This window comes from Octopus sinensis, unplaced genomic scaffold (genome assembly GCF_006345805.1).
Source record: "Octopus sinensis unplaced genomic scaffold, ASM634580v1 Contig12956, whole genome shotgun sequence".
Lineage (NCBI taxonomy): Eukaryota > Metazoa > Mollusca > Cephalopoda > Octopoda > Octopodidae > Octopus > Octopus sinensis.
In genome coordinates, this window is record NW_021832829.1 from 299,723 (window position 1) to 368,208 (window position 68,486).

The window sequence follows — 68,486 nt, forward strand, 5'->3', positions numbered from 1 at the left end:
CCTAGTCATTACCTGTTAAAAGACGACGTTCTTTGAATGAAGAAAAAAGAAAATTTAATATCAACTGGGAAAGTGAATACTTCGTAGTCGAAACAGACAACAATAGCATGCAATGCTTATTGTGCCATGAGATTGTGAAAACTATAAAACGGGACAATGCTAAACAATATTTTCAAAGACATTTAGACCACCTAGTTGTCAAGTCCAAGTGTTCAAGAGAAGATTCCGTCGAAAATTTGAAATACAAATTGAGACAACAAAAAAATGTTTAAAAACTTTTTTAAATGTGGCAAATGCAAGAGTTGAAGCATCCTTTCGAGTTGCTCATATCCTTGGATCTGCTGGAAAATCTTTTTCAGACGGCGAACTTGTGAAAAGATGTATCATGGAATCAGTTAAATGCATTGATCCCGACAAGGAGCATAACTTTGAAGCAATTCCACTTTCACGTGACACAATTCAGCAAAATGAAATATTTAAAAAGTCAATATAGATCTCGGATAACGGATGCAAACTTAGAGTCATGTTTGCGCATAATGATATCTATCCTACCAGTGGATTTCAATAAGCTCACAAAAAATACTAAAGATCCTGGCCTTCATTAGAATAACTTGTATAATACATTTCTTTTAATTAATTTTCCTTCTTTCTTATGTTTTGTCCATGAAATAATTATTTATTTTAATAATATGATGTCCCTGATGAACGAGAGCATTTCCTGTCCAAGAACTCATTCGGTCTCGATGACAACTTATGCGGTCACTTGTAATAATTAAAAAAAATTACTATATTAATATCGAAAAAATAATGCAGAAAATGTGCGGCCGTGGAAGAGAAGGAAAAAAAATGCTATGCGGCCGCAAACCCGAAAAGCTTGCGCACCCCTGCTCTAAACTTAGGAAATTAATTAGTTTTGGCGATTCATCTAATTTAGTTAACTTCTCTATTTTACTTGTTATTAAAAAAAATTAGTTAATTAGTTTCTTTTTATTAATAAAGGATTTTAATCTTTAGTTGTTAATAAATTTGATTAAATAAATTACGAAATAATTATTTTTTAGGTTTTCTTCGAGGGGCCTTTTTTTTATTTTTAATTTCGATAGTTTTTGCGATTTTATAAGACCTCCAGAAAGCTTGGATGATTTTCGCTGCTTTTTGCTGCTGTATTTCCGTGTTTCTCTCCTTTTCAAATTGATATTTGAGTTTTTCTTTTTCGGATATAATTGGATTGTATTCGATTTGCAATTCGGCCAATTTCTCTTGTAATTCGTCGTGCTCTTTTCTTTCTTCCTGATAAACCCCGTCGATCTCGTCTATCTGATCCTAAAAATGATATATTTTTTGCTACTTGTAGATCCTGCATTTTCTCGTCGTATTTCTGAATAATTGCTTCTATTTCACTTTCAATTTTATATTTTTTCTATTAGTTACAATGCAAAAATTCCAACCCCTCTCCAATTTTGCTCAACAATTTTATTCCGTTGAATTGCGCTCTCTAATTGCTTTTTTTCGGTTTCCAGTTCCTTTTCAAGTTTTTCACTTTTCTTAGCTCTTTCAGACTTTTCGATTTCACATTGAAGCTCTGATTCTCCGACTGTACGTCGAATATATTCATCTGAACATTTCTGAATATTTTCCAGTTGGGCCTGCAATTTTCTTATGATTATATCTTTTTCTTTCAACTATTAATTTAAAAATGATTTGCAAAATACTTCATTTTCTTTTTCTTCAGCTAAAAGATTAACATCATCTTTTAGTTTTTTGAGTATTGTTCTTTCAGATGCGTTTTTATTTGAAAGATTTGTCATGTTTATTATTTTTTCGGATTCTTCGGATGCAGAAATCACAAGCTTTTCAATTATAAAAGAACGATAAATCTCTAGAAGTTCAATAAACTTGGATTTTTCAATTTTTTCCATTAAACTGGAAACAAAATCGTTTTTTAACATCACTTCCCGGCATATATTTTTAAAAGAAAACGACAAAGCTTTTTCCTTAGATGGAAATGTCGATTCTGGTTTAAAGGATTTCAACAACTTTTTATGAGTTTCAATTAAAGAAATGAGTTTATCAGACATTTGTTCGCTGCTTTTAAAAATAAGCTCTAAATTTTCTCCAATAATACACTCTGTGATTAGTCTATTGATTATTTCAACTATTTTCTGTGATCCAATGAATATCATTTTTCGTTTTGAAACATTTTCTAATGACTCGAAAAATTTAATATCCTTAAAATCATTGTTTAGATAATAAATATCCAGTTCTGATAACTTTTTGGAAACTTGCATAGGAATCTCAACTCCTTGGAGATTATTCTATATTTTTAAAATAAAATATTTCAAAAATTTATTTAATCTAAAACAATAAAGTTTTGTCTGCCCTAAAAATGGAAACAATGTAACTCCTGTAAAACTAAGTACATGCATGCTCGTCATTAGGGTTAGACAATCAAAGTTGAAGTACTTTATTTATTTAAGAATTTGAAATTATTAACTTTTCGGATATATATTCAATAAATTTGTTAAAAACATTCACTCAATTATTACATATGTTTTTGTATAAACTTAATAAGTAGGCAGTTGTAATATTTAAAATTTTTTTGATAACTCTCAAAAGTTAATAAATGTGGTTTAATATGTAGGCCAAATGGATAATAATCAAGTTTTTGTTTAATAATCGTTTTTAACGTTTTTTATATAACCTCAAAATGTTCTCCCACAACCCTAGAATTTTATATCTGCAAATAGTATGCCCGAATTTAGCCACCGTTGAATGACACACCAGTCCTTCTTCCTTAACCAACCACATGTCTGTTTATTGAAAGGATAGAGGTTTTGGATCCTAAAAACTGGGAATACATCAATTTTTAAACACACTGAAAGTTTTGTTATCGATTTATTCAGTACAAATTAGAATTTCTTTCAAGAAAATAAAATCTGATTAATTACTCAATCCTTGGGGGTGAAATTGCATTATTTGATAATTATATTTTTGAAGTACATAATAATCTCCGTGCACTATTCAAATTTCAGGGTTAAAGTTTCACACAGAAACGGATTCAGGCAAAGGGGTTAATTAAAAGCTACAGAAATAACTGGTTGAATGAATGAATTTTTTATTAAAACTGAAAAGCCGAAAAAAGAGAGAGAAAGTTAATGAGACAACGTATGCCTCTTCTCCGTTGTTTCCCTCTTTTTTATGTTTAATTAGAGATTCGAGAGGAAAAGGCTCTCTCAAGAACATTTCCAAACGTTTCCGTCGCGTCTTCGATCTCTTGAGGGATGGGTTGGTCCAGCTGGAGTCCATTTGCCAATTTGATGGCATATCGTCTCGTCTTTTCGAGCTTAGCGATAATTCCATCCCTCGAACCCGTAGGTAAGCAATGGTTCGACGCACGTTTTATAAACATATAAAAACGTTTCCTGACAAAGGTGGAAGTGAATTATGCTCCTGAGAATTTGAGCGCATTTTCTTCTCCTCGAGTTGATGTATCTGAAGTAAGAACCATTGGATCCAACTTCAACCCCAAAGTATTTCAGATTCTCCGTTACTGTAAACCCATGGAGGTTTCTCGGCGGTTTTCGTTTAGCTTGCTGTTTTGCAATCCAAGTGGCGGTGCACTTTTCTTTTGCTAGTGTCAACTGGTTGTAAATACAAAAACTGTTTCTTTTGAATTTATCAAAAATAAAAATTTGGCAATAGCCGATAAAATTTCATTTGCACTTAAAAAGCTTATGTCAAGTACCATTAAACACACATAATGACGTTAAATACAAGACATTAAGTATCAAAAATCGATTTTTCGCGATTATTTTTAATTTACCATCACATAGTACCTGTGACAATAATTAGGATAACATAAGATGTTGAGAGTTTCCTTTAGGCAGGGGTGTCAAACTTATTTCGCTTCGAGGTCCAAATTTATAATAATTTTTTATCAAGAAAAGATTGTTTTTTGATGAAAAACCATAATTAGGAAATCTAAATATGTAATCACCATCTTTCAATCATTCTTAGAAAGTTACTTCCAGATGATTGAAATTTTTTTTCAAAACATTTTTTGATATATCGAGCTCAATAATTCGGGTAATTCCGACTTTAATGAAAACGATAAATTATAATTTGCAAGTTGTGTTCTATAACAGTTTTTGTTAATTTTATAAATGAAAAAAGTTGTTTACACAGATATGCCTAACCAAACATTTTGGTAACAAAATTTATAAATTTTTAAAAATTTTCGTGAAGATGCGCGTAAAGAAAACAGGTATTCCAGCCGATTAGATCCATAACAATTCTATTTGTAAATTTTTATCTATATTGGAAGCATCGAAAGCGAATAGTGCTATGAATTTCTGTTCAAAAGGCGAGAAATCATTGAATCTTTCCAAAAATTTCTTTAACAACACATCCAGTTTTCTTTCATACTTAGAAAAACTCATTACAGCATGTGTACCAACAGTACTTCCTCAAGTAGAAAAATGAGCTAAATCTTAATTCAATAGTTGAAACTTTCATAGTGTTATTTTCGAAATAAAACACTTAATATCATCTGACAACTGAGATATGAGCTTGTTTTTGCACTTCAATTCCATATTAAGGTCGTTCAAATGTGTAGTAAGATCAACTGCAAAAGCCAAATCTTGGATCCAAGATTCACTTTTTTACCTCGTTTGTGTTTTGAATTTCATTTCTATAAATTTAAATTTTTATTAAAACAAAGAAAATATACTGTTTTACTAGTGTTGCATTACTCCAATAAACATTACTGTTGCAATGAGGCTTGCGGACCGCATCATAAATTCCGAGAGCCGCATGTTAGAATAAAAATTTTTTTGATTTTAGCAATACAGTCCGACCCCCAAATGGGGCACCAAGTGCCCCAAAATGCGGGGGTGCCCCAAAAACAGGGGTTTGTTATTTTTTTAAAAATTAAACCATTAATAAACATCAAAAAACATTTTTACTAAAATATTCAGTTATTTTCTTTTTATTTGTAGAGTTTTGTCTGATATTGTTCGTCAATTTCAGCCGAAAATCAAAAAAATCTCGGAGCATACTTGGTGCAACATTAGAAGTCTTTCCAGTCATCCATGCATTTTGAGAAGATGAATACAATAACCCAAAATCTTGAACATCAAAATTTTTTAGACACCGAGGTTTTTTATATTTTCCAATAATCAATGGATTAAGTTTTTCCCCGATTAAACTGCAGCATAGAAGAACAGTGAGTCTTTCTTTCCCTTGTTTATAACCAAAACACGGTTCGCCTTGTTCAACAAATGATTTTTGAGTTCTTTTTATAAAAAGCGCAGTTTCATCACAATTAAATATATTCTCAGGTCCATATTTTAATACTTTCTGGTCATATTTTTCAAAATAATTTTTCACATAAGATAAATCACATGAAGCTTTTTCACCACATATTGACTTGAATTGAAGTTCATGCCGCAATTTAAATCTATCAAGCCACCCATTGGAAGCTTTAAAAGAAGTAAATCCAATTTTTGAAGCTGTAACTAAGGCAATTTTTTTCAAAATAGGGCCTGAAATCGGAATTTTATCTACGCGTAGTCTTTGAAATATTTCAAAGACTTGATCATCAAATTTATCTTTATCGGCTTTAAATGTGTCATATTCCTCAGAAATAGTATTGCCGTGTTGCAAGAAAGGTACAATATTTCGTTTTATTCTTGATATTGTTCCTTTACTTGTGTTGTACTTTTTCATTAGTTGCCTCTCAGATAAATTTTTCTTCAAAATTTCTTTAGCAATCTTCAATTTAGTTTCGTAATCCATAACCACAACAATAAAAATATAAATTGAAAATAAAACAAAAAATAATTAATTTATTATAATTTTATTTTATTTTTAATTCCTTATAAATGATTTTATGGTGCCCCAAAAATTCCATAATTTTTTATCGATTTTTATTTTTTTTCTGCCAAAATGTACTTTTGGAATAAAGTGCCCCAAATTGCGGGGGTGCCCCAAAATCCGAGGGTGCCCCACCCCTGGGGTCTGCCCCATTTTGGGGTCGGACTGTATGGTTTATTAATATTTGAGATTTTAGTTTGTGTAGAGAAAAGAGAAAATAGTGCTGAGGAAATTTCAAATTTATATATATCTTAATTAACGCTCAAAGAAATATCTATAATTTTTTAATATTATTTATAAATTTGATTGATGAGTAGATTCATTCACGTTGGACCACTATTATTAAACAGAACACAAAACATTTTGTCACAGCGAATAACACTTAGTTAATAATTAAATAAAACGTAAATGATAGATTTCATTCGGAATGCAGGAGGACCTCCCTCAATAAAGTTCCGTCCATCCACTTTTATGAATAACAGAATAGTCAATGAATTTGTATAAAGAAAATTAAATTTTAGCACTTTTATACAATGATGGCTGCCATTCCCTCATTTCTCCTAATACTTTACACAAATATTTTTATCGGTTGTCAATTGTAATCTTAGCACAGGTCGTGCAACCCTGGCTGACATCCCAGAAGGCTACGAACCTGAAGTTTGGGAATATAACCCAGTTTGATCAATTTTCTCATATTCAGCATCCTATTCAACGATTTATATCATGGTTGACACAGGATCCCATGTATCACTACGAACTGTGTTTAGCTCACTACGTCCGAATATGTGAAGCCAGAGACTTTGCGTATTATTTTCGTGTTTTGATGCGTAAAGAATGTTGGAAGCCAAGGTAAACGACCTTATGCGTCGGAGGGACGATTATAAAGCATGGTATTATGTGCCAGTGATCTCTCCTGTTCCGGATGAAGACTGAACTAATATTGTTAATTTTTATTAATTTTCTTTCTTTTTCGGTGTGCGTGTCTAATTATAGCTAGCTAGACTTTTAGTTTGTATTGCGACACGACGGCAATTCTCTGAGGTGCTTTTGGTCTATTCGAATCTATTTTGATTAGTCTCTATCAAATAAATAAACAGATGGTGCATAAAACAGCCCGGAGTGATCAATATCGAAAAAGTGTTGATAACACAAAATCATGCCCATAGACCGTTGTATATTCAAAGTCGGAAGATACATGAACAAATTTAGACTTTAAAATAATCGCATAATTTTATTAAGAGATGCATATATTTCACCTATCGATGGATAATGTGAAAGCAACTAATTCGAAACTTAAATCCTAAAGAGCAGGAGCTGTTTTAGCACTTTTAAGCAATTACTTGATTTACGTTAAATGAACAAAATAAGACAAGGTACCTCCAAAGAAAGAAAAAGTCCAGTCACTACATTAAAGTTCTTCTGAAGGAGAAACCTCAAAAGTAAAACTACAAAAGAAACCGATGGAGATGAAGACATGGATTTAACAAAACCAACCAAATCGTTTAGTTTTCGATCTCCAGTATAGACCGAATGTGTTTCAAAGCTCTTTGCTGATTTAGGGAAAAACACAAGCGTCGGAAACTTCTGAATGTCGAAATCATATTCGTTCTTTGTCGCGTCAGTCTTAGCAATGATAATGCCATCATTAGATTCGAAGCTTGAAGCCAAATGATCCCAAATGGGCATCAACTTTTTACAGTGACCGCACCAGGGAGCATCTATAAATATAAAACTATTGGACTAACAGAACATGACAAATGCGTCTTTATCCGAGTCAAATATAACCTGGTCGAAATTCAACAAAGTCACCACTTTGACTGGATTACTATCCCAGTCCTCCGGAACAGCCTCTTTCTTTAGAGTTCTCTACAAATGAAATGTCAATATTAGCACCTCCAGTTTATTATTTAAAAATTTATCCGCAAAGTCAACTATATTATCTTTTTCAAAAGAATCGTCGGTGGGGAAAAATTTAGAAATTGACCCATTTAAATACACTCCTCCAAAACTTGGGATTTTCGAGAATCCAAAAAACTCTATAATTCCGACGAAATCGGGATTAATTGCATCGATGATAACAAATTGTATCTGAGCTTGAAAACGATTAGAAACCTTCATGTCGACAGTATTGACAGCCTCTTCCAGAACTTGAGGGAATCCGAGAATTGGAGGCATCGTAGAGTTGACACAAAACACCACCACTTTGAGACCATCCTTGAAAACATATTTCATATTGTCCCTCGTCAACCAGACGACGTCGGGAATGTAATTATCATCGATAAATTTGTCGACTGCCTCGCTGGTTATTTCTCCACTGAAGCGAATAGTCTTTTTATCCTCCTTTTAATATATTAACAGCTAATAAAACATTTCTAAAGAAAAACAGATTCCCAGACTCAGAACTAAGACTAGAAAGAAGAGAGAAGTCGGTGACATAGACAAATTGTAAATCTCCAGACATCGAAGCAGTTTTAAACTCCTGGAAGTCTTGGGTTTCTGTGTCCTGTGACAAAATAAGAATCAACAATACAGGAAAATAGCCCACAATGAACGATCCACTAGTCAAGTTGGACAATTCTGATTCAGACGAAACCAGAACGAGAGACTTCCCCGTTTTCTTCTTTAAGAACTGGAGAATATCCTGGGATTTTCTTTGACCTGAAATGACAAGATCAGAGATTACCTTCGTAGGTTATTGGTATGCCATTCGTGAATAATTTAATAACTGGATATCCCTTGATGCCATTTGTCTGACAAAGTTCAGTTTCCTCAGTACAATCCACTTCGGCTACTTTTACGCCAAGATCGGGAGATTTTTCGGCAGCTTTAACATACTCGGGTGCCAAAGATTTACAATGACCACACCAAGGGGCATCTGATGATTAAAATGAAAATAATTCAAATATACAAAATTTGACGAGAACATACTTGTTTTCAGAAATGTATTTTGTAAAGTTATCTTCTTCTAATTTTTCCACTGGAGATTGATTACAGATAACGAATAAGGTAACTAGAAAAAACATACTAAACATACGTGTTTTTATTTATTCACTTACGAAAATAAGCTAACCAATTAATTCTAAATTAAAATATCAAATAATAAATATTGTCAATAATTTTATGATTGACAAAGATCAGGAATAGAACACTACAAGTAATTGTGATTAGTTCAAAGTATCAAATTCAGTGAAAAAAGGAAAAAAAATTAAAAAAATTTAAAAAAGCGACCCTTAAAAAATTCAAATTTTTCCGAAAATTTTCGGAAATACCAAAAAGTTCTCCAAAACCAGAGTTTGCGGAGGAACTTTTAGGTCAAAACAATTCAAAAACTAATAAGAAAAGAAAAAAGAGTTGTAGATTACCTATCTTGTTATTGACCTGTGTCCACTTGTCATATATGTGCAAGTTTCAAAGTCTCCTAAATGCTCTGATACAATAACTTAAATATCATTCATACAGTGAACAAAAATAAAAACTGAACACGCTTTTTCTCAAATATTTACAATGGGACAATATTACAAATATGTTTCAAATTAATTATTTACATGAAATAAAGTATTTTACGTTTTTTAGTTTTTTTGAGAAATATATATTTATGCGCTTTTTTAAGAAATCGAAAATTCAAAACCAAAAAAAAAACTGAACAAATTTAATTAATATCTAGTATGTTCACCATTAGCTCGAATTACATTTAGTATTCGGCCTGTCATGCTATTAATGAGACTTTTTGCGTATTCTGTTTTAAGGTCATTCCAAATCGATGATATTTCTGCAAATAAATGTTCCTTTTTCAACAATTCTCTTCCTTTGATTTTTTCTTTAATAAAGGCCCAAACATTCTCTATGGGGTTCAAATCTGGGCTTTGTGCAGGCCATGGTAGCAATTCGACTTGAAAAAAGCGCCTTGCTATCGCCGAAGTATGTTTCAGATGATTGTCATGTTGGTAACTAGGATCTTTATGTTCGATTTTGTTCAGAAATGAGATAATTTTATTCGTTAATATGTTAACATGCAAAGCTCCACCCATCTTCTCTTTTATCAAAACCAAATTAATGAATCCAATAATGCTCATGGCACCCCATAACATGATAGTTCCTTTACCGAATTTTACTGTCTTTGTCAGATTGTTTGTTAAATATTTTTCCTTGCGATTTCTTCATACAAAAGTTCTTCCATCACTATTGTACATATTAAATTTACTTTCATTACTTAAAATAACTCGCTCCCAAAATATTTTGAGAGCATATTCAATGTTTGGCATAGCGTCAATTATTCAAGTTTACAGGTTTTTGGTAAGAAATGGTCTTGTATTTATTGTCCTTTTCGTCCAAATTGGAATCTTATTTCACATACTTTCAAGATTTCTGTATTTCTTGGTTTTACGAAAATTTGTGGATTTTCTCTTTTTTAAGAATACTTATAGGCTGTAAGTTCTAAATAATTGAGATATACTCGATAGAATTTAATAGAAATTTTCTATCAAAATTTTACACCTAGTGGATATTTTGTCTTTAAAGGCTGACGTTACTGACATTTGTGGCATGATGATACTACATCCGTAATTATGTTTCGATTGATTATGCAAAAATTATTTTTGCAATATTCTTCTATTTTATTAAATCCATAGTGATAAATTGAATGAATCGTTTCACAATGCAGTTTCATGGATTCAAAATCATTTGAGGCAATATCAATATTTTGTTTCCATCAGATTGTAATGGTAGAGGCACTGGGGTACTCCCGCTGCAGGTGCTCTAAAAAGTCTTTATCCTCGAAGTCCCGGGGGACCCCAAGGAGGAGGGCTCTCACCTGCCCTACCTTGCGTTCAAGCCTGACAAGCCGATGCATGCCAGGCCCGAACGGGATGGACTTTTCTAGCTCCCCTTCGAAGCTGGGAATCATTTGAGGCAATTATCAATATTTTGTTTCTATCAGATTGTTTATAGTATAGCACACCTATCATTAGATTTAGTAGTAGCTCGTTTCACGACTATCGTGACTCCTCCTCGAGATGATTAAACCAATATCTGAGAGGAGTTTGAGGGCTTTGGGTCCAATTATCCCACTGGTCTCGAAAGCCAGAGGAATGAAGCAGTTCCCCCGGGCGATCGCCAATGAGGCTCTTTGGAGAAGATAACGGGTCTTGTTGGGGTTTTTGCTTTTCTTGGCGATCTTCGTCCCAAGCCGACGAAGGAAAAAAAGCGTTTCCGAGTATCCCCGATGTCTCGACCGCTATTGGGGTAAAATATGATAACTTAAATGTAAAATTAGTCGACTTAAGTCCGAAAGTATTTGCATATTTGTCACCACTTTCTGTACTTTTGTAAAATTTGAGATTAATTTCTTAATTTGTAACAATTGGTGACAAATATTAGCTAATTCTAATCCATTTGAAAATAAAATAGACTTAATAGGAGGATTAATACATTATTGTTTGGGACCTGAATGCCAAGCACATAGAACTTGGTTTCAGGATAACCAACGCGCATGGTTTGCTTCTGAAGACGCTAGTTGAAGACCTCGGACTGGAAGTCCGATTTTCAAGTGAGCCAAACCACATCGACTCGCGAGGAGAACAAGGCTGGCTGGGGCTTGCACTGGTCAGTCCTGGAATGCTAAATTGGGCTAGTAAAACAATTTTATCGCCCGATATTGGGAGCGACCATCTGCCTCTGTTGCACGAACTCTGAGAGCCAGTTCCTCAAAGGGTTCCGGGATACTTTGACCTCCGGTCTGGTTCTTGAGCCAACCTGGAGAGGTTCATGGCCAGCAGGTTACCCTCACTTCTAGTGAGGAATACCTGCGCCAACATACGTGAGTTGGAGGCGCTAGATAATGGAATCAATGCTTCCCTGACTGATCACGCTCCCGTACCGGGTTTTAAATAAAATTAGGTTCAAGAGACGTCTGTCCAGACTACGGGATAAATGCGTTCACGAGGTAAACTGTGTTTGGTTTCGTGGCTAGATTAGCCGGCTTCAGAGGGAGATCAGAAGAGAAATCCATGAATTCGAAAGTTGCCCGCTTCCCGGACTTCTGGAAACAGTTGAAGAGCCTGTTAGGAAGAGGGGAGGCATATTCTGGCAGCAATCTCCTGAAGTAAGACGGGCCTGGATTGGATCCCTATGGCCATCTTCAAGAAGGCACCGCCTTACAGGTCTTGTTTAGCGGGAGCTTGCGACTTGGGATGATTTCCTCTAGGTGGAAAGTAGGTGAGGTAATTCTTATTAGAAAACCCGGGAGAATTACTTGAAATTCAATGCGACACTACACTTAAATAAAAATATTTTTCTGAATTAGATATTTTGAGCTTTTGCAAAAATTTTGTATGTGTCAAAAAATATCCGCAATTAACCGACAATGCTAAGAAAATGACGTTGCCCTGGAACGATTCGTTCCAAGAAAAAACAGATAGTTTGTGCGTTACCGTTCATGATTGCAAACAAAACGAGATCCTCTGTCTTAGCCAAGAGGATTTTCATATATCGTTATTTTTTGCGACCGATAAGGATTTTTTCTTGTTTGGCCCGGATCGCATCCAAAAATAAAATTTTGGCCCGCGAAAACAAAAATTTTGCCCAAACTATGGCCCACGCACTATTTCGAGATATTCAATTAATACTTGATTACACTGCAGTTAGATGGCTTAGCTGTGGTAATGTATTAAATAGATTTTATAAACTCCGAAGTGAGATTGATATTTTTCTAACCAGTAAAAATAACTATTATCCCTAATTATCAGATCTTGTCTGCTATCAAAATTATCATTTTTGGATGATGTTACTGCTCACATGAATGAGTTAAATTTGAAATTACAAGGAAAAAAAACTCAATTTGTGATTTTTACAGGATAATTAAAGCATTTTGACAAAAATTGATGTTATTCAAGTCACAACTTGGAGTAAATCAGTTTTCACACTTTTCATGTTTTAAAAGTTTTTGTGAGGCAAACAGTAATGAGATCGACATCACTTTCTAAATTAGAATTATCAAAGAATTAAAACATAATTTTTTACATAAATTTTCTGAACTTGACAAAATTGAAAGCGATATAATTTTGTTCGAAAATTCATTTTCTTGTAATGTTGAGAATGTTCAACATGAATTACAATTAGAAGTTATTGACTTACAATCAAAAGAACAGCTCTAAGATTGTCACAAACAGATCAAACTCGCTGAGTTCTACGAATATCTCAAGGATTATGAGTTTCTGAGACTAAAGAATTTTGATGATGAAGATGATTTCTATATTTGGCACAACTTACCAATGTGAGCAAACGTTCTCGAGGATGAAATATGTTAAGTCTGCCCATCATGCAAAATTGACTGACGGACACTTAAAATCAATTCTCGTGATAGGATTCATCAATTTAAAACCAAATATTAATGAAGTTATCAAAAAAGATCACAGTTCCATAGCTCTCATTAAAATTTTTGTTTACTTTATTTTTGTTTAAATTAGTTTTTATTTTAAAAAACAAATTTTTAGTAAAATTATAATCCTGTGTACGTGCTCCGGCCCGCGTTCATTGTTGTGGGGTCAATCCGGCCCGTGAGTGAAAAAAGTTTGGTGACCCCTGCCATAAAGTTCAAAATTATTATTAACAAAAGTTAAAAGATAAAGGATTGGAATTAAAATATAAATTATTGAATAGTTAAATCAAAATCAATAAATAGTTGTTGTTTTATTTTCTTTAATTTTTTATTATAAATTTTTGATAGCTGCGGCTTTTCAGAAAATTGGTCAAAGTATGATGTATCAAATTCGTGTGCCTATTAAAATAAATAAGAAGCCTCAAAATAAAAACAAAGTTCGGGATCCATGGTGGCTCTATTTTTTTGACCCGGAGATCGGGGAATGAGATTTGATTCGTAAAAAAAGCATGACTAAAAATTTCTGACTCACCTATATCTCTTCTACATCCGAGTCGGTTTTCAGGATCTCTAACCAACAGCTAAATGTAAAATCTTGAAAACAAATACATCCGTCAAGATACTTTGCGCATCGGTGCTTAATCCAGGTGGAATTTGGATCGTAAAATGAAGGATATTGTGGAAAAGTTCCTCCTCTGTATCTCCGTCAAATGGAGTTTGGTTTACCAGAAGTTCGTAAATCAAAACACCAAAAGACCACCAATCAACTGATTTTCCATATGGTATTCCAATCAACATCTAAATGCGCAACATAAAGTATATTTAAAACTTCTGGAGACATATAATCCGGAGTACCACACCATGTATTGCCAAGAGAAAAGTTTATATGTGTTTTGCACATTCCAAAGTCAATTAGTTTTATATTGCCTTCTTTATCCACCATTAAGTTGTCGAGTTTAAGGTCCCTAAACAATATAGTGGAAATTAAAACCTATAAATTATATTCAGGTCGTGTAAATAATTCAAGGCTATTGCCACTTCTCCCAAATAGAAGGCAGTTTCAAAATCACTGAAAGGTCCCCTATTCTGAATCCTGAACATCATATCTCCCCCCAAGTATAATTCCATAGCGAAAAACAGATATTCCTAATTGACTTTCAAATATTGAAATAAACCGTGTTTTGAAAAGACGCGAATAGTTTCCCAATAAAATTATACTCATTTCCCATGCTGAGGCAGTCTCTTTCTATCATCAAACTTTCGAAATCGTCCATTTTTTGAACAAAATACTTACTTATAGCTTTAATGGCCACAAGTTTATTCGTTAATAAATCTCGGGCCACCATTACTTTTCCAAAACTTCCTTTCCCTATAACCTATGATATGATGTATAATTGTGTAGACCGAAATCAGCTGAAAATTATCCAAGTCATATTTTTTTCTCGAATGGCTTATTATTTTATTTTCTGATTCAAATGACTTGTTAAAATCTTCTTTTTCGAATGCTAACAAAAAATATTTTAGGAAATACTCATTTCACTTGAAGCTACATCCTAAAATGAAAAAAGTAAATAGTGATGAACAACCGATGGATAATTACAAAATCGATCTGGAAGTCCAATTTTATCGATAGTATTTGCGATCGAGTTTACATCAACTCCACAATCGTGTGGAATATTGAGCCGACATCGCTTGTGTACGTTAATTCCACAAACAGAGATATTTTTATTTTTATGATACCAGCGCATCGGAGACCTTGTTTGAATATGCCATATAGAAGTGACCCACACTGTTTACATGTCGTCGGCCTGAAATAATTGCAGATTTGAAATTTGTGAGGTATATCAATGTTGATTCCGGTTTGATTCTATAATTTTTTCTACTAAAAACAAAGAATACCTTAGATATGGATGATTGAAAGTTCATACGAGGACATTTGACGATGGCGTTGTGGTAACATTTCCCATGAGTCGTCATAGCACATACTACAGTAATATTAGTTATAAATTTTGTTTAAAAAAGCATTGATAGTATACATTGACATTGATAGCCTTGTCTCTTGATAACACCCCTAAGAGTTGTCAAACAATATCTACCAAATAAATTTGCCACAAAGTGAACAGAATGTTGGCTGTCTAAAATAGGTCAGCATGAAACGATGTTCATTCACGATAGATATTCTTTTATTGAATATTTTATATCTCTTGAATCTTTTGTCAAGTTTTTTTATCTCAGGACTGCAAATTTCTAATAGTTATTTGAGTTTCCAATACCCGTGTCCTCAATTTTAACATTTTCATTAAAATTCAAAGAAATGCAAATGGAACCTTCGGGCTTGAGATTAATCTGTAAAATATGGATAATAATGAACCCATTCTCTCTGGAATGACGATATCACTGGGATTATTAAGTCCGCGACATATGATTCATTAAAGCCTTTGTGAAAAATTATAAGTCGCAAGTCCATAGTCTTTCTAGTAACAAATCTGATAGATTCTTCCCAAATTGGATCATTTGAATTTTTAGAAACAGACGTTTGAAATATACAGATTCCACCAATATCAACAACCACAAATGCACATAATCGAGTTGGACTAATTTTAAACGATTTGTGGCGACACGAAAAATCAGTATGCTTTATCCCTTTTGCACAAAAAATGGTAAGATCGGCTGCTCCTAAGTTCATTATCAATTCTTTTCTTCGTATATTGCTTTTATTTATTACAAACGTTTTGTACGTCAGTTTTTAATTAATGAAAATAGATAATTTTCAAGGGAAATCGAAAATTTATCAATCCATTTTAATTAAATTATAATTAGTAAAATAATATCTTATCTAGCTTCCTCCTTTTTGCTTCTGAACCGTCTCTTTCTGCCAGATTCCGTGAATTCTATTTATCCTCCTGAGTATAGTCATCTCTCATTAATTTTTGACGATTATTATTTTCATTTCATTTTTGACTTAATTATAATTTCAATGAACTTATTCAATTAACAACTAATAGATTATTCAAAAATCGATACTAACAACTAATAGATTATTCAAAATGATAATAGAAATTTCCTTTCTAATTTAATAAATGGAGAGTAAATCAACTAACTATAACTAAAAGGTGTTTGTCAAGAGTCTAAGGGTCAGCTCTTTGACGCCGCTTTGCGTATGGAAGTAATTCATTCCCTTCTTTTCCTCAACCAGGTTTGCTGACGAAATTTGGCAACATCGTTGCGCAGAACAAGTCAACGCAAGTCGCTTCCCAAATCAAAGACCTACCCTCCCTAAATGGGAAGGTAGTCATCCCGTCGGCACGCTTTCCGTCGCTCCGGCAAAGACCGACTGACTCCAACGTTGACCTGGCGGACTCGAAAGTCCTTTTAACGACCTCATTCAGTTGAGTGTGGCGAGGAGATACTATGGCTCGGAAAACATTAGAAATCTTCATTTAATAAATCTTTTTGTAATATAAATTTATTATTACAAAGTATAGAAGGGCAAAACAATTAGGATTCCCCAGTGGCTGCACCGCAAATAGCAAACGAGTTACCTCGTAAGATTGCTATAGATATTTTCTGGTATAGCCAGCTGGTTTTCCAGTGGTCAAAGGTCTTCTTTCTGATGAGATTCCCAATTATAGACAGAATCCTCTTCCCAGCGGGCTCAACCACACCATTTGTCTTCACGGCAATTGGGAAGAAGTTGTATACGTAAGGAAGAGACGCGTTCTTCCTCCTTTTGATTTCTTCTGCCCGGTGAAACGCGAAGCCAAGACACGACGCATACTGAATAACGGTACCCGGTGCAACTGTGTCCGCACAGGTTGTGTCCCATATGAGACACTTGCCTAGGTGAATGAAAAGACCGTCATTCCGTCCAGACGTTGCTCTATTTAAACCTATATTTCTCTATTTAAACCGATAAGTATTTAAACCTAAATTCAGGCGTTACTCATAATCTTGACTAAGAGAGAAAATATTATCGCGATTAATTAATTCTTAAAACTTATAAAATCGCTAGGAAAAAAAGAAAGTGGTTGCACTAAATTTTTATGAAAATTTATTCAAATTATAACAAAGAATGTTGTAAGGATCTCAATCTCACCAAAATAGTCTCCTTTCTGAGAATATACAGCATATCTGAAAGTGGAGGTCCGACCTATAAATGTCCAAAATATAAAAAACAGGCATTGCAGAAATTGCAAATCTAATAAATCTAAGGAGCTCCCCGCGTTTAACCGACGTTTTATACTTCGCCACAAACTCCTTCATACAAATAGAAATTGATTCCTCAGTCCAATCAGAAAAACTGTCAATTTGTTCCAAAAATGAATCAATAATTTCGGCAGGATCGACTTGATTACAAGTAAAACTAAATCCCAAGCAAAGTTCAGCAGCAGACTTTAGCGGATAAATCCATATGAATTTAAAATTATCATCAGTAAGATCTGCTAAAGCTAAAATTCTGTCCTGCAGAATTTTCAAGTAAGGTAAAATACCTTTGAAGCCCATTTAATAATTTCGGCGAGTCTATCAGTCTTCAGCATATTCAGGTCAATGTTTCTAATGAGTATAATTTCAACCAAACAAAAACAGGTTTTGATATTTAGAAATTATAAGTTGTTTGGCAGTTGTAACCAACAAAGTTAGCTGATTCGGATCTTTCACTTTTGATTGGATCAATAATCTATTTATTTGAGAAAGCTTCTCGGGTGATAGCCGAGAAGAATGTCGCCGAAGCTTATACACATCAAACTGAATATTTAAATTAAAAAAACTCTTTCTATCATTTCAGATAGGCTCATTACTCCATTGTTGGAAATTCCCCCACCAACGGAAATAATATAATTCAAAACAGCCTCAGGGAAGTGACTCTAACACCTCGAACAACAATAACAACCCTATTAAGGAGATTGTGTCTATCCATCTCAAGATTGCGTTTGGATATCTTATTGCCTTGTCTGAGATGAAATGAAAATAATACTCGTCAAGAAGTAGTGGAAGATGAGTATACTCGGGAGGTTTCCATCCAAAGGCATTGTATAAACACAAATGTTTGGGGACAGATGACTGCCATTCCTAAGAAATAGATGCAGAAAAGATACTATGCCTCGGAAAACATGAGAAATCTCCATAAAATGGTCGTCAATAACATTTGCAAAATGATAAGTCGGCCATCCGTCACTTTTAATTATTATCTACCCAAATATAATCTAAAAGATGTGTACATGATCACCATAGTCGTGATCTGTACGTATTTCCCCATATAGTCCATCATCCCACGTTTTGGGGCTTTCATCCATCTGAGTTTAGATAAATATGATTAACATTTAATCTTATTGTGTGAGGCAGTCCTCTTTCAAGTTGATTATTAATTACCACGGAGGACAATGTCCTACAGAATCCATCATAACTCGAAGTCTTTCCAGAGGATTTTAGAGCTTCCCGAATGGCTGCGAGCCTATGTTCACTGCAAAAACAGCGGTATGCTCTTCCCGACTATAAAGACAATAAATTACAGCTTATCGTACTTCTAGTAAAAGTTTAGCATATTTTGAATATATTGGAAGTCTTAAAGACTGAGTGTAAGGACCAAAACGTCCTCCAAAATGATCCCCTTCGTCAGGACTGATTCCCGCCCAAACGAGAGAGTCGACAATGTTCTCTACAGCTCCTTTAACCACCCTGGACTTAATTTCATAATAAAATTCAGTGAATTTACTTGATCTGTGTCTTCAATTCGAAGAATAAATTTTCCATTGTTTTGTTTTGCAAAAATGTAGTTTATGAGGGCTGTTCGAAGACCTCCGAAGTGTATAAATCCCGTCGGACTAGGAGCAAATCTGACTCTGACAGTTGGTTTTGAGCAAAAATTTCGAGTTATGTGATATATTGATAAATTATTCAAAAACATTTTTTATCTGCTAAAATACATTCTCATCCACATAAGTTTTGAAATTTATTTTTGAAATAATATAAATTAATAAACTTCTATTAATATATTTTTTGAAAAGTACTTAAGAAATCAAGAAAGAAATTAAAAAAAGTCTATCCTGTAGCTAATTAAGCCTGCTCCGACATATCAGGCCACTTTTACAGAGGTTTACCGGGACATATCCGATTATCATCAAAGAATTCATATAGATGATTCTCGAGTCCGCTCTTCAAATACAGTAAAACCTCTCGAATCCCCTTGTTTTAATCAAAATTTTAAAATTTCCCATAAATAATTCTTGAATTCGTTTTTTAAATACAGTGAAATCTCTTGAATCCGCTTGTTTTAATCAAAATTTTGAATTTTTAATTAATAAATCTCGAATCCGCTCTTCAAATACTGAAAAATCTCCTGAATCCGCTTGTTTCAATAAAAAATTTGAAATTTCTTATGGATGATTCTCGAATCATTTCTTCAAGTACAATGAAAGCTTTCAAACCCACTATTTCTTGAATTCGTCTGTTTTAATCAAAAATTTGAAATTGCCCATGAATCATTCTCGGATCAGATCTTCAAATACAGTAACCCAAAAGATCGTTTTTTGGATGAAAACAGGCCTGTAATGATATGAAGATTTGAAAGTCAAGGATGTTTTAAAAATTATAAAATTGAAAATGATGTTCTAATAAAGAATGGATGAATCGCGAAATTTTTAATAAATGATGTGAATTTGTTAGTATTGGATATTGAAAATTAAGAGCAAATTGAATTTTTAGAAAAATCTCAACAACCTGATTCATTAAAGTCAAAAAAGATTAATCAGTTAGTGATTTTATTTAATAATTAAACTTAAAAAACAATTATTGAAGAGGAATCGAATGAGTAAAAAGTTAATCTTTCAAGATAAGATAGGTCTATTTTCACTGAGATAACGGACATAAAATTAAGGGCCAGTTATTAGTCTTGTCTAGGAACCTTTGGAATTGTTTTTTGTGCCAATTCGGTATTTTGTCTCTGAGATTCACGCCAAAGGCCATCTTAGCTGCCAATCTCGTCGTTTTCTCCAGTAGTTTTATTATTTTTGCTTTAGAAAGGGACAAGATTCACCCTTCCAACCCATACATCAGCACAGGAAGAATAGCTGCCCTAAAAATAAATAGCTCAGTCTTCTGAAGTAGGAAAAATTTTATTAGGCACATGATTATTTGTGTACACCAATAATGCCATCCTCACATTTTCCTTTTTTAGAAAATTGGACTCCCAGATAAAAAAAAGATCGAGGCTTCCGAATAGATTCAATTGTATATGGTAAGGTTTCTCCACTTCTTGCTGATACTCAAGTGAGCGTGCACTTATCAATTAACAGAGTCAAGCACTTTACTGCCATCCACTGTTTTATTTTCTCTAAGTAGATTTTTAGTTTCATTTCCGACGTCGTCGAAAAGGCTGTTTTGTCCGCAATAATTCTCATCGGAAAATAAGTACATTCGTTTAGATTCTCAAATGTTATGGGAAGTCGACTATATACATGTTAAAAAGTAATAGGCTAAGAAAAGAGCCCTGAGGTACTCCTCTTTTTTGGATAATGGCTTTTGAAACTCGGCCGAAATAGTTGACAAAAGAGATCCTCCCACTCAAAAAACTCGCTAGTCATCCAAAGGTTTTCGCATCAATGTCACAATTTCTAAAATTTTTTAAAAAGATGAAGTGACAGACATTGTCAAAAATCCTCGACACATCTAAACAAATATTACTGGTCGATAAGCCAGAATTCCATGCTTTCGATAGATACAGTCGGGACGAAAACTTCACTGATAATGAGAAAGTCAGTGATTCTTTTCGACATGCAAAACTAGCCTTTATAAATGATTTTCTCCATTATCTTCTATGTAAAGTAAATTAGGCTTATATGCCTATCGCTTAAAACCTCTTCTTTAGGTTTCTTAGGTTTTTGAACCATTAGAACTCCAGTTTTTCCATGATTTTGGAACATATCCTCCATGCAATCTAAAATTGAAAAGGTTTGTGAGCTGAGACACCAAACAATTTGGTGCGTGCTTGAAACAGTCTATTGAAATCTTTTCATACCCCGAAGTCGCATTTTTGGCTGTCCTTATTGCTTCCCGAATTTCAAAATCAGTAATCGGGCAAAGTCTCAATGTGCTTAGGTAGTTTGAGAAACAAGGCTCCGGTAAGGAGACAGATGGATCTGTTTCCAAAACAGTTGCGAGTTGATTGCAGAAAAGTTCGTTAGTCTCCTTTTTACTTGATAGGGATCTTCCCAGAAGTCGTAAGCAAATTACTTCAGCCTTCGTTTGAGTTCCAGTTATTTTCCTATTAGCTGTTCAAAATTTTCGGTGTTTTGGATGAAGCATTTTTAATTAGCGAAATCAAACACGTTTTTTTCAATTTAAGTTGTGTGACAAAATATTTTTTCAATAGCACTTATTCTTTCTTTCTGTTTAAAGAATCCCAGCAGTTTTTAAGCTTCGACGTAAGTCTATCCTCTAAAAAATGTTGCCTTTGAAGAAATCAGCAATTAAACTTTAATTTTCCACGAATTTCTTAGAGCACGTTCTTCTAACCAGAATTCACTTTTGTCCACGTTTGGTTTTGTGTGACACAAATTCATAAGTCGTTTCATTTTTTATTCTCAAGTTTTTTTATCTTCAACTCATGCGTGCATCCGTATTTTGTGAAACAGTATTGAATCTAGGAATTCCACGATATCTCTCAAAGGGGCTAAAGCCTGCGAAAAATTTAAGTTAAGACAAATGTTTCACCTGCAGAGGTGTAAGATGTTTGATTGTATAAAAACACAGCCTTTCTTATGTGTTATATCCACTCTTTGTTGTCATCAAAACTCATAATTTTTGAAAGGCTTTTTGTGATCGTGGTGTTGCAAATCGACACATATCAGATTCCGATACCACTTTCCTGATGATTTCTTGTTTAATAGGCAGTTCCTTAGTAGTAGGAGAAATCCAATGTGGCTGTTTGAAAACAATTTTTATATAAAAAATAGGATAATAATTTTTATATCTAACCATTTTTTATTTAGCGGGATTTTTCTCTTGTCCTTTCTTTAGTAATAAAATTAAAATTTAGCAGGTGGTCTCTTTCTATCTTTCTTAATTAGGTGGTCAAGCGGACTTGGAATAATGTTGTTCAATTTGGAAATTTTCGTTATGCTAGCCGCGGCTCGGCATAGTGTAGTCTCAATTTTAAGGCGGTTAGACCACGAGAGATTAATTCCCTATGCGGCGCAGGCATAGCCAATTGTCGGTTCGATGAGTTGTTTGTAGAGAGTGCCGAGACCCGGGAACGGTTTCTTTAGTCCGCCAAATATCGATTTGATTAGTCCAATATTTCTCTGACTGGATCTGATGGCCTTCTCTAGATGGGCAGTAAAACACATGTGGGTGTCAAAAGTGACCCCCATAATTTTAGGGTTCTTCGTGAATGGATCTTTTCGTTGTCCAGAAAAAATCAACAGTACGTCTTCCGAGTCTCTTGTCCGACGTAAATAAAGTAGGGGACGATTTTTCGGGGGTACTGTTCATCCTGTTTTGATATAGCCTAGTTCGAATTTGTAATAAGAGATCTTGTGCTCTTTTGGAAGCTTTCGAGAGGTCTTGATCACGTGATCAAATGAGTAGGTTGTCGGTGTAGACGAGAATGATTGAGTCTTCCATTTCATGGTTAGGAATGTCGGATAAGTATAAACTGAATAAAGCAGGACAAAGGGAGAACCTTGGGAACTCCATTTGGAAGCAATCTTGAGATTGATTTGATTCCATTCAGGCATACACACCCTCTCCTTCCGCTGAGGAAATTCGAAAGCTAAAGTTTTATGTTCGAGTCGATGGATAGGCCAAATATTTTTTAAGTCAGTATCTTTCTCAAGACTGAATCAAAGGCCTTCTGAAGATCGAGTGAGCATAAAATTGATTTGAGATGAGGTTTAGTTGCAAAACCTTCCATTGTAAACTGGGTTAATGTGGTAAGATGTGTCGAGGTAGAGAAATTACTCCTGAAGCCATGTTAGATGTACAATTTTGTATGTAAGGGGAAGAATAGGGGTGATCAAATTGAGAATTAGTTTTTCAAAAATCTTTGCAAACAGAAATATATTAAAATTTGTTAGAATAAATCTTATTAATTATACCAAATTATGATTAGTTAATATAGTTAATGAAGTGGTTTTAATTTTCAATTTTGTCTGAGTAAATTTCAAGTGAAGCTTCCTTCAATTTCTTATCATACGTGATCCAATTATTAACGACAAACTTAAATCTAATTACTGAAATAAAAAAAGTACAGTTTGTTATTTTTTATGATTTCCACTTTATTTACATACCAATCCGAGCCAAATCCTGTAGCAGAGTGCATTAGTTTTATTTTATAAATGGAGCCTACGTCACAGTTAACCACTTTGAAAACATCAATCTGTCATCCTCAGTGAATAAATATACAGAATTTCGCGAAAACACTGATATTGTGGGTTGGTTAGAATTCTCTGATGTAAGATTGATGGATTCTGTCTTTCCTTGGTCGCCATAAAGTGTTATAAAAACAGTCGATGCCGTGCCAGCACCTAAATGATTTCCAGTGTATACAGTTATGTTATAAATTGTTTCTATTAAATTTAATATACTTAATTCACCTGAAGGGTCTATTATTTCCAGTTCGTTAACTGGATTGAGTGTTACTGAAGCCATTTTTGTGTTTTTTGTTTTTTTGATCCATTGATAGCAATTAAAAGTATACCTGCAAGTAATGAGGAATTAAAAATACATTTTTGAAGAACTTAGAATCTCTACTCTATCCACGTACCAATCGTCCAAAATACCAAAGGAATCGTGAAACAAATCAATTTTTTGTATTAGTCCGACATTTTTCAGAACCTTTTTAAAAACATCGTGCTATTATTTTTAGCAGATAGAGACACCTTTCCACGTTCAAATTTATTTTTAAAATGTTCGTTGGTAAGATGGATGTCAAATACGTTGTTTTTATTGCCATATATATTTAGAAATACTTTCGAATCGGTTCCTGCTCCTATTTTATCGCCAGTATAAATGATAATTGTATAATCCATTTCTATTCTAATAAATGCTTTAATTCACCTGAAAGTGATGATTTTTTAGAATTAGATTTTTTAATTTCAATTTCTGGAATATTTTTTGTTACCGATGTTTCGGGATAAAAATAATAGCTCTGATCACCACTACTCACCCGAATTCTCTCCAATTTCCAAGCTAATATTTCTGACTCAAAAGACGACCCGATTCGAATCGCACATAACTATTTCCTTACTAGATTTCAACTTTATTTTCTTACTAGTCCTACAGACTGACATTTTAGTTTATAGGATTTAGAGTTTTCACTGATTTTGTTCAAATCGTGGTTTGTTTTTGATAAATATATTTTTCCTGTCTGACCTTCAGTTCCGATAAATATTATGTATATTAGAGCAAAGTTGCTCGGAGCATTCATCTTACTGAAAGTGACAGAAACTTGATATACAACAGCTAAAATATAATTTTATAATAAACATTGAGGAATCGGATTTTTTCCTGGAAGTAAAATGCGAAAACGCGACCCATCCTCTTTGTTTTCAGAAAACCACCTTAAACTGACCAAATATCATTCTAACCTTTCGCTTATAAATTCTTCATTACCAGTGGGGCCACATACCGTCGCTCTTTCCAATAGCCATCCAGATTTCCTTCCTGTTTCATTGTGTCCGAGTCGAATTGCACTTATTTTACCCACAGAAAGTGCAGTGAACAAATATTCTTCAGTATTTTGTGAATCCTCTGCTCCATCGTTTATTGAAATATTTTGTCTTGTGAACTCACGTTCTCCAGTCGTGTCTTCATTTTCTCCCATAACTTCAATAATAGTTTTAGATTCTTTAACATTCCTATGCTTTATTCTCAATTTTATTTTGTATTCGACGACTATTTTAAAATTAAGCAACATTAAGTGTAACATTCAATCCTACTATGGACTGTTGGTCCCTCGGCTGGCAGTTCAATAAATTTTGAATAATGATTTTGATTAATTGATTTAAACCACGAGTCAATATAGAAAAGATAAAAATTTCCAGTGATCAAGTTTCGAATGTAATCTAGTATAATAGAGCAATCATATAACTTTAGAAAACAAAGAATGAGTGGTCCAAATACGAAGTTTATTAAGATGGCCTATTTTTGATGTTTCGACAGTAAACTGTTCGACACAATTCGACTTTAGATTTAATTTTTCAGTGGTTATCATCTTTGTCTTTCCGTATTCGCCAAACAGCAGCATTGAAAATGCAACATTTTGTACATTTTGTTTAGCAAGTATAAGACACTGCCATTCATCAATTGTAATACCTACACATGTATACACACAGCAACCTTCAGCAATCGTTTGTTCTCTCCTATGAAAATTCTCAACCAAAATTATGTTTTTCTTGTGAAAATCAACTATTTCATCGTGTTGAAATTGCTGAAATAATCCAGTATTGGAATTAACGATTTTGATCTAGAAACCATTTAATCATTTTTATACATCTTCAAGGTGAAAGGCAAAGTTCTGTTGATCTTCAGAAATACATGTTATTTCAAGGGATCTCACAATGTTCAAATTCTTTCCCAAGTATGCTTTAAAGTGATTTGTTTTATTCAGACGAATTTTATTTTTTTCAAGACGAATTGTTTCTGAAATCATTCGACTGTCATTTCCGCCATTCAGTGTAATATCCACGTTAGGTATCATTTCTGAAAACTCGGCACTTCCAATGTTAACAAATATATGATAAATAATTCTATTTTCTAAGAAATAGCCGTAGACGAAATTTACAAAACTTTTATTATAGCTGTCTAAATAAACGGCATCGAGTTTGTAGTTCTTATTGTTTTCCATGTAGTCACATAATAAAAATTCATAATATTTTCCAGAAGTAGAATTCTCAACAATTATCTTGTTATTTGAAATCAAAAAATACTTTATCAATCCACAGTATTGTTTTTGTCATAGAATCATGCGACAAAGTTATCGATTCGATATTTTCCATATGTACATTTTTTACATAAAATTTGTTTATGCTATATAATATTTTGGATGTTACCAGTTTTCTGTGAAGCATTCAAGACTCTTTGAAAGAATAATTCGATCAGAAGAGTTAGATGAATCATTCAAAAAAGCACTCAAAAACCCATCGTAACGACTTGATTCCAAAGGTTGTGAATAGACTGTGAAAACATAAGAACATTCTAATTGTATTGAGTATTAAAATATTTTACGTCGTTTTTTTAGTTTTTCAGAACCATTCAATGTTATATATAGAGTTTCTTGTCGGGCTTCCAGCTGTTGCCTGCACGGAAACACCATGGTTTTTTGATATTTTGAACTAAGTACTTCAATCTAGAAAAGATTAAATTTCTTTCGAAACCTGATTTAAATTCCACGATATTTTCATAACCGTATCTAAGCCAACTCTTTCACATCAATATTTATAAAGTACTTAATTTTATTGACAACTCCAATGTCATGAATTACATGGTGGAAAACGTCACAAGATCCTGGACTGAAGCACTTATGGTTCGATTTTGTGAGTGCAAGTTCGTCAGATATACCAGCAGTCCCGTACAATTGTACAAAAACAAATTTATTTTCATTATCACCTTGGTTTCCTGTAGAAACTGTAATTCGATAACCTCAGATGTGATTTGGTTAATTTACTTGCAAGTGAAGATTTTGCGGGATACAAGCAATGTTGTACGTAATTGTACTTGTAAGGATCTATCCAAGAACTGTTCGGAAAAATCCATGATTTTGATTTGACGAGATCTTCGATCATAATCATTTCCAACTTCCATCGATCTTCCATACTTTTCCCATGGTTCTAATTTGTTACCGTTCATTATGTACAATTATTTTGACACATGTGATATCTTTGATCTCTTCCGATCGTATAAATATAAAGTTATTGGAATTCTTATCAAATTGAAAATATTTTTTATTATTTTTCGCAGGGAAGCAGAATGGGGGGAAATTTATTTGTTCGCCGATTATTTGAAATGTTATCTAAATAAATAAAATATAATACCTTCGCTTTGGTTCCGGAAGAGTGCATACTATCTGTAATGACAGTGAACCTGTATTTTCTCCACTGCGAGGTAAAATAAGAACGATTCTACGTGTAGATTTGTGTTTATATTACTTTTTTTTTCTTTAAAGACTTTTCCAAATGTTCATTCATTCGTGGTGTCTCCATGGATATCTCAATATGTGTTTATGTATAATCAATCTTTAAAAAATTATTTTTATTATTAGTATTATATTAAAAAATAACTAATAAATTTCCTTTTTTACGATTACACTATAAAATCGTTTGTTACAATTTCAGATTCAAAATATTAACTATCTATATTATTATCATAAATGATGTTAATTGCATTTGATATTTTCAATAGGAAGTCATTAAATTGAAGGCAATTTATAAGCTATTCATGTAAATATAGATTTGCTCCGGGTTTCTCATAGTAAAAAGATAACCTTACCATTCAAAATAATTAAACATATAAACGACCGAAAACTTTAACTTGAATTAAAAAAAGATCAAAATTTTTAACCTAAAAATCGTTCTTAATAGAGTTTGTTATAAAAAAATCATTATTATGTTTACGATATATATGTAGCTTGGCGGATTGCCAAACTGTTTTCCCAAATAATGGCGATCGAGAACCGTTGCATTAGCCAGTCCACCTCCCGAGGATCGTGAGTGCGCATTGAGATTTTGTATCCGAGCTTGCAGAGGAACATTTCAGTCTTTGGACCGAAAACACCCGACGTCTCCGCCGCTACCTAAAAATCTGTTTGAATATTTCGACGTTAAAAGTCGGGAAGCCCTAAAATACAACTTTGAGAAATTATTTATCTAATTTTTTATCATAATCAGTTTTATTTTTCAATTTTTTTGAGATCAAATAGTCTCATTCTAACTAAAACAACTTATTGGCACACCTGTAGATTAATTATATTTTGTGTTTTAACAGGGCTGGTAATTCTTTGATTAGGCAAACATAAATAAAACGTTTTTAAATAATTTTTTCTGTTAGAAATCGGTAATATGGAAACAATTTGTTGTAATATGTGTTGTTATAATAAAATACAATATCAAGTGTTTTCATGGTTACGGGATATAAATTAAATATGGTTTTATTATAATTTTTGAGCATTGATAGGAGAGACCCGGAACTTTGTTACTGAGGTCAAATTATTCAAAATACAGTAGACCAGTACTTAACAGAATTTGGTTGAATTCTGCTATTTATCTGCAGGCATAAAGACAGAGAACAGGAACCAAAAGATTATGAAATAGACTTCACTCTTAGAAGACCTCTACACAGATCGACCTATAAGAGATTTTCTGATAACCAAGATTTGTCTTTCCGGACAATTTATAATACACAATGCGAAGATGTTACTTTAGCAACTGAATGTCCCTCAAACGACACTAAAAAACTTTTTGATACACAGAATATACAATACATAAATCACCATAAGTAATGCCATCAATATACTTTTAGAAATATAAATGATCAAGAACAAATAAGACGTGAGTATAATTATTTCGAAACCAATACTGAACTACAAACTACAACATACAAAAGGGATTATACTTATGAATATGATGACAAACTAGTGAATGAGGCAGATAATGTTTGATTTTTAATCATTAATAGTTTAAAATGGATGATAAATTTTACTACAAGAAGAATACACTGCTAACTTGTGGTTCAAGTCATTTAAGAAATGGAAGAAATACATGGCAGGATTGCGACGGACTTTAGTTTCGAATGAAATTAATCAATTAATTTAATAATACTTTTAAAACAACAAATTTACTAAGTAGGCATTAAATTTTCCTTACGGAGCAGGAAATAACAATTAATAAATATCCACTCTAATTCTTAAAAATGTTGTTTTGATTTTTGGAAAAACAATAATGCTTGCTTATGAAACTTCAATTCTTTCGCTATAAACGTGAATATTTATAAATTCCCACGGCACGCTGCTCTGAATGATCTCATCAGAAGAGCTTTATAAGTCGCCGGTATCCCCTCCATACTCGAACTCACTGGGATCGATTGGGAGGACGGGAAGAGACCGGACGGGATTACTGTGTTTCCCTTCAACAGAGGAAAGCCACTAGCCTGGACTCATTCTCACCGAGAACTTGCTAATGTCCGCATCCGCCCCTGGATCAATCGCCACTACTGCCGAATGTAAAAAGATGCGGAAGTACTCTTCACTTGTGGAGAAGTACTAATTCCTCCCATTCGAGGTTGAGACGTCCGGTTCTTTGGGCGAAAAGGCAATCAGCTTCGTTCAGGAGATCGGGTCTCGGATGTCGACATTCACAGGCGACGCCCGCAAATCGAGATGGTTTTTTGAGCGGATATTCCTCGCGATAGTACGCTCGAACTCTATCTCGATGGCGTCAGCCTCTCGCCCAGTAAAGCATCAGCTCTTTAATTCATTAATATAATTAACAGTAGTTAAAAATTTTATAAATTAAAGCTATTAGTTGGAAATTTTCAAGTTAAAACTAAAATAAATGACGCAATAAAACCGAATCAATAAAATTAACAAATATATTTACAACTGTAAAGTAGTCAGAACTAAGGTCGCAAAAATATAAACAATTCAGATGTCATCAGAAAACTCACATATCTGGGCAAAGAAGAAAGTTGTTGACAAAATCCAAAACAGAAATGTATTGGGAAATTGCAGAAATAAATCCCTCGATTTTTTCACGATAAAAAATCGATTCAACAAACATTTCTACAGTGGGCGGAGAATCCAGTAATATTTTGCCAATATATTCTAACCAGAAAAGATTAGTTCGTGGCTCGAAATTTTTCCAAACGTTCCTAGAACTAAATGATGACTAATACCCGTTGATCAATTTCATTCGACGATACACTTCGAACTGGAGGACGTCTTCACTGCCCAGAAAGATGTCCTCTTCATTCCCCAAGTCGCAAAATACAGCCAAACCATCTAAAACAATAAAAATATAGAAATATATACCAAATGTGATTCTGGACAGAGTGTAGTCGATGATAGTCGTTTTGATGGAATGGTCGGATATAAACCACGTGAGATCGCTCGAATTGAGTTTCAAATCTCCCCAAACTCCCTCTTCTCTCGATATCAAAACGTTTGCGATATGCAAATCTCGATGCTCAAACTCGAAGGCGGACTCAGCAATAGCCAAACTCAGTGCCAACTGGACAAGCACCTCATACTGCTCTTGAAATGATTCAAACTAAAAAAACAAATCAAAATCAACAAACGTGAAAATCTTCAAGACAAGTCCCGCCGTTCTCCAGCTCCAGAATTACAAAATCTTGATTTTCCGTAAATAATTCTAAAATTATATACATCGTGATTTACCAGGATGATCGTTGCACGAGGCACCGTCGTTGTTGTAATCTTCCCACATTCTTATAAGCTCGGGAGGAAATCTCCCACGCACGAACGACGACCTAAGAAGTACGACAAAAACGCAAACCTGATAAGTTTGACGAACCCCTGAGTCATATTGACGCCAAAGTCTCTTAAATCACTCAAGTTTCTATTTCTTAATTTCAAAGGGGAAACTTGTTGATGACAATCTCGGGAATAATCTCTTCGGCAGTCTTCTGGAAGCCTCCGTTGTACTCCTCTTCTCCCCCAAATGGCATAATCTAATGATAATTAGCGATTTGACTAGACTTTTATAATAGATCCAGTTTTGGTGATAAAAACTTCAGCGAATGACCCTTCACCAATTTTTTTATCAATTTGGCCGGTCTTTAAAAAATTTTTAAAGTCAAGAACAGAATGTTGTCCACAAAGAGCCAGCATTTTGTCAGCTGGACTGATAGATTTCATCAAAATGTCTCCAAAACTAGTTTTCCGTTTCTACATTTTCAGAAATTGTATACCGAGGGTCGTTTTTGATCAAATGACTTTAAATTTTGTCCTTCGATGTATAAAGAGGGAAGCGACTCGTCCAAAAAGGGGATTTCTTCAATGTTAGTGGAATCTTTGAGAGGTTTCACGTTCGATGTGATGACTTTGCTACCTCTTTTCATTATTTCCCTCAAGCCGGTTGACTTTCTTCTATTGGCCCTAAGAATTGATTGTTGAAAACAAACCGTTTTTTTGTTTTTTGAGGAGAAATGCTCGAAGATTGAGTTAAATTTACTCCTGAATCTGATTTTTCGACAATTTCGGGTATACAATCATTCGACTTAGAAACGCAATTTTCGGATTCGGAGCCATCATCCAGACCTTCATATAAATCGAGACTGTTGATTGATTTTATTTTGCTGTTAAAAATAATCTGTTCTTTTTGACTTCCGAAACACTTGAATATTGAATACATAGGAGATTTTTACAAAGGACCAGAAAGAACAACAACAGCAATTTTAAGCCGCTATTTTATTTTATTAAAGTAAAAATTATTTTTCTAATTAAAAACTGAATTTACTCATTTTTTCAATTAATTAAAAAACTTGCTACTCCCAACAGATATCCAAAGAAAGTCGAGATATTATTTTTCGAAGGGAAAATAACCATTAAAATATTTAGGATAATTTAGAATAAATGACATATGTTAGTTCCCAGATCTTTAAGATTAGTTCACTTTATTTGAGTTAAATATTTACAAACAAGGGACTGTCTTTTGCGTGCTTTCCCTAAATTTCCTTAAATCATGTTAAATGAGGTAATGTTTTTTGAATATTTTATCCAGGCCAGAAAACGTGCTAGTTGAGAATTTCATTATGTTTTTTGTCAGTTAAAGGGGTTTAATTCGGGTAAAAATGATTGTAGTTTGCATTTCTTTACCTAACATGTGGATTTTAAGTCATTACTAGGGCAACCGGAAAGTTGCTCTTAAAAATGTAAAAAATTGACCCTAAAAGTCAACTAATTGCTTTAAAAAATAAAAAAGTTGACATAATATGCATAAAAAGTTGCCCTAGAAACAGAAATTTATTTATTAAGCACAACATTAAATAATATTTAACACTAGCTCAGCAGTTCGCTTCGCTCACTGCGAGCTAGCTCCTGCGGAGGCCCTGCTCGCTACGCTCGCAGTTTCCTTAAATAACTATAATTTATGTAGATATATAAATGCGACCTGCTTTGATATAACCTTATTCTAAGGCCTGTGGATAAACGATGTTTGCAGTCCGTCCATCCTTGGCAAATATAAATAAATTTCTCTTCTACCTACCCTTGAGCACCCCACATACAGCTGGCCATGTGAAAAGCACTCGTTCTCTAAAAATAAGCCTACTACCTTTAAAGACTGTCCCTGGGCCTTGTTTATTGTCATAGCAAAACTTATCTTCAGCGGAAATTGTAGTCTCTTAAATCTATCGCAGGCCCTTTCATGGTCCATAATAACGTCGACCGATTTATATATTCTTTCTCTGCCAGGGATTTTCATTAATAAATCTAAATTTATATTAAGTACCTCATCATTAAGTGGAGCTAATATAGCTCGTTCACGCAGCCAGTCGAAATTCACGTAGTGTTCAGATAGTTCGGAATAGACGGCATTCAATAATTCTTCTGCTGTTTCTACGAAAATACATAATTCTTCCGGTAGCCTAATTTTCTGGTCGTGCATTTCTGAAGTGATTGCCCCATTTCCAATATCTAGAAGGATTTGTGGGAATATGCTATTAACGCCTAGTAAATGTGGATGTACATTTACATCTAAGCTTACCTTTTTCACGTGTGTCCACAAATATGACGATTTGAGGCAGGCATTCAATTCATCCGCAGGCGTCCCTCTTTGAATAATTGGCAGCGTCTGTCTAAAATCACCTGCCAATACAACTAATGCTCCCCCAAACAAATGGTCGCTACAATTCTTGATATCTCTATATGTTCGGTCAACTGCTTGAATGCGCCTTTATGAGCCATCGTACATTCATCCCAAACAATTAACCTAGAATGCATAATTCTATTACCCGTAGTTGAGTCTAACAGCAGTCCTGACCTTGTTCAGCTGTTGTCTAAGTTCCCTCACCATTTAAGCACATCTTCCCTCGTTTCTCTTTTTTTGTTATATGGTTCATATTCTCTTGTTTGTTAACATTCTCAGATCTCTCTTTTAGGACATTCTTATGATTTTGTAAACGCGAATCAGTAATTTATATTAAATTTTCTACGTAAATTTATTTAGTGAAATTTATGTAAAGTGTATTATCCAATCAAAGCCATTATACTTAATTGCCTCTATGTTTAAAGGAATTGAAACTTTAGCATAATCGAACTTGTCTGTTTCGAAAGAAAATGATAATCAGCTTCATCTTTGTAGTATTATAAGGAAAAAATTAAAGCCTGTTAAATCAAGGAGATTTAAATATAGGCAAATTGAAATTTACATGACTAATTTAAATTTTATTTGCCTCTATCTTTTAAGAAATCTAAACAGTAGCATAATCGAATTTGTCAGTTTCGGCAGTTAAAAAGAATCAATTATGTAAATCTCTAATAATTTTTGCTTTTTCCTTTTTAGTGGTTTTCAAAATCTGATAATTGCACAGTCCATTCATGGTCGATAACAATTAGAGCTTTTATTTTATTTTTTAACGAAAATTTAACAAAAAAATTTATGTCATCGAAAAAGATAGCTAAACTAATTAATGGCCTCACGAGGCTTGAAGGTTGTGGAGGACCTCATCATGTGAGTCGAGGACTTTCTTGTCGTTCATTTTAACAAAAACGCAGAAAATATTTTTTTTTATTTTTGGCTTGAAGGTTTTGGGGGACCACATCATGTGAGTCGAGGACTTTCTTGTTGTTCATTTAACAAAAACGCAGAAAATAATTTTTTTTAATTTTTGGCTTGAAGGTTTTGAGGGACCACATCATGTGAGTCGAGGACTTTCTTGTTGTAATTTTAACAAAAACGCAGAAAATAATTTTTTTTAATTTTTTGCTTGAAGGTTTTGAGGGACCACATCATGTGAGTCGAGGACTTTCTTGTTGTTCATTTTAACAAAAACGCAGAAAATAATTTTTTTTAATTTTTTGGCTTGAAGGTTTTGGGGGACCACATCATGTGAGTCGAGGACTTTCTTGTTGTTTATTTTAACAAAAACGCAGAAAATAATTTTTTTATTTTTGGCTTGAAAGTTTTGGGGGACCACATCATGTGAGTCGAGGACTTTCTTGTTGTTCATTTTAACAAAAACGCAGAAAATAATTTTTTTAATTTTTTACCTTGAAGGTTTTGGGGGACCACATCATGTGAGTCGAGGACTTTCTTGTTGTTCATTTTAACAAAAACGCAGAAAATAATTTTTTTAATTTTTTACCTTGAAGGTTTTGGGGGACCACATCATGTGAGTCGAGGACTTTCTTGTTGTTCATTTTAACAAAAACGCAGAAAATAATTTTTTTTAATTTTTTAGCTTGAAGGTTTTGGGGGACCACATCATGTGAGTCGAGGACTTTCTTGTTGTTCATTTTAACAAAAACGCAGAAAATAATTTTTTTTAATTTTTTGGCTTGAAGGTTTTGGGGGACCACATCATGTGAGTCGAGGACTTTCTTGTTGTTCATTTTAACAAAAACGCAGAAAATAATTTTTTTTAATTTTTAGCTTGAAGGTTTTGGGGGACCACATCATGTGAGTCGAGGACTTTCTTGTTGTTCATTTTAACAAAAACGCAGAAAAATTTTTTTTTTATTTTTGGCTTGAAGGTTTTGGGGGACCACATCATGTGAGTCGAGGACTTTCTTGTTGTTCATTTTAACAAAAACAGAAAATAATTTTTTTATTTTTGGCTTGAAGGTTTTGGGGGACCACATCATGTGAGTCGAGGACTTTCTTGTTGGTCATTTTAACAAAAACGCAGAAAATATTTTTTTTTTAATTTTTTAGCTTGAAGGTTTTGGGGGACCACATCATGTGAGTCGAGGACTTTCTTGTTGTTCATTTTAACAAAAACGCAGAAAATAATTTTTTTAATTTTTTGCCTTGAAGGTTTTGGGGGACCACATCATGTGAGTCGAGGACTTTCTTGTTGTTCATTTTAACAAAAACGCAGAAAATAATTTTTTTAATTTTTTGGCTTGAAGGTTTTGGGGGACCACATCATGTGAGTCGAGGACTTTCTTGTTGTTCATTTTAACAAAAACGCAGAAATAATTTTTTTTAATTTTTTGGCTTGAAGGTTTTGGGGGACCACATCATGTGAGTCGAGGACTTTCTTGTTGTTCATTTTAACAAAAACGCAGAAATAATTTTTTTTAATTTTTTGGCTTAAGGTTTTGGGGGACCACATCATGTGAGTCGAGGACTTTCTTGTTGTTCATTTTAACAAAAACGCAGAAATAATTTTTTTTAATTTTTTGCTTGAAGGTTTTGGGGGACCACATCATGTGAGTCGAGGACTTTCTTGTTGTTCATTTAACAAAAACGCAGAAAATAATTTTTTTTAATTTTTTGGCTTGAAGGTTTTGGGGGACCACATCATGTGAGTCGAGGACTTTCTTGTTGTTCATTTTAACAAAAACGCAGAAAATTGACTTGAAGGTTTTGGGGGACCTCATCATCGAGGATATTCTTTCTTATTAAAATTTTTTGACAGAGAAGGTTCTTAGAGGATATCAACCTTTTATTGTGCCTCATTATCGAATAACTACAAAAGGGAAGGTTTTGACAATTTGATCTGGTTTGTAACAATTTGAATGTGGGTGTGCACAGACCACAGACAGACACACAGACAGACAGACAGACACACACCATACCATTTTATTATTAAGATTTTCAGGTAGGAAATTTCTATCTTTGGTTAAAATTTTGATTGGATTCCTTTGCTCTTTGTATCAATAAAGATTCCTCTTCTATACCATTACAAATATTGATGATTTGTGTTAAATTTTTGCATAATAGTCAGCAGCATTTAACCAACTGCCCCATCTAGTTACTGGGCTCGGGTGGATATCCAATTTCTGTAAATAATTGACGTCGTGAATTATTTTTGACAAGTGCTTTGACGCACGATATTAATTTATCTACCTCTGGATAACGATTTAATTTATGGCCGTGCTCCCAGACACTCCGCTATCAACGAGACTATTTCGGCTGTGTTACAAGCAGCTGGATTCCCGACAGAACTGGAACCCGTTGGGCTTGACCGTGGAGACGGTAACGCCCAGATGGAGTCACCATTTTCCCGTGGAGTAATGGGAAATGCCTCGCGTGGGACTCCACGTGCACAGACACCTTCTCAAAAACAATATAGTTGACTCCGCGATCAGTCCAGGCTCAGCCGCTGAAAAGGCTGAGGTACATAAAGTTCAGAAATATCCAACCTGCTGGACAACTTCATCTTCTCCCCAATATCCGTAGAAACCCTCCGGGGTCATGAGCCAAAAATCGTTCGAACTCGTCGGGAAAATCGGAATCTGATCTCGAGAAGACGGAGAGAGCCTCGGGAGAAGCAATGGTTGTTCCAAAGAATATCCATTGCGATCCTGAGGGGCAACGTCTTCTCGATCATCAGTAGCTTTAGATTGTGATAATTATTTTCGACCTCTGGATAATGTGATTTAATTCTGAAGGCACAATTATGTAATAAATGCGCCACAAAAATGCATTTGCAAGATCCACGGCAAAACAATCAGCAGTAACCTCATTTTACTATGAGTATCCAAAGTATTATTCGTATCTGGGATTCTCAGAATATGCTTTTTAGAATGTCTGTGCTTATCAATAAACCATTGCTATTAGCAGTTACGTAAGAATTACATAATTTGCAGAATAATTTTCCATTCAGTAAAGATGAAAACTCCTTAGGATATTTATTAACAATAGAAGAAATTCGCTTAGTGTTGGAACTCCTGTTTTTAGGCATTGTAAAAAAGCAGTCAACAAAAATCGAAGAAACGTGCACTGTGAAATTATATTAATATTAAAAAAATGTTATTATAAATTTTTATTACTCAATAAAATAAAAGTTGACAATAAGAGTAAAAAAGTTGCTCAATAAAATAAAAGTTGACGGTAAGAGTAGAAAATTGACTTTGTTGCTTTTATAACTTTTTATATATACATTTTTTTATCGAAATAATTTGACTAATATCATTTTAACACTATAATTAAACAAAAAACTCAAGTTGACTTTGTTGACTTTCGGTTGCCCTAGTCATTACATAATTTTCATAGGAACCTTAATAATTTTTTTCCAAATGAATTGGACAGCCCAAAGTTAATAAAGTCACCTCAACAAAACTGGACAACATTATTGCATAAAAATTATCTAAAAATTCTTTTTAGGTCTACTTTTTGGTTAAACTTCCCTGTTTTGAATAAAGTTGCTTTTTGAGAAATTCAATTTTGATTTTTAGGTCAATGTTGTGGTTGCCCTACTTATGAATAGTATTCAAGCAATAATTTAATTCAATAAACTAAATAAATATGTAAGAAAACTTTTAAAATAAAACGATTTCTATAAAATAAAATAATCAAATTTCTATAAAAATAATCGCTGTAAGTCACCAATTTTAGTTGAAAACAACGGAGTCAAAAGAAAACAATTTCTATGACATATGTATTTTTTTATTTTTACTTTATTCAGCATTTTTGGATGTCCCGAGACGTACGCATGTTGTATTTGAAGAGAAGGATTTAACAGAAATTGTCTCCCAAAAATGAGATCAGAACCTTATGTGAAATAAGTAGTTCTAAAGCCTTTGCAGTCTCTCGTTTTTTAAAAAACGAGAAATTAATAAAATTAGTTATTTTTGAAAGAAAAATTATGAAAGACAGATTTTTTTATTTTACCAAATGTGAAAAATGTCTAGAATTTTCCTCATTAGTGATTGATGACTGAAATATAGTCGAATGATGCTCAGATAAATAGAATCAAATGTCAGAGAGTCTGATTCTCTAGGAAAAAAGATTTTTAATTGTTAATTTCATTGAAAGGTCGGTGTATTAAAGACAATCACGTTACCTTTCGAAAAAGTTTTTCAATAGATTCCATGTGTTGAAAATAAAAGATTCTTGAGGAACAAATTCAATTAAATTTCCTATTTTCTAAAAATAGAGGAATCCACGTCAATCCTTCACGTTATTCCTTTATATTAATTAGAATAATTTATAACAAGCTTAAATATTTCCTTATCCTAGTACGGCACATATTCAAGTATAAAACACAAAGCTAGACAATTAGTAGTACAATATGTTTTACACATCCTCTGAAATGCTATCCGAATGTGAAATATCAAAAGGTAATTTTTTTACTGAATTTTTGTAGAAACGTGTGAAATTATACCAATCAGTGTTGATTTGGAGGAAAGTAGAATCCTTGTAGTTTCAAATAACAAAATGTGTATGAAGGGACGGCAAATAGCAAAAATTGATCTTAATGAGGCAGATTTAATAAACCACGGACATACATTTTCTTTAAGGTTTGGTCAGCCACAATCTGGCGTACTCGATCAATTAAACTAAACTATTAATAGTGACTGCGCACGCCTGCTGTTGTTATAATTAGCATAGTCTAGTTTTGGAGGTCCTCATCTCATTTTTATTAGGACTGGGCTCTCTCAGCATTATTTTATGCCAAAAACACGGCGACAACTTGACGAGTGGGTTGGGATTATAAAAGTGAGGATGGAAATTACCTGATTAGAATTATCAACGCGAATTAAAAGGAATACATCCTGCAAAATCGCAAATACATCCGCATTACGGATTTATGAGTATTCCTCAGGAGTTTAGTTCTCTTGAAAATGAGAAAAACAAAAATATCAAAAATATAAACAGTATTAGAATATTTTTAGTTTAGAATATGTATTCCCGTGCCTTGAATTTACAAATCAAGATTCAACTATTTCATCAACTATGGGAGACAAAATTTTTAACGTGGAAAACCAAAAAGAGTCCAAAATGTATGATTGTAAAATATTTTGTTTTATTAAATATAAATAAAATTATTTTGAAAGGGAAAACGATGATATGGAAAACATTCCAGAAGAAATTTCAAAAAATTCAGAACAATTACTTAAAAAAGCAAACGAAAAAATCAAAATCCTTTTAAATAAAATATCAGAGAAAGATTTAATGATATTAAACCTAAGCACAAAATTGATTTCATCATTTGAAATATTAAAGTTTTTTGTTAGAATTAAACAAATTTATGTTCACCAGTTCAAATGAGTCAAAAAATAAACACCCAATGAAATTTATAAACAAAATTCCTTTCGAATATTCGCAAGGAATTAATGAGAGATTGTTTAAATAATAATATTCATTGTTACAGACAAGAAGAAAAACTTCAACAAAATATTCTTTATTTGTCTCTTCTAATTGATTCATCGTTAATTCCTTGCGGACTGGCAGAAGAGGGATTAATTAAAAAAGATTTTACACAAACTTTAGTTTAATTATGTATTTATTTTTAAGCATTTAAATAACATAAATAAAATTTCCGATCAAATAAAACATTTGGAAAAAAGAATTCCTTCGATAGAAAAGTCTCTATGCAATGAAATATTTATAGATTATTGAGAGGAGATGTACACGTGGACGAATTTGGGTTTAAAAATAAGATTTTGGACAAAGAAATGGCATTTCGGTATGTTTGTCTTCAGTTGAGAAATTTCCTAATTTGGGAAAGTGGAGATTTCATCTCTAGGCTGAAAATATGGAATGATTTGATTTATGACAAAAGCAAACTCAAAAATAATGTAAATTAAGCTTTATAGAGGATTTAGAAAATGATTAGATCTCTTGTTATTCGGGGAATTCCCAACCAATATCGAGGAATTCTCTGGTTCAATATTTATAGCGATCAAATCGAATCACTGATCTTGGAAAAGGGTCATAATTACTTTGCTTTTTATTGTCATCAAATCAATCAGGACATTAACGTGAGTAAAGTGTTATTATTTTCTATTAAATATGACTATCCTTAGAAGTAATAACTTGCAAGTTCTAATATTACAAAATATAGGTTGTTGAGTCAATTAGAAAACAAATAAGACTGGATTTGCTACGCACTCTTCCCTCCAATGTAAACTACGAGTCTTTTGACTCACAGTCAGTATTAATAATTATATAAAATGAAAAGCTTGTCCATCTGTATAACGTTTTACTTGTGTATTCTGTCCACAATCCGGATGTTGGATACTGCCAGGGAATGAATTTCATTGCGGGAGTAGTTCTTTTATTCCTTCCCCCAGAAAAGACATTCTGGTGCTCTTATTATCATTTTGACTGTGAAGGTTACTCCTATATGTCATTGAACATATTTTTGGAAACGAATATTTCAATGATGGACTTTTGGGTGCCCGGGTGGATCAAATCATTTTGTCAGATTTTCTACAATATTATATTCCCGAACTCAAAAAGCATTTTGATAATCACAATATTGATTTGTCACTCGTCGGTTTTCCGTGGTTCATGTCCCTCTTTTACGACATTCTTCCGTTTGAGGTACTATGAAAGCTAACACTCAGACCATGTTGAGAGTCTGGGACTGTTTTTTTATTGACGGAAGAGAGGCTCTTTTCCGTATCACATTGGCACTTCTTAAAGCAAACGAGAATTCGTTATTACAGATGCATGACACGGTGTCCGTTCTAAAACATCTTAAATTTGTGTGTTTTCTGTCAACAAATCCTGACCAGCTTGTGGAAGTTACATTTCTACTTTATTTTAGTTTGCTTACGGGCCAGAATTTGAGAATTTTCCGGATAAACAAGCTTTAAGCTCTATGAAAACAGCACGACTCAAAACCTTACAAAAAACTCTTAAAAAACAAAATAAAATGATAAATACTATTCTGGAAAACAAAGTTTGTCGTTTTTTATTCCCAAGGATTCCGATTCTTCTACAACTTTGAAGGAAAGCTGTGTCCTAATTAGTGATCGTTCATTTCCGTAATTACGTAATCCTTAGAATGTATGTGGCTATGTTCTTCTGATAAAAATAATTCTATTATGTTTGAGCTGAATCTGCACAACGACATTCTCTCAGAGTTGAATATCGAGGTTTTCCTAAAGAATTTATTTCAGATTGACACCTCTATAGTCTCGATGATTGCTGTCGAATCGTCTTTTGTCCTCATTGGTTCACTTTGTGGAATCATAAGCGCAATTGACGTCAGCGAGCTGTATTATGACTTTAAGAACCAAAAGGATAATTATTTGGGATTTAAGATGCTCGGAGACCGTCATGAACATGACCGCCGTCGAAAATCCCGAAAACTGTTTGCGAATTGTTTATGCTGGATTGGCTAATGGAAATATTGTGTTTTTTGAGGTATTAATTAACATGTGATTTAGTTGTCTGACTGTTACCGGTGTCCGTTGAATCCAATGAGTATTTCTATATCAAAGTCTCCCATTTCGTGCCTGTCCCATGACGAAACTCGATTATTTTGTGCGGCGGGAAACTATATTCATGTGATCGCTATAAAGTTCAAGTTCTTATTTGAAAATAGAACTTTAAATCGTATCGGAAACATAAAAATATCATCCAATTCGTTCGATTACGTCGCGAGGATGACGACAGACAGTCGCGGATTGTGGGTGGCCAAGAACAGCTCAGCAATTCTTGAACTTCGTGATCCTGAGACTGGGGAGATCCGGAATAGCATTGACACTTCAAAAAGTCGGCATGGACATGTTTATTTGATATTCACATTCAAAGAGTGGAATGGAAATTAATTGCAGTTACAGAATAACTGGACTTTGGGTAGGACAAGAGACAGTGTGGGTTGGCAACGAGAACGGGAACCTCCTCTTATATTCCTATAAACTTCAAGATAGTATCCAGTTCCTTACACCAAAGGATGAATGTCCTTGCATGTAAATCCGACATTCATAGTCGTAGTAAAAAAAGTTCAAATCCTCCGAGTCCATGCGACCACCATTGTAGATTAGACTCTGATTGTGATGAAGTTGACAATGAATACGAGTTTAATTTGGAACTGAATGTGAAAACATCAGAACTTCCTGTGCGTTGTATTATAGAAGGAAGGTATGCCAAGTTATGTAAAATTGTTAGAAATGGGGATATGTCTACAGTTGGGGTCACATTTTCGGGATTAAATACAGAAAATGAAGTTGTTGTAAAATGGACTCATTTACTGAAGACTGTATTTTTTAGATGAATGTTTGTAGGACTCATGGACTAACAATTATATAAGAAGGAAAAAGTTTTCAGGAACAGAATCGAGGAGCAATGCCAAATCGCCGTATTCGAAATTCGTAAAGAAAGCGACATCTTTCATTTCTTATATCCACGATTTATAATCAAAGAAATTATTTAGTTATGAAGGATTTTTTAATAGTATTAATTTAATAAGAATTTTTAATTTCACTTAAAAATCCAATTTATTTCAGTAATTTAGATCAGCGGTTCTCAACCTTTTTTAGACTGTGGACCACTTTTGCACTATAAAATTCTGTGGGAACCACCTTAAAAAATAACTTTTTTGCTACTAGCGCACAATTTTTGGACTCGTCAAAAGCAGGTTCAGACATGTTCGACTATTTATTCGTTTAATTCATTGCTCCAGGATATCACATGAAAATTCTGACATTCTGCAGAACATTGAATCGTTGGATAAAGGTATGTCCTTAACCTTGGCAACTGCATCTGGACCAAATAAAATTCGAGCAATTTCAAGAGTCGCTGGTTTAATTAACCTTTCCCCAGAATTATGTGCAGCTTTGTTTTTTGCAACAATCATTGAGACAAATTTGGTTTAGATACAAATTTATATTGTAAATAGCCCTGCAGCAAAATGTAAACGACGTGTTGACATCTCGCTCAGGACGGCCACACTTTTTTTATAGAAAGATCAAGATAGAGAAAGAGAATATATGATGCTTCTAATCTCGGTTTATTTTGGGACTCATTAAGCCATTCAAGCTTTGACTGTGAATCAAATTTCGTTCTTTTGATTTTAAAATATTCATGTGAGCAAAAATTTTCTTGGTGTACAGGCTCCTTGTGGAGCTTAATTTGAGAAGGTTTCAGTGAATTGTTTCCCAAAATTCTATGGCAAATCATGCATTTTCCCTTTATTTCATCATTTGAGGCAACGAACTCAATAAATCCAAATTGAACGTTAAAAATCTGAACAAAGACGACGATTCTTGTTAACCATTACTAGAATGATAAACCAGGCTAATAAAATCGGGTTAATTTCAATGTTTTTGATTTATACTTAATTACACAATTAGTTTTAACTTTAATATATTTTTATTTTTTCAAAATTCCTGGGGACCACCGAAAATTTTCTTGGGACCACGGTTAGAACCGCTGATTTAGATATTAACATTTTATTGAATTAAGTAACCGGCGAATTTAGGAAAAATAAAATAATTTTTTTAACAAAAATAATCAATCTTTTTAACTAATGACCAGAACTGTTTAAATACGGACCGCCTGCACTAACAGACAAACTGGCGGAGCTACTCAATGGTATGTTTATGAAAAAGGAATTCCTCGGTCTTGATTCCGGATTATTAATACCGATCCAAAAGCCTAACAAGCAGGCTGGGCCTGTCGAAAATCTACGCCCTATAATCTTGCTAAACACCTTACGGAAACTTTTGGGATTAGTTACACTGAACCGAATAAGAGAACAAGTGGACAACTATCTATCCCCGAGTCATAGTGGATTTAGGACAGGAAGATCCACCGCCGATGCTGTCTGGGCCCACAAGTGGTACTGCGCTATCACCCAGAGATACAAAAGTGCAACAACAGTCCTGGGAATAGACCTGTCTAGGGCCTTTGACACGGTACGCCGTGGTCTACTCCTCAAAATACTGGAACAATTCCTGGACCCTGACTCTGTCAATATGATAAGAGTACTACTATCGAACACAAAGCTCAAGGTGCGGGTCGGCACGGCGTTTTCCCGTGAATTCACATGCAACGTCGGTACCCCTCAGGGAGACGCCCTCTCGCCGTTGCTATTCGTGATCTATCTGGAGACGGCACTACGAGACCTTCGAAAATTCTATGCTGGCAATATCGTCGAAATTGTATATGCAGATGACGTCGACTTCGTGTCAGACGACAAATCGGCCTTACTTCGACTCCTTGAAGTGGCACCTGCTGAGCTGAACAGATGGTTCCTTAAAATGAACGTTGGAAAAACCGACATCGTTGAAATCATGAGGATGGAGAGCAGCTCAAGTGAAGCCTGGCGCAAAACGAACAAACTCGGTTCTCTACTTGGGGACGGCCATGATATTGTCAGAAGAAAGGCTCTCGCTTGGGCCACGATGAACAAGATAAAGAAAGAGTGGATCGGCAAACGACGACTCTGTACGTCACTTCGTCTGAGGATGTATGAAGCCTTTGTCAAACCAATCCTGACATATAATTCGGCGACCTGGGGAATGTCTAGTACTGAACAACGTGGACTCGATTCTTTTCACCGCAGGCAACTTAGATCCCTACTGGGATTGAACTGGCCTATAAGAATCAACCAGGAATCGCTATACAATAGATGCAGAACTGGCCCTCTGAGTGTGGAAATCGTCAATATGCGGTGGAGGTTATTTGGCCATATTCTACGAATGGACATGCTTGCCCCAGCTAACATAGCAATGGAGGGCTACTTCCTGAAAGAGGGATCGAGCTTCCGTGGACGTCCACGTGTTACGCTGCCGGAAACACTTGACGGAGACCTGAAATGTGTGAAGAAAAGGCTAAGGAGTGGTGAGGATCTGGACGAGCTGAGGAAACTCGCTCACGACAGGGGAGGTTGGAGGAGGCTGGTTCAAAGGATTGTTTTTAATGCTGCACGAGTAAAATTATAACTAATATGATTCTACGTATGTTGCAAATAATAATAATAATAATAATAATCTTTTTAACTAATAAATAACCGGTTTTTCTATCTATATGGATGATGTGGTGCTTCTATATAACGAAATAATTTCATCACAAAAGTCGATTAACATCAAATCACTAGATACGTTAATTAAAGTTAACTAAAAGCGAAATAACTTTTAGAAGACGATAGAGCACACATGTGATGCTGATTTGACATTATTAAGACCATACGACTTGTTCCTCGCAAAAACAATTGCAACCTTATTCAACAATTCTGACTATTCTTCTGCTTTAACAGCAGCAATAAAAATTTCGAATATTTTGCTCAATGATTTTCATTTTTTGGAGTCTTTTTCTTTAAACGTCGACTTTTTGTCGAGTTTATTAAGAAATATATCCAATAACGACACATACACACAAGTAAGGATTAAAACAACAACTTTTCATTAGATTTTACATCTTATATCTCTTGTTGGTTCCAACATACAGACCCTTCCCCTTGTAGATTGGAGAAAAATTACAGATACATTAATAACCAAGTAAATTTTGTTCACAACTTTTCCGTCAGATTTGTGACCTCAGATTGTGAGAATTCCCTCCTGGTAATGTCGGTGTTGTCACACAGTCAGGCCAGTCAGTACTTTAGTAATCAAGTTGTTTAAGATTTGTCAGTTGTAGGCCTCTAATCGACGATTTGTCAGAAAATTATTAGAAGGGATGAACAAAGAACGAATTCTTTTGCCCTCATTGGTGGTATTGCTATCGATGTGCACTGTGAGCGATATTTCCGATAAAGTTTTGCTCTCATTTGACCTGGCAGATAATGACTAGACATAATATTGACAGCTCCATTAAACTCTTTGCCTTGGGAGTTGCAGATTCCCCAGAACGAGCCAGACTTTGCGTGACTGGACTTGGACTGTTAGTTAAAATTATTCCGTCGAAGTATGTTTGTTTCCTCAGTAATATTTAGAATTGTTATGGATGAGCGTGTTCTTTCTGACCTCGTTCATAAACTCGAGGGAGCCAATAGTTATTCCAAATTTATGGTTTAGTACACATTTAATGTTAGATTATTCGTTTTTTGTATATTTTGTTACTGAGTGATGTGGAATGCATTAACGGACAGTCCATCCGTGATTTTCTTGCCAACGAGGAGTATTTTAACTCAGTTTTTGTGAACTATTCGTTGGCGGAGGATGTTTTTGTGGCGGGAATGATGACATTTTTGGTAGTCTATGTTAAGGTGAAGAATTTATAAGCCCATCGTAGGGGTTAAAAGACTTGGGAAGTGTTAAAACGTTAATATTTTCTGTTTTGGGTCGAAATATTACTGGACGTTTTGGGTTGGATGCCTTTAATTTGGCTCTAGATATTGTATCTAAAAACAAAGCTTTCAATGCAAGTGACATACATATTGTATATTGTTATCTATGTTACTTAGGATAATCAAATAATTTATGCTCTTAATAAAGCAATAACTGGCAACCAAATAGGATCGGAGGAATATTTGTTGAACCATTTTCTGAGGTATTATTCATATTAATGGTATTAGTTTACGTCCTGAGAGAGCATTTTTTAATCTATTGAAATTCTTTTGCAGTGAAGCGAACTCACAACTAGTCTCCTTGATCCACGAGGTATTCGGTGTTCATCAATGATACGAATAAGTGCTCCAATTTGTATTATGTGATCACATTTTGTCTCCACGATCCAGAAATATTTTCAGATGCATTCAGATTTGTCACTCAGCTTAATTTGGATTATGAAATGTATATTTTTCTTGACGAAATAAGACTATCACTCCAAATGAGTAAATGGGGGACCAAAGAACATGTTGTGCCTAAAAATAGTGTTTCTGATAACTTGGAGGTTGGGTAATTAATGACGGACTCTCTAGATCAAGGATCTTAGTAATCAGGTGAATATGTGTGAAGAGCAAATAGTACGTTTGAGGGAGTATGGATCCCGTTGCAGAACAGAAATCGAGTTTTTGGAGGCTGAGGTGATTGAATATCGATAATCTGTTTTCAATTTTTAGTTGTTTTCCGTTAATAAAGACTTTGATCGATCTAGAAATGAAAACTGTGATCTTGTGAGGAATTTGGAACGAATTGAAGCGGAATTCAAGGACCAAACCAGTCAGTTAGCGGCGACAGTTAAAGAAACAGAAAGGTCACGTTGACAATATATCAATTTAGGTTAAGAAGTTTTGAAATCGACTTTATGTCTCTGACTTTTGAATATGACAAATTAATGGAGAGGTAGTTGTTAATGTCTGATTTGGTCAGTTACGAGGTCATTGTTCTAGATTTGGCCGAACAGAAAAAGGAATATGAAGAACTCGAGGAATATGCTCACATGTTTTTCTTTATTGGTCATTCGATAGAACAAAGAGTGGGTTCGATGATCTGGTGGAGCAGCACAATATTTTGAAGGATGAATACTTGTCCCTCAGTGAGGCTTATGAGAGTAATGGCTCTTTATAGCAGTAATTAGAACACAAAACTGCGTGCGAAGTACATTTAAAAAAGATGGAAAAGTTGGAGATGGGAGTGCAGTCTATGTCAGATTCACTTATGGAGAATGAGAGAGAGATTGAACGAATGGGGAGTGTTATTAAAGAACAAAAATCAAAAATTGAGCATTTAAGTTTGAAACAAAAAAAGATTATGGAATTACGTAATCTTGTCCATTCGATTGCAGACGATGAGTAGGATTAATGTTATGACGATATTTTTATGTTATATATTTAAAAACATTCTGATTGATTAGTGATTGTGTGTAATAAATATATGCCTAGTAGCAAACGGAATTCTATGATAAATTTAATTTCCAAGTAAATGTGTGGACGACCCAAAAAAGTAAGATCGTGTGTGGGCAAATAATTTATTTATTAAAATTTTTAAATTTTTGGACGAACTAGACCTTTTTAACGTAACAATTTCCATTAAAAAGTAATCCGAAACTAAACTTCATGGGCGGGAAGCCGACGCAATCGAGAAAGAATTAGAGGGTACTATCGCGAGGGATATCCGCTCGAAAAACCATCTTATTCGCGGGCGTACAATGAAAGTATTATATTAAACTTTGTCTTAATGCAGACAGGCCAAGGCATCTAGTTTAGTTCGATTTTCTATTCGTTTACAAACACAATTAAAATTGGAAAATACAGTCACCTATAATAAGTTTTTCATTTCGCCTTTAGCAGGGTTTAATTCAAGCCACTTAATTAATATTTCGAATTATATTTAAATATTACAAAATAATCAAATTTTGAATTATACTGCTGCGTTCATGTCGTACATAAACTACAAACCAATATCCCACGCAATTCGTGTATTAAGGCTGTACAGAGCAGCCATTAAGAACCTCCAGTCCTATTACTTGACGGACAGGTAATATTTAAGAAAACTAATCACTTAGGATTAAGTACCGTTATGAGTGTTGTTTATTAAGAGCCAGATTTGACGAAAATTCTAAAATATCAGATCCCCGAGTTGCCAGAATGCTCCTTTTCAAAGGAGAAGCCGAACTCGAGTCAAAGATGCACGCTCAGCCTTTTAAATGTATCTCCGATATGACTAACTCACAGATGCACATGCCCCTGATGGCATTTCTTATAGAAGGGGGATTCCTCCACAGGATTGGGTCTGACCTTGGCTGTTCTACCTTAGATATTGGACACGTGGCATCCTTTTGAGAAGGCCCGATACCCTAAGTACTTTGCTTTGAGAGAAAAACGAAAACACGAAATTGTTGAGAAGTATTTATCTTCCAAAATAGATACTCCAAATAATTAATTTAAATTTAACCAAAATTAATTCTTAATTAATTTTGAATTAAAAAATATTGAGTGATGTCTAGTTTAACGTTGCTACCATTGGGTTCTGAATACAATAATTTACATCTAAGAACTAATCGACAAATGTATTGGGTCCAAAATGCATTTGTTGATGAAAGATGATATAGAAATTGTTGGTGTTCTCTGCGGCTTTGACAACTATCTAAGTTAGCTTTTGAGTGACTACATTCGTAGACATGGTTTTAGAGGACGTCAATAAATTGTACTCATTTTTGTTTAATTCTGCAGCGAGGTTTTGTCCAAGGGGACTAGAATCACAAAATTTGATAAAATTCTACTTAATGGAAACAACATAGCAATGGTATTTACCTTCTAATTACAAAATAGCTCATTCCTGGATCAAATGGGCCTGCTATTTAAAAGAATTTTACGTTTCTTTCATTTTTTAAAAATTTATGTTTTTTGTATTCTTTAGTGCACGAGCCCAGAGAACTGGATATTAATTTTGTAGTTTTTGATTATTAAAAATATTAAAGTTATTTTTCGCAAAAGTAATCAAAACTTTCAAAAATATTGTGATTTACATTAGTGATAACTTTTTAAATAATAAAATTAATTTTTAATGAAAATTTAACGAAAAAAATAATCAAAAAAATACGACGGTTTTCTATAAAACCGCATCAAATCGCCTTATTCGCAATATCTTGTTTTACTAAATTATCTGAAAAACGAGATTGGTGAATATAATTTCATATTGTGCGTCTGTAAATTAAAAAATTCAAAATGTGTAAGAACGAGATTTAAAAAATTTCAAAATTAGATAACTCAAATGGCTCAAAAACAGATCCTCGTCCATCGTCTAGCGATTGCAAAATTAATTTGAAAAAACTTATAAAAAAGTGTTTTTATGATTGTTTTTACTCTCAGGTTGTCTTCGCCATTTTTTAAGAGTTTAAAAAAGAAGAAAAACAAAAAATATTTAAGAAAAACAAGTATTTTACATCTGAATAAGGTAATTTGGCTTTCAATTGTAGACTTCAATTAAACATTCGAGTTTTTCTGACGTGGATTCATTGACCAGTTTTATTTCTTCTGAAAGTTTCTTTCCTGTCCAAAAAAAGTCTCAACTTGAGGTAATTTAACTATTCATTGACTGAGACTGCTAAAACTCACGCTGACAATCTGCTTGCTCTCTGCATAACAGAATCATGTAATTTTTAACATAATTCCAGTACAAACCGACGCAGATGTGGAAAGTAGAGAAGAAAAAGTGTCTCCTCCAAAATATATCTCCTAGTCCAACATTAAAGAGATTGATTGGGAGATTGATTCGAAAAGTCTACAGTTCGGAGAGTGTGTTGGAAAGGGGGCTTTTGGGACTGTTTATAAATGTGATTATTATGGGAAGGCAGCGGTAAAGATAATCCACGCAACCAATCCTTCAAACGAGCATTTGGCTTCTTTTCGAAACGAGATCGCTGTCTTACAGTAAAAGAGTGACTAAGACGTTTTTGTAGAAGACTGCGGCATGAGCATATTCTGCTCTTCATGGGATGTATTACAGATCCTTACATGGCGATTGTGACTGAGTGGTGTGAAGGGTCTTCTCTTTATAAAAGTCTTCACGTCGAAGAACTTATTTTTGAACCTTTTACTATCCTTTACATTGCTCGTCAACTCGCAGAAGGAATGGCTTATCTGCATTCTAAATCAATCATTCATTGTGATCTCAAATCTAACAGTTTTGTCGAAAATGATTATGAAGATGTGTTTATGGATGTGGGAGTCATCAAAATCGGGGACTTTGGACTGTCTGCGGTTCGGACAATTGTTGAGACAAATTCTTCAAAAAAACCGAGACTTGTTGGGTCAGTTTTTTGGATGGCATGTTTTATCTGAGACATGTCTAGGCTCCGGAAATCATCCGTCAGCGAGAAAAAAGTGGACCGTCGCCCTCTTCGGACATGTATGCGTATGGAATAGTCCTTTATGAGTTAATCACTGGCAAACTCCCTCACTCAGAACTTGATCACCCACATCAGGTTATTGCATAAAAATTATATTTTTAGATTTTGTACAAAGTGGGGACAAGCAGAGAGCCTCTTAGCCTTGATGGAGTTCGTTCTGACTTACCAAGACGTTTAAGAAAACTAGTACTCCAATGTTGTCAATACGAGGCTGACCATCGACCGGAATTTAACATAGTTGAAAATATCAGCTAAATTGGCCAGGTTCTTAAAAATATTTTCAACATGCTTGATAAATTCCCGAGAATAAAACGTTCAGCATCAGACTCTTTTATGTATTCTAAAATTTGATTATTTGATATTTTTTAATATTCCACGTTTTTAAAAAATTATTTTAATTGTTATAATTAATAAATACACATAAACAGATACAATGGAGGTGGACTATTTCTCATCTGGTATTAAAACTTATTTTTTAATAATATTAAAAAATAGGCGTAGAATATATAGAAGATGGCGATGAATGTGATGAAATAACATCAGAAGTATGGCAAGAAGCCTGCTGGATCGTGATCTCTGCATATTTCGAAGAGAAAGGCCTGGTTCGGCAACAGTTGGACTCATTTGACGAATTTATCCAAATGTCTGTCCAACGAATTGTTGAAGAGACCCCCCCGATAGAGCTCAAGGCAGAACTCCAACATAACCCAGGACAAGAAGAAAGCCAAGTAGGAGATATTCTGAGAGCATAGATTAAATATTTGGTTAAATTCGGCCAAATCTACCTTTCTCGGCCCACTCATTGGGAAAAAGAAGGAAATGCAGTGCAAATGCTTCCAAATGAGGCAAGACTGAGAAATTTGACGTGATATTTAATATTATTAACACAAATAGATATTCAGCCCCAATCTATGTCGACATGACCAAAACATGTTACCAGGATGACGTGGAGATTAGTACGAGTACCCACACCAAGGTCTTCATTGGAAGAGTACCAATTATGCTCCGTTCTGCTTACTGTCTACTCAATAACCTATCGGCGAGGGATCTAATCGATTTAAAAGAGTGCCCCCTTGACCCAGGTGGGTACTTTATTGTGAATGGCTCGGAGAAAGTGATTATAGCCCAGGAGAAGATGGCTTCCAACAACGGTGGTCTCTTTATTTTATTCCTTAGTTTATGTGTTTCAGCAAAAGGATTCCAAATACAGTTATAAAGCGGAGGTGAGGTGTGCGGTGGAAAACTCTAACCGCCCCACGTCAACGTTGTGGGTGAACATGCTAGCCAGAGGGGGGCAGGGGACTAAAAAAAGTGTGATTGGTCAACGAATAATGGCCACTCTTCCATATGTCAAACAGGAGATCCCAATCATGGTAGTCTTCCGTGCACTGGGATTTGTTTCTGACCGAGATATACTGGAACATATCATCTATGACTTTGATGACCCCGAAATGATGGAAATGGTTGTTTTTGCCTTAAAAGTGCAGCTCAAACCATCTTTGGACGAGGCCTTTGTCATTCAACATCAGAACGTGGCTCTCAACTTTATCGGGACTCGTGGAGCACGTCCGGGAGTCACTAAAGAGAAAAGAATTAAGTACGCCCGGGACATACTTCAAAAGGAGGTTCTTCCACATGCAGGCACATCTGAGTTTTGTGAGACCAAAAAAGCATATTTTTTGGGGTTTGCTGATAGGAGGTGATATTTAAAGGTATATTGTGCACCGACTCCTCATGTGTGCTTTGGGACGTCGTTTGTGTGATGACCGAGACCACATGGCCTTCAAACGACTAGATATGGCTGGACCCCTCCTGGCCTTTCTCTTCCGGGGTCTATTCCGTAATTTGGTGAAGGAAGTCCGCCTGTACGCTCAACGGATTATTGACCGTGGAAAGGACTTTAACGTAGAACTGGCCATAAAGACGAGAATAATCACCGACGGACTCCGTTATTCGTTGGCGACTGGTAATTGGGGTGATCAGAAAAAAGCTCACATGGCCCGTGCTGGTGTTTCTCAAGTTTATTGGATGTCTTGAGTTTTTGTTAGGTATTGAATAGACTGACATATGTGTCCACTCTCTCACACTTGCGACGTCTTAATTCCCCTATTGGCCGTGATGGAAAACTGGCCCGTCCTCGTCAACTCCACAATACACAATGGGGGTACCTGTGTCCGGCAGAGACGCCCGAGGGGACCGCAGTTGGTCTGGTCAAGAACTTGGCTCTTATGGCTTATATCTCAGTGGGGTCTCAGCCTTATCCAATCTTGGAGTTTTTGGAAGAATGGGGGATGGAAAATTTGGAAGAGGTGTCATCACCGACGATAGTTGGAAGGTCTGTCAATTTTGTTTGAGTCTTAGTACTACGAAGGTGTTTGTAAACGGGTGTTGGGTGGGTATTCACCGTGATCCTGAACAACTAATGGTGATTCTCAGGAAATTGAGACGTCAGACTGGAGACGTGGTGGTCTCGGAGGTATGGAGTCATGTTGAATTGTAGGTTTCCATATTACGGGACATTGAAGACAGGGAGATTAAGATATTTTGTGACGCCGGTCGTGCATGTCGTCCGCTTCTTATTGTGGAGAACCAGAAATTATTACTAAAAAATCGCCATATCGAGGGACTCAAGCGCCAATATGACTCACTTGGGTTGAATGTTTTGTTTTTAGTAATTAGATGGAAGGATTTTGTGTCCGAAGGAGTTGTGGAGTACATTGACTCGATAGAAGAACAGATGACAATGATTGCAATGCATCCTGACGATTTATCCGAAGTATCCTCTTACTGTTCGTCTTACACTCATTGCGAAATACACCCGTCCATGATATTGGGAGTGTGTGCCTCCCTCATTCCCTTTCCCGACCATAACCAGGTGTTCTACATTTTCCTTTACACTTTTAGTCTCCTAGAAATACTTACCAGGCTGCCATGGGGAAGCAGGCCATGGGAGTGTACGTCACCAACTTTCACGTCAGGATGGATTCGTTAGCATTCTGTCTTTATTATCCTCAAAAACCACTCACGACGACTAGAGCTACCGAGTTTCTAAAGTTTAGAGAACTTCCAGCTGGTTAGTTAATTTGCGAGAATTACAGGAATTAACACAATCGTGGCTATAGCTGCCTACACAGGCTACAACCAGGAAGATTCTATAATAATGAATCAGTCGGGAGTGGACAGGGGGCTATTTAGGTGAATGGTCTTGTAAATGTCTCAGAGCAGTGTTTTATCGTTGTTATCGTGACCAGGAAACACGACGTCCTCCATATGAGGAAGAGTGTTTCGAGAGACCAAATAGAAAGGAAGTAATCGGAATGAGACACGCAGTTTATGAAAAGTTGGACGAAGACGGGGTGATTGCTCCTGGGACACGTGTTTCAGGAGATGACGTAATAATTGGAAAGACGGCGACTATAAATGACAGCGATGATGAAGTTGACTATGTTTGAAAGTAATTTTTAGTTGGAGGGTGATGTCAAGCGTTTTTCTAAAAGGGATGCCTCTACGTTCTTACGGAAAACGGAAATTGGGATAGTCGACCAAGTGATGATGACAGTGAGTCAGGAGGGGTACAAATTCTGTAAAGTTCGTGTGCGAACGTGCAAAATTCCACAAATCGGGGATAAATTTGCGTCCCGACATGGACAGAAAGGGACTTGCGGAATCCAATACCGTCAGGAGGTAGGAATAAGATGGTTATTTTAGGACTTGCCGTTTACATGTGAAGGGATAACCCCTGACCTGATAATAAACCCACACGCCATCCCAAGCCGGATGACGATTGGTCATCTCATTGAATGTCTGCTGGGAAAGTTGTCTGCGTGCAGAGGGGAGATTGGGGATGCCACTCCCTTCAACGATACAATCAACGTCCAGAAAATATCGAATATGCTTAAGGACTATGGCTATCACTTGAGGGGAAATGAGGTCATGTACTGCGGATTCACGGGGCGGAAGATAAATACGCAGATTTTTATTGGTCCCACATATTACCAGAGATTGAAACATATGGTCGACGATAAAATACACGCCCGAGCTCGGGGACCAGTTCAGATTCTGACGAGGCAGCCTTTGGAAGGACGTTCGCGGTGTTGTTGGTCGGGTTACTTCTAGTGATGGTGGTCTACGATTTGGAGAAATGGAAAGGGATTGTCAAATTTCTCACGGAGCGGCACAGTTCCTCAGGGAAAGACTTTTCGAGGTGTCTGACCCCTACTACGTGGTGGTTTGTAACAAATGTGGATTCATTGCCATCTTTTCAAAGAGTAACAAGTCACTAGAATGCAAGTCCTGTAAGAATAAGACTCAGGTAAGCTCCATTGCATGTTTCGTAGATGTCACTGATTGGAATTCCTTACGCATGTAAATTGCTATTCCAGGAGTTGATGTCAATGTCTATCGCACCCAGAATGTTGGTCTGAAATGTCTTGAAACTCTTTTGATATCTTTCCATTTTGTTCCATTTTTTATTTAGTCTAAGATTCCAGGCTTGTTCAAAAATCGGCCCGTGTTTTTGTCGGTAATTAAAATAAGAATCGATTGTATGGCTTTTTTGATTAATTGCGATAATACATCTGGCTCCGTGTTTGAGGCACTCCGCGTTTTGGGTTAATTTTCTGAAAATAGTAATTCCAATGCCAAACTATTTGTTTCGCCGCTTTGGTCGGGGCACTTTTATTATTTAATTTTGTATCTTATTCAATATTAAAAAATCAAATTTTCAGGTGTCATTTTTTAGTTCATTTATATTAAAGTCAATCACATAATTAAAGATATAAAATTAAATAGATTTTACTCAAACCAAACCTCAACATTATTGCCAATCAGTCATATTCCACACAAAAAAATCTTAGTCGCACCGATCTCAAAAGTTAACCAAGAAGTTGGACCGGGGCGTTGGGTATCATGTGACCAACGATCGGTTAATCTGAGGGCCCTTTGTTGGGCCTCCTCGATTCGCCTCCTGTTGGACCACGATAGCCGCGGACCCCATGATCCGCAGGCGTAGGCAATACAAGGTTCGAAGTACTGGCGGTAGATATTCGCCAGTACCGGGTGCGACCCATTTTTACATATTCCGGATAGAGTTCGTAGTATGTTCAATTTTTTTTCGCATTTGCGAAGGAGGTTGTCTGCATGTGGGGAGAAACAGAGGTGCATGTCGAGGGTTACCCCTAGGACCGTCTGACTCCTGTAGAAGGGTACGGATATATTATTCAGCTTTAAGTCGACTTACGTCCTTCCAAAATTTTAAAAGAGTGAAAAAGACATTAGTGCAATTTGAGATCCGTCACCAACCTCAACCGAAATATTAATTCAATAATACCGTGCTTCCACAATGGGAAAGTTTTCAATGTAAGGCATTATATAAAAAGAAAAAAACAGCTTTTCTTTAATTCAAACGCATTTGAAAAAATTCTTACTGCAGAGTATTTGTCAGAATTATTAGATGAATTTGTCAAACATTTGAACGTCTAAGAAATGGAACAATACCTGTGCCGGCTATAATACGTTACTCTAAAACTAGTTAAAAATTAAATTTATTACTTTTACAGCATTTAATTGATGTATAGATCGTTTTAAAAAGATGCACGGCATGTTTCTTAAAACTCTACATGAAAAATAAAAATCGTCGGAAAAAAATCTATTGCCAAATTTTTATTTCGATATGAAAAAAAATTATAGAATTGCTAATTTTTTAATTTTATAATTAACAGATTTTGAAAAACATTAAGAATTTTTTTTGGAAAAAATAAACACTAACCAGAACCGGCTGACAGGATTAAGAGACAATTCCTGAATAAGAAATGTAAATTTTCTGAGATCTTTAGAACAATGGGTGCGCAAATGGCCAAGTTTCTTTAAATGAGCAAGAGTTTGGGTACCGAAAACACAGGACGTCTCTACGGCAATTGCCCAGAATCAAAAGCATTTGCACAAATGACAGTACTTCGACAAGTTCATAGATTCGATTTTCTTAGCCAACAAACCGGGTCGACAAGCAGTTGAATTCAAGGTCCCCTTGGCGAAAGGGTCAGCACAGCTAATGTCCCAAACAAGCTGTTTCTCAGATTCAAATGCGAATACCGTGCTCTAATCGGGACGTGTTGCTTTTTAAAAGTCAAGATCTGTCGGTTCCAGAACTGAAAGGAAACCTGCTCTTCCATGGGGGGAAAAGAGAAATTCATTTAATCGAAGTGGGAGTTACCTCGCAAGACCGTTTAAAGCAAGTTGAAGTGGAGAAATTTCACAAATACGACCTCTTTGCAAACGAACTGTCGGTTCTCTATGAAGCAAAAGTGAAGATTATTCCAATTGTCTTGACATGGGATGGAGTTGTCTCAAAGTTCTTTAAAAGTCATATGGACAAGTTATCCATTGAAGAAGGAACGAGGACATACATCCAGTCTGTTGTGCTAAAGAGTACGCAAGAGAGTATGCTTATCGAGCACAGACATGGGATGAAGGTAGACAACGAGGAGAACGCCTCTGCCGCCAATCAACTTGCGGAGCTGGCATGTCGTGAGGACACTCAATTGAATAAATTCATTGACGCAGAAATAGAGAATGAAAGAAAGTTTATGGAAAACTCTTCTTCCAAGCGAAGAAGAGAAATCATTGAAGATCTGGATTTTTAATTAGCTAATTTCACGTGATTGTTTTTCTTGTTACATGTTCTGTCTTTATCGATTATGAATCAATATTAAAGGTATTAGCATAATTGACCTTGAAAGTGCAATTAGCAGAGAAATTAACCGAGTCACCAAGAAGAAAATGGTTCTATTATTTTTATTGATTCTGCTTTAACATATGTTGTTGAAGCAACTCTGCCCACTTCAGAATTTTGACTTTGGACATTTAACATCGTGATATTGTCCACATGTCATTGACCACTTGTGATGCTGTACATTTGTTTGCCAAGTATCGGCTGATGCTAAACTCGATGGCTTGCAGTTCTTGTGGAGAAAATTGTACCCTTGTTGCATACAATAAAGGATTCGACAAGCATAGATGGAAGTTCAAAGTTTACAAAGTGTATAAATCAATACGGGATCGGAATTTCTTACCTCCGCAGTAACTAGGTCGCAATGAGCGAAGCGAGCTATCAGCTAGTCAACTTAAAAATAATCGATTAGTTATTAAAGCATCACGATGTTAAATATTATTAATATTCTCGTGACGGCGTGACTGGAAAATGACTACTCAGATCGACCGTGCAAAGGCTGCTTTTAGCACACTTCTCGGGGAAATCAACCATTCAGAGGAACTTCCGGTATTCATGGCATGGCTGGACTATAAGTTGGCCGAGTTTGACATTTGCGGTCATATCACCCTTGACTGTTATTGACCTTTCAGACTACATTTAGGCCATCAAGAACTCCCCGCGTGGATGTCTTCAGTCCTGAGAATCTTTATGGACAAAAAACTGGACTCAATTTTTCCTATTCAAGTTCAGACTAAAAAACTGGACTCAATTTTCCCCAGTCAAGTTCAGACTAATTTTCCACTCTTAAACACCGAGGAATGTAATTTTGTTTTATTCTCAATTTGAGTAGTTACTTCTTCACTCTCAATAAAACCTTCTGACTCGCTTGGTACAACTCCAGTGAAGAAATCGAGGAATTCTACTCCTGCAAAAAGTCCTAAAGTTAAGAAAGAAGATATCCCAACAAAATCAGTACATGTGGATTCTCCTAACAAAAACCCGGGTTTTGTGTTTTATTTATCTTGTTCAGTAACAAAAACAGAGACTTTTCATTATTGCACTGTGTGTGATTATCGTTCCAAGTCAAAATCGGATGCTGCAAAGCATATTCGAACACATACTGGAGAGAAGCCTTATTCCTGCAGATTTATGTGTGGCCAGGCTTTTTCAAGATCAGACAAGCGTAACGATCATGAGAAAAAGCATCATTCTAGTCCTCAATGATTTTTCTTTTATATTTCTCTTTTTATTGGTCATGTACTTTGCCTCAAATGTTATAAATATTTAATGGATATCGACCAAGAAAACCAAATAGTCATTTACGAGTGCTTTTTAGGGACAGGAATTCCCACCTATGTCGCCTCAAACAAAAATCCCAAAATGTTTGTTCTTGAATCTCCATACCTCAGTATCCCCTACTTAACACAGCGTCAAAACCCTATCTTCCTAGGGTCCTCATCCTTCTTCTACTCAAGTATCACTTCCGTACAGATCAGTAGATTGTCAAAGTATACTTTTCTATTCAAATCTTTTGCGGAGCAATCTTGAAGATTCAAGTACGCGTCTTCTCAAGCTTTTAAAAAATAAAATTGATGCCAATCCCATTGCAGATCACCTCCAATATCATCCCAAATACCTGCAAAAATTTTGGGTCAACAATTAATCAAAAATCCTTTAGTTTAATCTTATTTTTAAGGGGAGAATTATGAACAACTTACTTCCAGAAACAAATGATGAAGAACCTTTTATCCTCTATATCAGGGGTCGGCAAATACTTTTGGAGAAGAGCCAATTTTGAACATTTTTGGAAATTTCGAAAAATTGAAGAGCCACCTTTTACCACTTGTCAAAAATTTAAATTCATAAAATTAAATAGACATTAATTTAAAAAATAATTAAGAATTCATTTTAAAAAATTAAATTAATCAGACGCATTAATGAGAAATGTGATTCCTCATTTCTTTGATGAGTTGGTTAATGTCTGGGTCGTAAGTCGTTAATTTTAATCTGAGGTTAGATTCCAAATTCGAATCTGTAATTTTGTTCCTTAATTTAGATTTTATATAATTCATATAAGAAAAACTTTGTTCACACATATAAGTGGACCCGAATATTGTCAAAATTCCGTATGCAAATTTTTTTAATTCATAATAAGAATCTGGAAGAGAATTCAAGTTTCGAAAATCACATCTTCAAGTTTCTTTTGTATAACATTAATATCATTTTTAATTTTACCAGACAATGTTTCTGTTTCAAGTAATTCTGAAAGGCGAATAAATTTTGATGCCCATAATTCCTTGCATGTCAAGTCCAATAGCTGCATTTCGAACTCAGCTGCGTTGATTTCAAAGTTCTTCAGAGGTTTTAATGAAACATGCCTTTATAAATTCGCCATCGGTAAATGGTTTTCCCCTTTTTGCGATCTCGTGGCTTGTCAAAAAACTGGCAATATTTGCAGTCCTGGCATTGTGATACCAATATTTAAAAGCGGAATTCTCAATCTGATTATTCTTTGCAAGTTTTTCTACAGCTTTCTTTCGGGAATCACTAATTGGATATTTTTTTGCGAAATTTGAGTGTTTTGTGTTAGAGTGTCTCTCTAAATTTGACTTTTTATTTTGATTCAAAGTTTCCTGGCAAATGAGACATTTCGGTAGTTGTTCTGAATTAGACGTGAATGTAAAAATTTCAGTCCATTTTGATTGAAAATGTCGCCCATTATCGATTTTTTTATTAATTTTTTTATTGCTAGGCATATATCGATGTACCACAAAAAATTAATGTTAAACGTGCAAAGATTTTTTGTTATTAACAAAACAAAAAAAATAGTTAAAAATTAAAATCATTTATTAAAAAAATAGTTAAAAATTGAAAGAGCCTACCGTAAGATTTAAAGAGCCTTCAAAGGCTCGCGAGCCTGCTTTTGCCGACCCCTGCTCTATATCAAAGAAGCTCAAATAGAAGAGACAAACATCACCATCGATGACATCTCAGTTGAAGACTACCCTTCTTTCCTCAGCTCTCCAGCAAAAACGAAAGGATGCAAAGTTCGGAGAATCAGGCTAAAGAACAAAAAGAGCTATTAAAAGAGTGTCAAACTGTTTGGGAATCATGAAACCATCTTGCCTTTACCAGTAAAAATCAACTCCTCAATGGTACCTGTAAAATGCATTGTTGAGCTCGATGATATACTCTCTCTAAACTTTCCTTCTTTTGGTACTTTAATCTTGGGAGACTGGGAATGGCGAGAGAACAATGAAAAGTTGGAAATTGCACAAAAAACAAAGGAATTTCCTTAAGAAGTTTTGCAAACAGGTCAACGCATAGAAAAAGCTCGAAAACTTCGGGTCTGATTGTTTGCTTCTTATCACAAACAGCTTTATCTAGCTTAGGATGCATTTTGATCATAAACCATCAGCGCTTGCGGCAACTCCTGCAAGTGCCAAAGACATGACAGATCAGAAGGGCTGGCAATTTTTCCATATGATTCAGTCGAAGGCGAGTGCCTTTTGAATTCAGCTATTAAAGTAAGTCTAGGAGACTTTAACGCTTTTTTAAAAACTCGTTCTAAAGGGCGTCCTTCTTTCATGATTTTTTGAATGCTCTCCGAATCATGCATTTCAATTTCATCTACTTTGCTATGTTTATGAGCGATGATTTTCTTTAATTTTTTTTTTTTGAGCAAATAAGTTTTAATGGATTTTTAGAAACAGAGAATAAGATATCCACGGATTTATAAAGAGCCTGGAGGTCAGCTCAAAGTCGCCGCACTGCGTATCGAGTGGCAGTTTCCGCGGAGCACCGCGACCGAGATTCGCTGGAAGAGCCAGCTCGTCTCCCTCCGGTCGTTGGTCTTCCTGGCAATTTTGCTGGCAATGTCGGCAAGAAGGCGAGTCGCAGACCTGCCGACGATTCCAGATGTTTCAAAGGCGAGGGGGACAAACTCGTAAGAGTCCGAATTTTCTTTAATTAGGTTTCATTTTTTAATAATCTCTAGCGATTTTCCTTCTAGTTGTGCCTTTCGAGCTTTTTCAATTCTTTCTTCGATTATCTCAGCTAAATTATAAACATAAATTGCTATTCCTGCATTAAGGGTCAAGTATCTGCAATAGGTTATGCCCCAAGTGCTTCTAAAAAGCCTGGAATTGATCACAAAATTTCCACCTTCTAAGCTTCTTTTGTGCAAGTTTTAAAACCACATTTTGCTGGGTCTGGCTCAAAGCGAATCTTTTCTTCAACAACATCAAAAACTCCGACAGGTGTGAGTTCATTCATCCCTTGACAGTAAAAGAGAATCGATTTCTTCGTTTTAAGTTTAAAAAAATAGGCAAGTAAATCAAGTACTTCTTCACTTATCATTTATAGCAGGTGAAAAGGAGGCTTAGTTAACTTAAGAAGTAAATCAATAAAGCTAAAGAGCATACAAATCTCTAGCTCGTTACAAACCGCTGCACCTCTCTAAAAGCCCGATAATAATAAGAGACAAATATGAACTTAATGCTTATTCCATTGATTGCTTGAACCACTTTTTCGGGAAATAACTACATCACTCCTACTGAGATGAGACAATCTACGCTGCGAATCCACCTCAGAAAACCTCTTAATGAGGCTCGACCAGCATTGGCTCGCCTGTTTACTCTCTGCTGCTGTGCAACACAGCGAGTCATGGCTGAAAGTTATGCCAAATGCTGGCCTCGAAACATTATAAGAAGATGGCATACGCATCGGTAATACACTGATAGTCGGACTTGACGTCTGCGAACAACATCGCTGCAGATGTCGAAAAATGGTCGACTTTATAGGTGTCCACCCACTCTCTTGCAAACGAAGTGTTGGCCGAGCTCTTAGACACTTCGCAGTTATTTTACGAAATCTTGAGTCAGCGGGATTTCCCTCGGTGCTAGAGACAGTGGCGATAGAAAAGGACCCAATGGGATAACACCTTTCCTTACTTTTTTTTCATAACAGAAGAAAATATGAAAGGCGAAAGTTATGTGCCAGCGGCAAGGACGCAGTGTGCGTTGCCGCGAACGATGGCCAGACCGATGCGCTGGGGGAACAAGAGGCCCTCTCTCGGATCCTTAAGCCTCATCCCAATGGACTGCCCGACCTAGTAGAACAAGTCGGTCTCCTTTCCCGCGGCTCCAGCGGTCTTCAGGGCGATTGGCGTAAAGCGGTAGCAATCCGCGAGAGAAGAATACTTTTTGAATTTCATCCTTTCGGCGTGGTTTGCAGCCGAACAAGGGTTCGCAGCGGAAGAATGGATCCTCGACTTTGAGAAAGTATCCACAACGGTAACATCCCATACCAGGGCTTTCCCGGACGAGTACGGGAATATTGTCACCCCGTCAGGCTTTTTGCCGTTTCCCCGATCGAGTCCGACCGGTTCGAGGAGGCACGAATGGCCCGATTTGAGACCGGCCTTCACGATTCCATTGAGGGCCTTGTGTCTGTGTTCCCTGCCTGCGCTCCTCTTGCAGGAAAGTGGGTGTAGTTTCTTTTCGTCAACGTCCTCTCGCATCTGCAGCGGTGTTTTACGCAAACATCCAGGCCAAGACGGTAAGCAACTCCGATGCGATTGGCAGCATCGTCTAGCCACGTCCCGATACTGGAGAGAGGGAGAGCATTCAGCCAGCTGCCAGAGTGAGCCGCACCTCCGAATCTCAGTGGGAGCGAGCATTGGGCCCATCCCGGAGCATCGAGGTGGACGTTGAGGACGGATTCAGCAGCTTTTTTCAGAATGGCGTCGTATGCAAGGAGTAGATCCATTTGCGAGAAATAAAGATTGCTTCCGAGGGTGAAGATAAGTTTCGGCAGATGGATGCTGTTCTTCAGGAGGAAAAAGGCAGTGGGTGAGTCCAGGATAGATAGGTTGGTTAAAAGTCTTTGAAAGTATTCGGTTTTGGCAGAAAGCATGCATCGGAGCTTTGTGTCGGACAGGGATTTCCCGAGGAAGGTGACGTCATCGATTGGGGTAACGTTGGCGCCAGGCAGGATTACTCTGAGGCGGGCCACAGCGGATTGGAAGTCCGCCTCCGAACAGGAGACATTGATGATCTCGATCTTCTTCGCGTTGACCGATAGGCCGAGGGTAGCAAGTGCTGGTAAGATGTGTTCTACATCCCAAATAACGTGGTCAGCACGGCCACCCAATGTGGCATCATCAAGATACCATAGATTGAATGGAGAGACAGCAAGTCGAGCTGCCTCATCGATTGTCATCGCGAAGAGAAGTGGCCCTAGCGGGTCACCCTGTTGCACGCCAGTCTCCGAACGGATGATCTCATTCCCGTATACCAGACTGCTCTCCGAACCGTAGGCAAGCGAGACAAGATGGATTATTTCTGGTGCTCTCCGAAAATGGCATCACGGCGCACGCTGTTGAAAGCGTTGATGATATCAAGCTTCACATCGATAAAATCGGCAGTAACACGTTGGCCCATGTAGAAGAAACCCCTGTTGGCATGAACAGCTCCTTCACAGCCGCCACGTACGCCAACACCGACTTTCGTGGGCGAAAGCTCGGCCCCTATTCTCGTTGCAACCCTTCTGGCAGCGACTTTGCTGCAGAGCCTTCTGAAGTAGTTGCCAACCCCAATTGGGCAGACACCTCCGTCTGGTTTTTGAAAAGCGTGAAGGTGGGCAGCGAAAAAGAGATTCCTCGCGAAGAGGGGGATCCTTCCGTCGATGATCCTTCCGACCAGTTTGGTGATTGAACTCAAGAGCCGGATTCCCCGGTGATCGCTGAAGTCACGAAGAAGATATTTGGCTGAAGCTTAAGCTATAGATAATGGATCTGGACAGTCGTGGGTTCGAATCCGAAGGAGGCTAGGTTCATCCTGGGGTCAATTCTTGTTATCGTTCCCCTGCCCGCGAGGAAATGAGTACTTCTGACACGACACAGTTGAAAAATGGGGATCTCTTACCTTCCTTCCGGTCTTAGCGTGGCGTTATGGGGTCCACCATGTCAGTTGGAACTTCCAATCGGATATGGAAACGCTTAGGAGACACTTAATGCCTACCGAAAAAAGGACTTCTAGAACTCTGACCCTGGTGGGACATCGTCATCTCAGTCCGATCATGTGGGCAGGATCGAACTTTTCAGAAGGATCTCCCTCGCTTAAATCGGGGATCACGGGGATTATAATTAACTGGCTTTTGGTCAATAAATAAATAAAAATAACATCGTCAAGAACAGGGGTGTCAAACTCATTTCGCTTCGAGGGCCGCATTTATAATAATTTTTCATTAAGGAAATTCTGATATTTATTATGAAGAATAACAAAAATAAGAGAAACTAAATAAAACTAGTTTTAAATTATAAATCAATTATTTAAAGTATGAGCCTCGGATAGCGTGTGAATTTCCGCGGACAATTGCACACGAAATCCTCTGGAAGAGCCACGACGTCTCCCGCGGATCACCTGTTTTTTTGGAGATTAGACCACCCAATCTTCGAATGAACGAAAAACTCTCTGTTCCAAAGACTCCAGAAGTCTCACAGCGATCGGCTGGAAAGATATCTGTCTGCCAGGAAGAGTATTTTTTTTTCTTCAACTCTTCAGAACGTTTTGCAGCAGAGCCAGGAAAGGATGCCGAACTTCCGAATGAAGAAGGTCCAAACGTGTCAGGGCAGGTAAAATCCCAAACAAGTGATTTCCCTCTCGTGTACGGGTAGATGGTTACGCCGTCTGGGCGTTTGCCATCCCCTCTATCGAGACCAGCTGGTTCGAGTTGAGAGTGGAAACCGGCAGCGTCCATGGCCCTTTTAATGATGTCATTGGCGGCGGAATGTCGGGGAAAACGACCGGCACTACGAGTGCAAGAAAGTGGGTGCCTTCCCAATGGACCAATCCTCTTTCCACATTTGCAGGGGTGTGGGGTGCACATCGGTAAGCCGAGACGTAGACATAGGCCGATCCTAATGGTATCGTCGTCCAGTTTACAGCCCGTAGACGCAATAGGACAAGCGCTTATCCAGGAGCCAGAATTGGGTTGTGCACCCGATCTGAGACATATGATCCGTTCTTGGTCCATGCACAGTTCGATAACTCTGTAAGTCTCCCTGCACCAGATTTCGTCCCAATGTCTCTGTGAAGATTCCTCTTCGGGGAGTCTCAGACCATGACTGCTCCATGACTCGAGGCCGTTTTGCATCCACCGACACGGGGTACATTCATTTAAAGACTTGAGAATGACGCCGATGAGGGGACCACAAAATGATCGTGAGGCCAAATAGGCTGGAAGAGCCAAGTCGGTAGGTGAACGGAGACCGATACCTCCCATACGAATAGGTAGGGAAGCTTGTTTCCATGCGAGATCATCAAGTTGCACATTACAAATAAGTTCGGCATGACGACGAATGATAGAGTCTATTGACCCAAGATGTTTAGGATGAAGGAAACATGGAGATGAACGGAGGATATACAGAATTTTTGGAATGGATAAAAAATTCTTCAAGAGGAACAAGCCTTCATGTGCATCTAGCTGGGATAACCGACTCGCTGCTTGTTCCATATTTGATGTCTTTTCCATCCAAATTTTTTTCCGTTGCCTGACCGTGGAGAGGAGAGCCGAGAATAATAAGGTCTTCTTTTTGGGTTATTCTGATTTCAGGAATGAGTGAGGTAAAGTTTCTGTGGATTTCATCGAAAGAGGCCACGTTAAGATTAGTCAGCTCACACTTTGACGGATTCAAGGATAACCCGATGTGGCCGAGCCGAGAGGATATCATAAGGGCGTCTTTGAGAACCTGATCTGCCGGGCCACCGATTGTGACATCGTCCAGTACCAAATGTTTAGGGAGATTTGACTGACATTGCTATAGGGTGATACCCAATGCGAATAGGAGTGGTCCGAGAGATCACCCTGTTGTACCCGGTGGAAGAGAGAATACTTGAACCCTCGAAAAGGAGGCTGGAACTGTGCTCGTAACAAAGTTTAGCGAACGGCATGATTTCAGGTACTGAGTCATACACTCTCCAAGGAAACAGGAACGGTCGATCGAATTGAACGCATTTCGCATGTCAATTTTCAAGATGACACAATTGTCAGGCACATTCTTGGAAGCAATAACTCTCTGACTGAATGGGCTGATGCTTCACAACCTCCTCTGACACCGACACCCAATTGGATGTTTTAAAGATGCTTGGGTAGGAATGGGAGCTACGACTGCATAATTTTTGGCTGCAAGGCGTCTAAAAGTGCACCCAACAGAAATCGGTCTAATTCCGCCGTCCTTTTTATTAGGGCGGTGAGGCTTCCAGACATGAAGAGAAACGTGCGAAATCAGATATGGCCACTGATGAAAAGGGTCATCAGGTCGCATATTGAATCAATTAGGTTACACCTGCATCAGACGAATTGAGTGATAAAAGGTCGCGAATGTGACCGGGACGAAGGCCGTCTAACCCTCCAATACTGGAGGGTCGGAATGATTTGAGATTATAAAGGAGCTCTTCTTTGCTCACTTTTTAACTTCGGTAAAATGAGAACGAGAAAGGAATTCTAGATCATTTTTAACGTCGGGATGTTTTTCCTTAACAGCTCGAGAGTCCTGTCCCCAATAGAGGCAAATGAGTCGTTACTGCAAAGAATTCTTAGAGCGGCAGTGAAGTCACCTTCCAATAGTTTGGAATGGATTCTTTTACTGAAATTGCATTCGGAGGTGTTATTCGATGTTTTGGAAAAAACATATTTCTGGGAAAGAAAAAAGGAAATACAGTCCGACCCCCAAATGGGGCACCAAGTGCCCCAAAATGCGGGGGTGCCCAAAAACAGGGGTTTGTTATTTTTTTAAAAATTAAACCATTAATAAACATCAAAAAACATTTTTACTAAAATATTCAGTTATTTTTCTTTATTTGTAGAGTTTTGTCTGATATTGTTCGTCAATTTCAGCCGAAAATCAAAAAAATCTCGGAGCATACTTGGTGCAACATTAGAAATTTTTTTTTCTAAATTGTTAAGCAGATCTTTTGTTTTTGCTACGACATTTTCACTATTTTCGGTTTCTGAATATGTATCATAAACATTATTGTTCATGTCTTCGCATTCTCCATCAGTATTGCCGTGTTGCAAGAAAGGTACAATATTTCGTTTTATTCTTGATATTGTTCCTTTACTTGTGTTGTACTTTTTCATTAGTTGCCTCTCAGATAAATTTTTCTTCAAAATTTCTTTAGCAATCTTCAATTTAGTTTCGTAATCCATAACCACAACAATAAAAATATAAATTGAAAATAAAACAAAAAATAATTAATTTATTATTATTTTATTTTATTTTATTCCTTATAAATGATTTTATGGTGCCCCAAAAATCCATAATTTTTATCGATTTTTATTTTTTTCTGCCAAAATGTACTTTTGGAATAAAGTGCCCCAAATTGCGGGGGTGCCCCAAATCCGAGGGTGCCCCACCCTGGGGTCTGCCCCATTTTGGGGTCGGACTGTAGTATGATTCCGATATAAGAGGATGGAGTTCTTAAGCCTCGAAGTCAGGGATTCGGAAGAGCCTTTGCTGGTGTGTAGGTTCAAAGCGAATACGGGGAAACAAAAGTTTGGCCCAGTCCTCGTTTTGGTTGGTATTTATGGCTTTACGGATCAATGTGCATAGGGATTCTGCGGCTGTAGCACGTGAGCCTTTTGGCAGTCTGATGGGGATCTTCTTTAAGAGACGGAATTCGAAAGAAATTGCAAAATGACAGCAGATGTATAACTATTGAACGAGGAATCGACAGCAGGAGTGCTGGGAGTAGGCTTAGGAGGGTCGATTAGGCAAGTGTTAGATAAAACAACACCCTCTAGACCAGGGGTGTCAAACTCATTTCGCTTTGAGGGCCGCATTTTGTAAAAATTTCGCATCGAGGGCCGCATTTATAAGAATTTCTCATTAAAAGAAGATTAGTTCTGATATTTATTATGATGAATAACAAAAATA

At 35.9% G+C, this 68,486-nt stretch overlaps 6 protein-coding genes and 1 pseudogene across 6 annotated transcripts; 3 read left to right on the top strand and 4 right to left on the bottom strand.

The window, feature by feature from the left end:
• Positions 1-1,427: 1,427 nt before the first annotated feature.
• On the bottom strand, positions 1,428-4,814 carry LOC115229519. Its single transcript, XM_029799853.1, has 3 exons — positions 4,767-4,814; positions 1,713-2,315; positions 1,428-1,682 (listed from the first exon to the last, which is right to left on the bottom strand). Exons 1-3 carry the CDS (start codon positions 4,812-4,814, stop codon positions 1,428-1,430), a joined length of 906 nt encoding a protein of 301 aa, XP_029655713.1.
• A 2,410-nt stretch (positions 4,815-7,224) lies between these two features.
• Positions 7,225-8,910, bottom strand: LOC115229520 (protein disulfide-isomerase-like). Its single transcript, XM_036499233.1, has 5 exons — positions 8,783-8,910; positions 8,558-8,749; positions 8,309-8,451; positions 7,768-8,214; positions 7,225-7,614 (listed from the first exon to the last, which is right to left on the bottom strand). Exons 1-5 carry the CDS (start codon positions 8,904-8,906, stop codon positions 7,225-7,227), a joined length of 1,296 nt encoding a protein of 431 aa, XP_036355126.1. The 5' UTR covers positions 8,907-8,910.
• Positions 8,911-14,012: 5,102 nt separating this feature from the next.
• On the bottom strand, positions 14,013-19,154 carry LOC115229522 (glutamate--tRNA ligase-like). Its single transcript, XM_036499234.1, has 8 exons — positions 18,963-19,154; positions 18,772-18,930; positions 18,620-18,739; positions 18,469-18,543; positions 18,346-18,438; positions 18,225-18,310; positions 14,902-15,057; positions 14,013-14,214 (listed from the first exon to the last, which is right to left on the bottom strand). Exons 1-8 carry the CDS (start codon positions 19,152-19,154, stop codon positions 14,013-14,015), a joined length of 1,083 nt encoding a protein of 360 aa, XP_036355127.1.
• A 10,913-nt stretch (positions 19,155-30,067) lies between these two features.
• LOC115229523 (serine/threonine-protein kinase haspin-like) lies at positions 30,068-36,426 on the bottom strand. Its single transcript, XM_036499235.1, has 4 exons — positions 36,349-36,426; positions 31,432-31,593; positions 30,270-30,507; positions 30,068-30,239 (listed from the first exon to the last, which is right to left on the bottom strand). The coding sequence occupies exons 1-4, from the start codon at positions 36,424-36,426 to the stop codon at positions 30,127-30,129; spliced, it is 591 nt and encodes a 196-aa protein (XP_036355128.1). The 3' UTR covers positions 30,068-30,126.
• Positions 36,427-48,363: 11,937 nt separating this feature from the next.
• Positions 48,364-49,374, top strand: LOC115229524. Its single transcript, XM_029799858.1, has 4 exons — positions 48,364-48,464; positions 48,558-48,615; positions 48,744-48,832; positions 49,347-49,374. The coding sequence occupies exons 1-4, from the start codon at positions 48,364-48,366 to the stop codon at positions 49,372-49,374; spliced, it is 276 nt and encodes a 91-aa protein (XP_029655718.1).
• A 1,069-nt stretch (positions 49,375-50,443) lies between these two features.
• Positions 50,444-52,541, top strand: LOC115229525 (DNA-directed RNA polymerase II subunit RPB2-like). The gene is made up of 3 exons (XM_029799859.1): positions 50,444-50,739; positions 51,733-51,920; positions 52,015-52,541. The coding sequence occupies exons 1-3, from the start codon at positions 50,444-50,446 to the stop codon at positions 52,539-52,541; spliced, it is 1,011 nt and encodes a 336-aa protein (XP_029655719.1).
• A 455-nt stretch (positions 52,542-52,996) lies between these two features.
• On the top strand, positions 52,997-54,954 carry LOC115229526 (annotated as a pseudogene).
• Positions 54,955-68,486: the final 13,532 nt, after the last annotated feature.

What these genes read in the sequence shown, in the direction of transcription:
- LOC115229525 (XM_029799859.1), top strand. Translation starts at nt 50,444, where the DNA reads ATGGCGATTGTGACTGAGTGGTGTGAAGGGTCTTCTCTTTATAAAAGT. An exon ending in AAAAAACCGAGACTTGTTGG is followed by an intron (nt 50,740 to 51,732) that starts GTCAGTTTTTTG and finishes TAACACAAATAG; the next exon opens with ATATTCAGCCCCAATCTATG. An exon ending in AGAGTGCCCCCTTGACCCAG is followed by an intron (nt 51,921 to 52,014) that starts GTGGGTACTTTA and finishes TTTATTCCTTAG; the next exon opens with TTTATGTGTTTCAGCAAAAG.
- LOC115229522 (XM_036499234.1), bottom strand. Translation starts at nt 19,154, where the DNA reads ATGTTTTTGAATAATTTATCAATATATCACATAACTCGAAATTTTTGC. An exon ending in GTAGGACATTGTCCTCCGTG is followed by an intron (nt 18,544 to 18,619) that starts GTAATTAATAAT and finishes ATCTAAACTCAG; the next exon opens with ATGGATGAAAGCCCCAAAAC. An exon ending in CTTCCACTACTTCTTGACGA is followed by an intron (nt 15,058 to 18,224) that starts GTATTATTTTCA and finishes CAATTATTTCAG; the next exon opens with GCCGACGACATGTAAACAGT.
- LOC115229523 (XM_036499235.1), bottom strand. Translation starts at nt 36,426, where the DNA reads ATGGTGACTCCATCTGGGCGTTACCGTCTCCACGGTCAAGCCCAACGG. An exon ending in TGTCGGGAATCCAGCTGCTT is followed by an intron (nt 31,594 to 36,348) that starts GTAACACAGCCG and finishes TCAATATTCAAG; the next exon opens with TGTTTCGGAAGTCAAAAAGA. An exon ending in TCGAAAAATCAGATTCAGGA is followed by an intron (nt 30,508 to 31,431) that starts GTAAATTTAACT and finishes TTGTTTTTTTAG; the next exon opens with TTTGAATCATTTCAAGAGCA.
- LOC115229519 (XM_029799853.1), bottom strand. Translation starts at nt 4,814, where the DNA reads ATGCGGCTCTCGGAATTTATGATGCGGTCCGCAAGCCTCATTGCAACA. An exon ending in CCGCAAGCCTCATTGCAACA is followed by an intron (nt 2,316 to 4,766) that starts GTAATGTTTATT and finishes TTAAAAATATAG; the next exon opens with AATAATCTCCAAGGAGTTGA. An exon ending in CTGAAGAAAAAGAAAATGAA is followed by an intron (nt 1,683 to 1,712) that starts GTATTTTGCAAA and finishes TTAAATTAATAG; the next exon opens with TTGAAAGAAAAAGATATAAT.
- LOC115229524 (XM_029799858.1), top strand. Translation starts at nt 48,364, where the DNA reads ATGTCGTACATAAACTACAAACCAATATCCCACGCAATTCGTGTATTA. An exon ending in TCCTATTACTTGACGGACAG is followed by an intron (nt 48,465 to 48,557) that starts GTAATATTTAAG and finishes CTAAAATATCAG; the next exon opens with ATCCCCGAGTTGCCAGAATG. An exon ending in GCCGAACTCGAGTCAAAGAT is followed by an intron (nt 48,616 to 48,743) that starts GCACGCTCAGCC and finishes GTTCTACCTTAG; the next exon opens with ATATTGGACACGTGGCATCC.
- LOC115229520 (XM_036499233.1), bottom strand. Translation starts at nt 8,906, where the DNA reads ATGTTTAGTATGTTTTTTCTAGTTACCTTATTCGTTATCTGTAATCAA. An exon ending in GTATGTTCTCGTCAAATTTT is followed by an intron (nt 8,750 to 8,782) that starts GTATATTTGAAT and finishes TTTAATCATCAG; the next exon opens with ATGCCCCTTGGTGTGGTCAT. An exon ending in CATACCAATAACCTACGAAG is followed by an intron (nt 8,452 to 8,557) that starts GTAATCTCTGAT and finishes CGTCTGAATCAG; the next exon opens with AATTGTCCAACTTGACTAGT.